Below are 72,089 nucleotides of genomic sequence, written 5' to 3' on the forward strand. Positions count from 1 at the left end.
TTATCATTTGCTCTCTCTATGGTATTTTAAATTCCACATAAAAAAGATTTATTTTGACTACGGCACACCCTAATAGTTGGAAAGCCAATATACACAAAATGAATATAACTGGCATCGTCAACAAAACGATCTTCGCGGATGCTTTTTTAAAACGGCAGCATGTCGAAGTGTTCAAAAACCCGAATCAGAGGAAGAGCCCCGGAACGCACCAAGCCTATTTACCAAGAGGAGGTGCTACTGGCCCCTCTTTTTACCTACATTTAACACTACTTTGGTTGCGAACTTAAACTGCGCTAGGCACAGGACACCGAGGTAGAAGAAGATAGGACGAACGCGGACTAACAACCGGCTTATTGTTACCACACAATTCTTCCTCTTCGAACTATGCGCATGCCCAAGCCAGATCATAACCGCGTGACCATGGAACACTCCCGTCCTGTCTTCTTCTACCTCGGTGTCTTGTCCCTAGCTCAGTCTAAGTTAGGAAAAAATGTCTTACCAACTAGCCTCTCAAGACACTCTTCTGATTTAACACCATGTTTTTTATACCATAAAAAATTCGTCTAGTTTTCTTTTTTCCTGAAAGGACAGCGCTGTACGAGTCGCGAGACATATTATTGCGGATATTGCATTCGAAATGCCTCATACAATTTAGCTAGCCTATAGCACTTGAACATAACGACAGAAAATTCAGGCCACGTACGCGGACTGCATTGATTCCGCAGCACATTAACGTGGGGTTTTCGGTGCAGGTGCAACAGAAACCACACTTCATTTATTTCAGCTTAGCTGTCTACTCACTATACAAGTCTGATGAGGGTGAAACCTCTGGCATTTAAAGAAGCAGAAAAATGAAAATTTTTGCTAACAGCTGGCAAGTGGTCTCGCCGAGCGAAGCTGGCAGTGCCTTTTTATGGCGTCGCTTCGGTCTGCCGGGCTGAAAATGACGGCGTGTCGGTAGGCTGCAAAGTGGGACAGGAAGACAGCCAGTTGTGATACCTAATCCTGCTGCGGGTAACCATTCGAAAAGGCTGACTTGATTGTGCTCCTCTGTGAAGCGATTAGTCAGAAGCAATGGCACCCGTTATCCTCGGTTACTGGGACATCCGAGGTCTCGCTCAGTCCATCCGCTACTTGCTCGCCTATGCAGACGTCGCCTACGAGGACAAGAGGTAATAATCATTGTGGTTTGTTTGTCTACACAACTGCACCACTGTAACGATAGAGCATAAAAAGAATCACGTGACACAGGTGGTGGCTCGGGTGATTTCCCTACTTTACGGATGCATTTCGGCTTCATGCAAGAATTGCATCGGTTGTCTTGCGCATTTGACGCATGAGGTTATTTAAGCGAAGCTTTCTCTGCCTCTTCCTTCAGCTTTCCCACTGCTGCTGCTGCTGCTGCTCCTGCTGTGGGCTGCTGTCGCACACACCGCCTCGGGGGGTGTTTCAGAGTGTGTATATAGATGGCAGGCGCTAGTAAGAGAGGAAAGGCGACGGGAGAAACTTTTTTGCACCCTCCCGCGTCGAATGTGCACAGTGCCCACTGGAGCTTCCTGGCCGTCGCCACATTAGCCGCTTGACAGCTGTAATTATCCGTGACTCCTCTGAGAAGCATTGCAGAACTGCATCGCTTACATTTCGACTAACGTGCGAGGCGAGAGGGGACGCAGATAGAACTGTAGACAGCAGAAGAAGAGGAGAAGAAGGTGAGGGAGGATAAGAGGCAGTTCCCTAATAAGAGAGGGGCACGCGACGTGAGAAGGCAAAGAAACGCCACTAATTCACGACAGCGGCTGCGGGGAAACAGGATAAGCTCAATGAAGTTCAATGTACTGTAAAGTACCTTGCTGCTATTTCTGAAAAATAAACGCCACGCAAATATGTCAATCGGGCAACTTACGCAGGGCGTCCAGGAGCAGAGCCCCAATAATTAAAGCCCACCGCAAGGTCCAGGAGACAGTACGGAAGCTGTCGACCGTCAAATCAAAACTTCTTGGCCCGCCGCGTTAGTTTTACGGCTATGGTATTGCTAAAGGTCGCGGACTTGATCCCAACCGCGGCATCCGCATTTCGACGGGACCGAAATAAAAACGTTCGTGCACTTAGATTTTGAGACCCGCTAAAGAACATCACGGCGTCAAAATTAATCCGGAGTCCGCCACTGCAGCTTGCCTGATAATTTGAGTGTGGTTTTGAAACGTACAGCCTCATATTCCAATTCAAGATTAATATTTCTGCCACAGTGCGGTGTGCCATGTGACGAAATGACAATGCTCAACCCTGTCAGACGTTACAAAATATGGCGCACAACAACGCCTCAAGCAAACACCTCTTCCTGTATGTTCTGTGTGCTACGCAGACAAACAGCAGTGGTGCAGACAAAGTAACGCTTAACATCAACTCACTACTCTCGTGTTAGCGTAAACATTGAAGTAATGGAGCTTTGGCTGTCAACATCACCGCTAATTATCGCCACTCAAAGCATCCAGCATGGAAAGCTTCGCTTACATCGATTGTCACAGTGCGTGGGATCTGCATAATTTTTAGTCCGTGATTTGCTCCGGCATTGCATTATTGTTTGAGCATCAGTTATGCTGTTTACTGAACGCTGTATGCCATTTTCTGTTCAATAAAATGAAATGGAATAAGAGACCTTCAATCAGCTTGTACTCTGGAAAATTTTGCTATATAATCATCAGTTCGACAGAATGCCATCTGGTCAGGTATACTTATTGTCGTGGACCATATGAAAAAATCCCTTCAGACCGGATGCCTAGTCCTCAGTAGGGACTGGCTACGCAGAATGTTGAGTAGTCCTAAAGAAAGCACGCAAAATTTGGGAGTAGATGTTACAATGTGTGCTAGGCAGCCCTGTTTATTGCCTTTCTTTAGTTGTGTGAAAGTTCTATTGATGGATGAAAAGTTATAGATTCAGCATCGTTCTCAGAATCTTCTCTGTGGCTACTGTAGGCGTGTTGGCGTGGTTCATCTTGTGACGCGACTTCAGGCATATTCAGCGAGAAAACTTTCAATTGCTTCACATTGGTGGGTACCAGTTTGCAAGCCACGCGAGAAAAGTTTGCCCGAAGGAGTGGGGCGTTCAATCATTAGGCCACGTTTGAGCTTGGTTGCTTTCACGTGCGCTTTCTGTAGCCCACACCTCATATTATTCATATTTCGCAGTCGGAAAGATGGATCGAGAACATTGACACATACTGCTGACGCTGACCTGAAGATTTTAGTGGAAAAGAACGCTATAAGTAGGAAACATTCAGTGCATACTTCAATGTATACCGCACACGCTGGGAAAGTTCAAGAAAAAAAAAAGAAAACGCGAAACCTCCTCATTATTCGATTCCGAAAAATAACTCTGCTTTTTGAACCACTGCATTGCAATTTTTACACCACATGGCGCACCATAGCGGCTCTGATTTGACTTTTGTACTATGGTTTCTCGCGAGATCTTTTCAACGGTTAACGATATTGAAGCCCATGGGAGTGACGATGTGCTTAGTAGTGCTAAGATCCGGGCCGAATTCACGCAGCATTGTGTTCGTCATTGTTGTTTCTCACTGGCTGGTCAATTTCGCTGAAATAATCTGCACTGCTGGGTGTCACTCCTGCACAGAATTCTGGCGAAGAAACTGTGTTTAAGTGGGGTCCCAAGACACAAACATCGAACGCATCGACTGGCTCAAATGTTTATCTGTGATCGACAGCAAATACCAAGATAAGTTATCATGTAGCTTACAAGGAACAATACAAAGTGCATTGTGCAGCGTGAAGCTTAAACCGGCGTACCCATCCAAATTTACAGAATTCATTATGGATAGAAAGCGACTCCGAGGAATCGGCTGTCACGCTGAACGAAAGTACCGATGTACGAAGTCAGTTTACGAACTAAGGATATCTAGACTACCACTAAAGATATAGAAACGTTTACGCATGCTGCATTGATAGTGGTGGACTGTCTCCTGGGATACGCCATGCATGGAGCGTCGCGCACCTCTAGGCACTTAATCCCCGAGGGAACATGTGCTACCAGTGGTCCAGTTTACCCATTACACCACCATATGGATTAGGCCAAACCATAGTGACAGAGGTTAAACCTTTTTTTTTCGTGGGAGCATAATAAATCAATGTCATGTCATCATCGTTGCCGCCTGGCTTTCGTCGTCGTCTTCATCGCTTTGCTGCTCTCATCGCACAAGGTCGCGGAGCGCGCATAATGGCTCGCCTTAGGCAAACACATTGCACCCCTCCGGTGATCAAAGCTGTCCAGAAACTCAAACGGTGCTTGATAGTGAGCTACCTCCAAGGTGCATCATATAACAATTCCCGCTCTGCGTGATTCAAGTTGTTAAACTATCTCTGTTTTCTTTGTCAGTTTCACTACTTCGTTATTTTTTCCTGAGAAATGATTAAATGTTGTTGGCGCCGGGAACTTGATTTCAATCTCAAACTTACTGGCAATATACTCTGTTTGTTCGCATACCTTTAGACCGCAGAGCTTTCACTGCGAAAACCAGATATTCGCTTGAGTATGTTCTTGAGAATGTATGCATTCGTGCGGAATAATTTCCAACGGTTCTTATTAAAATGTGTTTTGATGAGGAGTATCAAGCTATTATAGCGCCTTTATGTGTCTTGACCTTTAATCGTTAAATTCGTGCTCCACGTACACCTTCTGCTGAAATGAACCATTACGAACTAAGAAATGGGCTGATCGAGGCTGTAGCCATAGAAAAAGAAATAGAACAAGAGGGCAGATTCGGCGTAAATTGGCAACAGGAAACACGTCACGGCAGCATAAATGGCGTCTGTTAGCTGCGGCGAGCACCGCAAGAAAGAATTGGAAAGAGGTTAACCTACATTGTTTCATTTTTTTTATTCTTTAGCGCTCAAACTAAAAAGCTTCGCGCATGAATTAACATATACTTTGTAACTTCTTTTCTTCTTGTGTAACCTAACAACAAGCTAACGGCACACCAGACGCGCCAGATGCATGTGTCATGCGCCTGACACGCCACCGAAGCTAGCGAGGACGGCTTTACATGTGAAGTTTGCATGTCGCCTCTTTGGCGACCCGCCTCTCGTCTTTTTCTGTGTGTAGCCTGGTTTGTTGGGCTCCCGGCACACTCTTGCGTTTCTTGTGCAGTTCAACTGGCCACCACTGGATAATCGCACTACGGCAAGGTGAGAAATTTCGTTTGACAGTCTTCGACGCATTTCATGTCGTTTAGGCTTACGCACCCAAACTCGTCAAGCAGTTCGGGAAAAATAGCTCGGCCTTCTTGACGCACTTAATTTGAGGTAATGACTCGCACTGGGACATGTTTGCGACAATTTGTACGGGCCCCTGCATTATTGTAACTTATCTGGGTAGTGTTTTCCACGCTTGCTGCACCTGGCTTTGTGGCGCAGTTAGCGAAAAGTAACTCGGCCGTGTGACGCAGTTTCGCGTGGACTGAACCTACCTGTGACAAGTTCGTGACGCTTTCTCTGATCCCAACATTATTATAATACCGTAACTTTTTGGGATACAGTTGAGGCACGCTTACCGCACCTGGCATTGCGACGCAGTTAGCGAAAAACAGCTCAGGCTTTGTGACAGTTATTTTGGCGTGTACTGAATCTTAGTGAGACATATTTGTGATGCTTTTTATAGCCCCGCCGCAACATATACATTTTTTCGGTACTGACGCTTGTCGATGTCGCGACGACCGATTGCTAACAGTGATAACACGGGAATGCGTTCCTGGCGCCGGCACAGCGCACAAAAGATGACACCAAGGAGCTGAAACAGCAGGAAATTGTAGCTCGAAAACTCTGTCTTCTGAACGACTCAAGAACAGGCTTTGCACCCAAGCATTTGTCTTGAGAGTCAGTGGAAGCAATTCTACGAGCTTCTAGCATGGTCTGGTGGAGGGCCTGCGTTGTGGCCACCTCGGTGTATACATAGCGTACTATCGCGTCGGTTGAAGCCAAGTTGATTTGGAAACGCGCAGTAGCCCGCTTATTTGCGCTCTTAATGTGCAGTAAATAACGTCCGGGAAATTTGGAATGCTTGCAAATGAGATTTTTGCTTCATATTTTATTATATTGTTTGGGATGTGTCGGGTATACTCCACGCTACGTATGTAAGAGCGAATTTATTTTGTTTGTAATGCGGCCAAATTACCAGTTTCACGCGTTTCACCTCTACGTGCCGTATTCCTGAAGGTCCAAATACCAATATAACACAAGCCTGTAATTCACCTTTTTTCCGCGACGCCGTCCATTGGAGCTCCATACGGGAACTACCGCTGCTTACCTGGTACCACAACGTTGGATGAATGCACAAAAAGCCCCGAACGAGCATTTATATAGAGCAAAATAAACATTTAATAATTTCACAAAGGGTCTGTCGTCTTCATCAAATTTCATACGACCAACAATCGATGGAGGCTTGAAAAGATCGCTCGCAACCATTTTTACTCATTAATAAAACTATTCCTTACCGAGGCAGGGCAAGGTTGAGCAGTAGAAGCAATAAAAATGCTGCGCCGATCAGCGCAGCAGGCGTAACGCGTTCCAGCTAGAGTTCAAAATGCGCGCGCCCGAAACCAAAGCCGGAAATGTGGGTCAGGTAATAATGCCGGCGGCTCGGTGCGCTAGAGTCGATTAGGCCTCTGGGTTCTACGAGGGTGTCCGCTCTTCTGGAATTGATTATGACGATAGCAAATATATGGACGCTCCAGGCGGATTTCTGCCATTGCCGTGAGGTCCCGTATGAGTGAAAGCGTGAGGATGAGCCGGCGAACGCGGTTCAATCTTGTGTGCCCGAGAGAGGAACGCGGCCCAGATGCGTGCTCTCTCCTGTGACGTGCAAGGCACGGGGTTGAGGCGAGGGAGGAGGGGCGTTCTTCTCCGGTGGCTGCTACGGTGCCTCGACGTTCTCTTCGCCAGCCGCTACGTACGGAGTGGACACAACCACGGCGTCTCCTACGGCATCGGCCACAAAATTCATGGACGCGTTGCCGGCGCTCGTGTGCGTTGAAAGCGGTCTGTAACGTTGCTAAAATGCGCATCCGCGCGGGCCTCATCTTCAAAGCGATATGAGATATTTGCACATTGCGCGTAGTACCGGCAGCTTCGTATGCGCTGTGATTTCGACGTTTCGTACGCGTTGAAGCGACATATGCACGGAGGTCAATTGGCTCGCGGCTGCTGCCGCGATACCTCCAGCGTTTTCACGGAGAGTTTCCGTTTTCATCTAGCGATGTGTGTTCATGTTTACCTGTGCGCGCGTGACACCATGCTGGTGAATTTAGTTAAAACTCGTTGACGGGATAGTTGGTTTGAATCCATGATAGAATGAGTAAGCGCGACTGGAAAAGGACGTAGAAAGAAGCGGACACACAAGGACAGTGCTGTATCCGTGTCTGCTTCTTTCTACGTCCTCCTTGAGTCACGCTTACGCATTCTATCCTTGTTAATTTAGTTAGAAAGCTAGTGTTTACAAGTTTATGCGGCCGATAAAACTACTATTCTTACGTCGGACAGCTATCTACTAATTTACCCGCCGTGGTTGCTCAGTGGCTATGGTGTTGGGCTGCTGAGCACGAGGTCGTGGGATCACATCTCGGCCACGGTAGCCGCATTTCGATGGGGGCGAAATGCGAAAACACCCTTGTGCTTAGATTTAGGTGCACGTTAAAGAACCCCAGGTGGTCGAAATTTCCGCAGTCCTCCACTACGGCGTGCCTCATAATGAGAAAGTAGCGTTTGCACGTAAAACCCCATAATTTAATTTCATATACTAATTTACTTTCGTAATCGGTGCTTCGCCTTTCCAGCGGTTCTGCGAATTTTTTCTCGATGGTGTCACCCTGGAGCTGTGATAATTTAGCGGGCGGCGTAGGACGCTAGCCACAACAATAGAAAGGACTTTTTGGAGTGGGTCTGAAGCTAACGAGAAGTATCAGAATGCTTAATGGTAATCCTGTATTTGACGCCAACATTGATCGTGCAAAAACTCTTCAAAGTCGCCAACGTCAAATTTCCAACGTCTACAGTGCACACTGCGCAGACCAGTAAACGAAAACCTAATAGGCGAGCCTGCCAAATACTTGAACAGACCGGATCGCCAAGTACAGGGAAACATGATTTGTCGCAAATTGAGCTCTTACAAACTTTGCTAAATATATCAGCACAACCTGAAAGCGACGTCTCGCCAAAGATCCCGCCAACGCTTGCTGTTGAATTGATAAAAAGCGGCAGAAGTAAAAAAAAAATGGCTGTGGCTTAGGTAAGGTTAAGCCCAGGATGCGAAGCATACTAGCCTTTATTTTAGTTGTTGAACCACTGTTTAGCTTGGTGAACTGCTGTTGCTTGGCTATATTTGGTTCGGCTAGACGAAGAAACAACTCATGCGTTACTCTGCTTCGCCTTGGACGCCCCGCATTGGACGCGGTGAGCGTCGAGCAACGCAGCGTTCGGCGCGGCAACGAAATGTGTGCCTGAGCAAGCGACGCACGCCTCAGCCTTAGAAACAGCTCGTTTCTAAGGCAACACCGCATTCACTAGAGGCGCTTTTGTACCGCTTTGAAGCATCGTACTCGTGGCTCAGTGGTAGCGTCTCCGTCTCACACTCCGGAGACCCTGGTTCAATTCCCACCCAGCCCATCTTGCAAGAGTTGAGCCAAAGCCACTTCTCCTCTGTCGTGACGTCACGGTGTCACGTGGTTTCAAGGCGAAACCGCCGCGCCTGAGGAGCTGGGTTGAGCTCTCGTAATATGCTTCGCATAAAAAAGAAAGATAACATGCATGTAGCGTGAAACAGCCGATGTATTCGGATTCTTGTGGGCCTAATTGAAAACAACCCGCATGTGTGGTCTATACCTTGTGTCACAAGGAACTTGCCGCACTGCCGCAGGTGCGGGGGCAGCACAGGCTATATTCATGCGCCGCAGAATATAGTTCAGGACGAACCTGTGTGATTATTGGAGGGATTAAAAGTATTGACTTTCCTCGTTACATATGCTACTATATGTACGTGATATGTTTGGCGTTGTGTATATTCACTTTTCATACCGTAAATTATTGGTGTTTTAGAATAGCATGTGCAACGAATCTTAGGCGAATAACGTACATGAAATAGTGTTTTTGTCGCAGCGCATGCTCCGTACGTTACTGGCCTCCTTCGGTTACGTACGATATGTTAGCCCACATTAATTGGTGGGTTAACGTATGTAACGTCTACGTGCACTAAGGGATAGTGCTGTGGAATATGGCGACATTGCATTGCTCACGCTTCAGTCCGAGTTCTCGGGATGGCTACGCTTTCAATATCTTTGATTTCCAGGGATGTTAAACGTGAGTTTTTCCTTCCTCTAAAATCACCTGGAACGATAGGTATGAGCTCATCGCGCGTCCAATGTCTGAGCTTGTTCGGTGATTGCGTAGGCCTAGCAAGACGAGTAGTCATAGAAATGACAGGATTAGGGTGGCTAGAACGCGAAGGTGTCAAGCACGTGGCGTGTTTAACTGGTGGATATGGATGTGCGTTGCACGCAGGCCGCTAGGTTTAAACGCGGTGCTGCGGCTCCAGGCGTGCTGGCCGGGTGCTGCCATGCATTGTGGCGCCGTTCATTTGGATGTGTAAGCTTGCAATTAAGCTGGGAAAACATAAAGCACATTTCTACCAAATGTTAACTCGCTGTCATGTACAGTTGCTTTAGCACTGCGGGAAACATTCTATAATAGTCATATATGACACCCTGGCTTGAGACGCTTGCATAAGTAATTTGATGCAGAAGCATTAAGTGACAGTGTCGACACTTAATGTACGCATCCCGCGTAAGATCTTCCCGATTCCTGCAATACAATAAACGTTCTGACACGTTCGGTTCCTGCAACATATCGGGCAAACTACGTGCGTGGTTCGTAGTAAACCCTTCTACAGCTCTGGTACGCTTGTACAGAGTGCTGAATATTTCGCTGCGCATATTCAAAGGATTTTGCACTCACCGCTAAAGCGTTCTTGCTCAAATTTTTCAGTATGATCGCATTTTTTTGTCGGCGTCGTTTGGTATAACACTTGGCACGATTAGTATCCTGTTGTTTAAAAATGAGGGTCTATTTTATCCTATCGCAAAAATAGTGTCCTGTGTCGCAAAATCCGACGCATATCGCAAAATCCGACCTGTGTCGCCACCTGCCGGCAGCTGCAGGAAGGCGCTGCTGCCACGCAAGCAGCCGATTTCAACATGCCTTTTCATCTACGAAGCAGCTCCTTCCTGCTGCTGCCGGCAGGCGACGACACAAGTCTGTGCCAGGGCCTGCTTTTCAGGCGCCATTTTTCCCATAGGCGAAAAGAGTTTTCGATTTTTGTCTTAAAAAACAGGCGAATAATCATGCCAAACGAAGCCGATAACAAAATGCGATCGTTCTGCTATATTTGAGCAAGGGCAATGCAGCGGTGAGTGCAACATCTTTTTTTGAACACTCGCAGCGATATATTCAGCACCCTCTACAAATAATTTGTTGGAAATGCAGTGATAAAAGTTCACACTTTAATTTGCAGTACGGGTAACGAACAGCCCGGTCCACATTTTTTTGCAACTATAGGATTGCTACCACCAAGCATGATTCTTTAGGGGAAGGGGGTCGAGAATCGGCCCACGCACTTCAACATGTACCTACCCCAAGGTCCTTCTATACGAACTCGGCGAATGACCTAGTTCTTTCTGGACACCATGTAAACGGGTATTTAATGTTTTCGAGCTTTCTTTAGTCCCACTACCAGCTTCGATATTGGCGGCGAGGAGTTACGGAGTCGCCATCTATCGGAAGCGCATCGCTGGCGTAGTATGAGGGATCACGCGGCGCGCTCCTCATAGGTTTTGCTGCATCTCTCCTTTGTGCCTCTCTCACTTTCTGTCAGCGCTCACTGAAAACACCACGCGCGAGCTCTCCCGGACATTTCTGTATGTACTTTCGAAACGAGAGAAGTTTTGTCTAAATAATATTCTTGGGCAAACTGAAATCACAGACTCGTTTACAGACGCTATCTCTTTACCGAATACGTACAGTGAACGCCACTGCGCGCGGTCGCCGCGATGGAGACTTCTTAACCGGTTTTCTTGCGTGAAAGATGGGCAAACGCTGAGAGCAAACTATGTGAAATATGTTCTTATAGTGTTTGTATAACTAAAGGGAGCGTAACTGAATGAAGCCTCAATGCTGCAATCGCACAGGTTCGCAGCGACCGACTGCGCGTCCGCATGCTTGTCCGCGCACTGTTTGGCTTTCGCTGCGTGCGCGCTTTCGCATCGTGCCGTGAGCTTTAGGCCGCAGAAGATGAGCATTTGACAGTATATAAGCAACCATTATTGCGTAGGCGCTATCAGAGCTGTTCAAAAATAGTTTCTTTGCAGAGACTTCGACGTCTACGGGGACTGTGATGTGGGGTCGCGACGATTCAATCTTTTCTTTCTTCTAATTTCTAGGAAGTTTCAATATTATTTCTCGAGTTGCGTCGCACTGTATGCTTATTGGTGTTTTCAGCGTGCGATTTCCCGCTGCTCCTTTTTTGTACTCCAGTGCACAGAATTCATAACACAAACATGACCATATGCCATGCTTTTTTTAATGTGCTTCTTACCTCTCCCTTTCCACTCCAGTGAACTTGCAAGTATCTATAGCAACGAGAAGTTCATAGACCAAACCGTCATGACATTAGTCGGGCAGCGGACTCGGGCGAGCGTCTCAGGGCGCGTTTTCCAAACATCGCAGAACCGGCGCCGTAGCAGAAATCTTCCTCGCGTTTGTGCTTGCTGCATACCCGAGTTGTAGCCGATTACTGTTTGCCGGTTTTATGTTTCGCTAGCCCAGCTTCACGCAGCTTCCTGTCCTGTGGCTACGTGAGAATAAGGCTGACACCTGGCTCCGTTGCGGACGTCCGGCACTGCGGCACCGAGCAGTAGCCTACCATGTTGCGCGCCTTCAAAGGCAGCCGCTACCTATTGTAGTGCTTCCCAGCATTGTAAAGGAGACACTCGAAGCTGGAAAATCTCGGCAATAAATATAGACCGCAGCGTACAAGGGAATTTAAACTCTCGTTTTCAGCTCACTTCGGCTCTCCCTAAGCAGCCGACGCTGCCGCTATGTCCACGTGATCCCTAATAGCACGTCACGCCGACGGTGGCGCCAGCTTTTCCAGTGGTGGAGCTCGAGGCCAATACGGCATTCGCGGAAAGGTCTGTATGCGCCGCTGAAGACATCGGTGCCCCGCGGCATGCGCACGATTTGAAGCAAGCCGACGCCGCTCATCGCTGGCATGTGAGGGGCTCTCGCACGTGCTCTAGTGACAAACGAACAACCCAGTAGCGTAAACAATCACAAGGGCATTTATTGCATCTGTCATACACTAATGCCTTCCAGGCGAATTGCTAACGACAGAACATGCCGATTGGCGAGCGATAAATCTAGGAAGTCCGACTCACCGCGACCGGATATCGAGCGAATATGTTCCCCCCATGCTGAAAGCCAACGCCTGTTCGTTCGCGTGTACGCTCATGCGAACGGTGGCGCGGTCGAACGATCGTGCTCGTCCATTCCATTGTCCTGCTTCTAGGCCTAGCGAGATGGTCTCGCAAAAGCATGGATTAGCGCATGCGCGCTAAGCCCGCATCACTCGCCGACTCCAAGCCAAACAAGAACCACCTTCTCCCTGTTTAGACCAAGTAACCCCGCCTTTCGGCGGCGTTAAAAGCGCCACAGCTTGGGCCATCTCTCGTACTTTTCTGCAACCACACCGATCGCCACCGTAAAGCCATGCGGCGAAGACAGATTACATAGGCCGTGCGGAGAGAACAACATCAAGAGTCGCGTAAGTGTCACGCATCCCCACACATGATAGCACTGGAATGGTGCTGGGATGGCGTAACACTCAGAGAGGCGCTGGGTACTGGAGGGAAAAGCAGCTCTAGAGAGGAAATAACGCGGTGTCACCCGATTATACGTTATCTTTTTTTAATGAAAACGTCCAAGGTAGTGCAGTAATTTACTAAAATGCCGTGATAGTTTAAAGTAAATGTGTAGTAAAAGTAAATTAGAATAACAATAGCTAATGCAATAAATTGCAGTAAAAGCACTGTCGGACTGTGAACCTCTTTCGAATTAACGACAAGCCCAGTAAACTACCGCTGCAAACGTTTGTATTCGGATGTTTAGCTCGTAAGCATTCAAAAACTGTTTCTATTGCGGTTTATCTGTTCAAACCATAAAATATAGCAAAATTGACAGAGATAGTTAGCTTACTGCCACGATTGATAACACAATCTAACTGCAGTGGTGTTCTCGGGGGAAAAGACAATTGTAAATGTTGTGACGACTGTTTCACTAACTTAAGAATGTGTACAAAACGTTTGCTGAGCGTTTTAAGAAGAAACATAGAATGTCGAGGAAGCCTTCGATAGCTGCATCACTCTACAAAAGGATCAGTAATAAACTTAAGTATTTGCGCAATTTATTAAAGCCGATTACAAAACAATCCTGCACGAGTATAAAAAAGTGAGGGATAACTTCGGTGCTGACATTATGCTAGCACGTGATCAACAGTAATTTAGCAAGTTCTATGAAAAGTAACACAGACTATGCCTAATTAATCGCTCGGCACACAATACAGATCAGCCCTGATGTCACCACATGGGAATGGTGCTGACCACACAGGAATGAGTTGGCCAATAAACTTAATACTCCTTTCTTAACCACCGGTGCAACAATTACAAAAGTAGCCTTAGCCCGGACGCCGTAACGTATTTAAGCTCCGGTAATTTGAACTCAATATTTCTATCCAGTTCTGGCGAGAGGGGAATAATCAACATCATCTTCTCCCTACATAATGACGATGCCCCAGGTATTGACGATATTTCAGTTAGCTCCATCAAGGAAATTGCTGCGATGATCGCTTGCTCACTCACCCGCAATGCAACAATGTGCTTAGTACCGCACATTTCCCTGTTTAAGCGACGGCAGCTTGCGTATGTGCCATATTTAAAAGGCTCGAGTTAATAATGACCTGATAATTATATGGCTATTTTGGTCGTTTCTGTATGTGCGAAAATTACGAAATAGATATTTGACCATCGCCTAATGAGATTCCTTGACACCGACAAATTCTCCAAGTACCAGCTTGCGTTTCGAGAAAAACAAAATACTGAATTTGCACTACAGTGCAAGATCTGATGGATAATACAGAAGACAAATATATACTTTTGGGTTTGTTCTTCATTTACAATAAACTTTAAACTTTGTGAATGATGTTCTTTTGAGGAAGATGTAACACTACGGAAAAAGAGGAGCAGCACTCGATTTATTAGCACATAGCTTCGCATTACGTTTAAATACACTCTGTGCAATTCATTTTTCTCGTTGGTTTGTGTCATTTCTGAGGTCCCCCAGGGATCCATCTCGCGTACTGTTTTGCTTTTACTTTGCATTATTGTTATAGTTCAAAGGCATAACAGTCACATCAACTATTTACACACACGTTACTTAAGGTCTCTTACGGGACCAAACTTGTCCGTAATACTAAATACGGCTAATGAATAGCTAAATGAGCCTGAATTGTGGTTTAAATTCACTAGGCTTTAACCTAACGTTGGGACGACAAAATTTGTGGTATTCCGCACAAAAACAAGGCTGTTGAACATGGCTTCAGTCTTACATTTCAGAGCACCTTCCTAGTTCGAGAACACTGAATGAAATTCCTTGCTGTGGTATATACGATGGATATATGTTGGGGTCATAGCATATTCGATCAATGCGCATGGAAATAGCAAGGTCTGTAAGTGTTTTAAACAGGTTCAAAACTTCGATGTCATCCAGAGTAAAAACGCAGCTTTATTATTCTTTAGTTTACTCTCATATACAGCATGTGCTCTTACTTTGGGCGACTACGTGTGCTCTAACCATTGTATCATTGTCAACTTTTGGAAACACGCTATCCGGGCATTAAAAAAATTACCTGTCGGTGGAAATTGCACCTTTGTATTCAAAAAGTACTGATCTCTGGTACCTCATAAGAAAATAGCCTTTCGCATACTATCACTTTTTAACAAAGAGAAAAGACGACTTGAGCGTAAATATTTACTTGCACGCACCATTTACTTTATGCACATGCTATACAGGGTAATCATTTTTGTTTTAAGGATCTTTTTTAGATCGCCTGTGGCACGTAGAATATTTGTTGTAGTTGAGTTGGATTATACAAAGAGGCAGACATTACTATATTCGCGCACAACTTTCTGTGGCTATGTAGGGAAGCCTACATGGGCGGAGCTTCTCTGCGTGGTGATCACGCCAAGAAGTCCGCAAGCGTTTGACATTGCTTTTGGTTGTTCGGAAGAGACGGCGAATCGACGCAGCTTCCACGTTCGACGGTTTCGCGTTTGCCCAGACGCGGAAGGAAGTAACCGCAACATAAGTAAACGTTTACATTGAGTGGTGTGTTTTGTCGTATTTAACTGTTGCTGATAAAGCGTTAATGCTTTCTTTTCCCGAGTTTCAATTAACGGGGATGAAGACGCGCGACTCTTTTCAGAATGGATGTCATTTGAGCGCGCTTTTCCTCAGTAGCTTTCCCTTCATAGCCAAAGAAAGTTGTCCGCGAGTACTGCTGTTGAAATTGAAGCTTATTCATCTAATTAGAAAAGTTGAACAATTAACTTCGTAATACTTACTAATGACACACACACACACATCTATCTATCTATCTATCTATCTATCTATCTATCTATCTATCTATCTATCTATCTATCTATCTATCTATCTATCTATCTATCTATCTATCTATCTATCTATCTATCTATCTATCTATCTATCTATCTATCTATCTATCTATCTATCTATCTGTCTGTCTATCTATCTATCTATCTCTCTTTCTCTCTCTCTCTCTCTCTCTCTCTCTCTCTCTCTCTCTATATATATATATATATATATATATATATATATATATATATATATATATATATATATATATATATATATATATATATACCTCATTGTAAGGGTAGGGACTTGGGACATCTCATCAGGCGCCCGCCTCCATTACCCCCAATTCCCCCCCCCCTCCCCTTCCTCACAAAACAACATTCTTCCCTTATGAATTCCACAATGAAGAAGGAGCACACAGTGAAAAGCGGATTGCTCAACTAGCTGCATCGGTTTTCGCTTACTGCCTCATGTGACGCCGCGGACTCGCTTATAACCTCCACATAACCAACAAAATGCCAGTGGCAACATAGTTTCTGAAGTCAGTTGTTCGCGGCAGCTATCATACGATTTTCACACTTGCTTGATCAGATCGCACGGGCACATATATATACTCGCATCAGTAGAGTCACAAGTGTGGATAACTGGTCTTTTTCTTCATATCGATCAGGTAAAAGCGCCTTGTGTTATTGTGAATACCTAGACACAGGCTTAATACCGCTTTTGGTTTTTCGTCTACAGTTATCCTGAATTGACGCATCGCCTGCTTGCGTTTCCAGCGAACAACACAATTTTATTTCGTGGTAGGTGACAATGCAGCAGACCTTCCACAGAAATGATGAATTTTCTTTAATACCAACCACAACAAGATTATTTCACACTCAGCATATAGTGTCGCCTGCATTGACTTTTATTTCACACCAGATTGGTTTAACCTAGAATTATTGGCTTATTTTTGAAAATGATGACAGCCCTTGTGTACTAGTGTAGACATTGTATGAAGAGTAATGTGTTCTTTGCCGCTTCAACGAGAGTTATTCAGGGCCGCTATATGCGGGTGGGCCTACTTACAGTACAGAAATGGAAGCAACAGCAAGCGAAGCAGGCATCTCGATCATATTGCGCAAATACTGGAAAGCGACGTCATAGAGCAGACGGCGCTTAATGGTGTGCACGCACTATATCAACTTGGGTCAGGTACGCCGCACGCCACCTGCTGCATCACATCGCTCCCCGGCGCCAGCCTGGTGCGATCGAGAAAGCATTTTTCTTGCAGAAAATATCCCAACAGTTATCGCAGCAGCTGCCAGTTCCTAGCTGCCAGCGCTTTGGCTGTCTTTAAGCGTGTACTATACCATTGCATGGCGGGATGTAGGCGTGTTCGTTTGTGGTTGATTGGACTGGGCTTTGGGTCTGACATGTTGGGCCTTGCCCGGGTGTGCCATCGTCGGGCAGGTCTGCCTCACCAACTGCAAGGGACGGGCCTGGCCCAGGCGAAGCGGCGAAACCTTGGTCCATCCACGTCTCTACCGTACATTGACGATCGTTTTGATAATGCAGTAGAAACCTGGGTGTATAAACTCTTTGTCCCAATCCCAATTGTTTACTCCTCATGCTGTCGAAATATCAAGTCTTAATATCAACTACGACATCTAGTAATCTAGTACTCTCGTTTGCCTCTGATTATTAGTGGCACATTATACCTTGCTCCCCCTCGAGGTGTACGCAAATCATTTCCGCTTCAAATTATCGCTGCGCAGTCCTTAGTTTCTGCTCATATTTGTTATCCTCGAAGCGTTGGCGCCACAAACTTGTACGGGAAGAATGCTCTACGTCAATATCAAATTTTATGAAGTAGTCGGCCATGAATTATTTTTCGCTCCAATGTAGAGAAATTTAACAGAACCCATACCACGATGACAGTCGACAGTATAATGCGTTAATCAATAAATCAATATAGCGACGCAACCTAATGACACCTAACTCGTCGCGTCAAAACGAGTTAGGTATGGGCCTTGCACTGCGGTTGGATTCCTTTTTCTCGCTCCCTTAGAACACTCGATGCCATCTGGAGCCACCATTACGAATAATGTACATGACCTCCGAAATACATTGCGCGCCAGTGCGTGCGAACGCTTAAAACGCCTAATGCGGCAGCTCCTCCCTCGCCCTTCGTCCTGCACACGCTACGCTATCTATACTCCGTTTCAGATATGAGGTGCAACGCTGCGGAGGCTAGAGAGACTTTTTGCAGTGGCCGCGTCTGCGCTTAGAAGTAGTTTGCTGGTATGGATCGTAATTGTGCGAAACTGTTCTTGATAGAGGCTCGGTATTGAGTGAAGAACGTTTAAATCCTCAGAAGCAAACAAACTGTGGTATACGCTTATCTATTGCATTGTTTCCCATCAATTTGTTTTTCATCGCGTTTCGTTTCAGGTTTTCTTATTGGCAGCCCTTCGCGGCAGCCTCGCGCAAGCATACGCCTTTGCCGTGCAGCGAGGCATGGATGACGCACGGAGTAATACCTTTCGTCACCGTACATATTGCGTAGCTTCCACAGCGTCGCACGCGATGTCTTAAATGGAGTGTAGTAGCCGCACTGCAGATAAGCCTACGCCTGGCATCCGAGACGAGAAGTACGGCGCCCCGATGCCTCCTTCGCTGGCGGCACACTCAGTGACGCACATTCATTGACTCAAGATCGCGAGACGTTCACCCAAGAGCTGCTAATACCCAGTGAACCCATGGAGCAGCTTGCTAAAGCGTTCATGTGAAAGACATTCATTGAAAAGCAGCACTTATCTATACATTTGTGGCGCAGCCTGATAAAGCACGGCGTTACTGTTCGTTAGGAGCCTTCGTGACCTGGGTTAGATTCCGCTCAGCATCGGAGAAATTTAAAGTCACCGTTTTGTCATTGTCGAGCGGCACATTCCCAGTAGCACATACCTAGTTGCTCAAGTTAGCGTAAATACTTTCATTGAAGAACGGCCCGCCCCTACTGTACCCATTGACCCAAGTTGGCAATAATGAGGTTCACTGTAGACGAGCACAGAACGAGTGGCCCATTAAGGATGCAACATTTCGCGATCAAAGAGTTTCGTCGAAGAGTGCCGCATCTATAGTGCCACATGTCCACGCGAAAGATGTTTATTGAAGAGCGTGCATATATGTACACATTACAACATACTGACGGACTCAGGTGGAACCCACGGTTGGTTTCCAACAATGTTCCCTCAGCAAGCCCGACGCGCCACCCTTTTCAAGTTTCAAGTTTTATTGCTTCATTCATTAGTGGTACATATATGCAGTAGAAGGTATACAGAAAGAGGTCCCACAGTTATAAACTGCAGCGGGACCTCTTGTTCTTAGTTAGATAATAATATATAAATAAAAAGGCATCAGTTGCGTTTATAAACATAGAATGGATTACACAATTTCTACAGTGTTAAAGTAATAAAACCTATGGCAACACATCACAACATAAAAGAAATTACATCAATAAGCAACATAAACAAACTTCAAATAATAGATGCAGTTTACAGGGTATTAATATATAAGCTCTCCGTGAACGTCGGTATGACGATAATGTAGGTGAGGATTTCACGTGAGTAGGTAAATTATTCCACATTTTCACACTAGCAAAACCAACAGTTAGTTTGCCATAGTTGCTGCGCGATTTTGGAAGTAAAAGGTTATTTTGTAAAGAGAACCTGGTAGTCTTAGGATTAGCAAGACGATTCCTGCGAATGACATAATGTAATTGTGGGTTTTGAAGAAGGCGGTAAATAACGATGCTGTGGTTGTACCAGATAATTTTATTTATTGTGAGGATACGTAACTCAGTGAAGATGGGGGTAACATCAGCGTTATAAGGAGCTGAAGCGATGATACGGACAGCGTTATTTTGGATGTGCTGCAAGGGAGCTATATGACAGCGATATGTAAGACCCCAAGAACTGTTACAGTAATTTAAATGGCTATAAATGAAGGCATAATACAATGTCAGGAGAGTGTGCTTTTGAAAGTACTGTCTGGCCTTTAAAAGCACCCTGATACCATAGGCAGCTTTCTTGTCCACGAAATACCCAGTGAGCCACGTAGGTGGATAATCAGTTAAATACAGGCATACATGCATAGAAGGCTGGCCATAGGAAAGTGCGCGAAATACCCTAAGATAGTTATTGCGTTAAAACTACTGCGATAACCGCTCTCGCAGACCATCGCCCACAATATTGTCAGTACAACTATCTTGAACTTACTTTGGACCGATGCTTTATCTGCGCAGGTACTCTTACGGCAGTGATTCAGAGCCCAACCGAGATGAGTGGCTGGCGGTGAAGTACCAGCTCGGCTTGGACTTCCCGAACCTGCCGTACCTGATTGACGGTGACGTACGGATGACGCAAAGCCAGGCTATCCTGAAATACTTGGGGCGCAAACACGGCCTCGTACCAACTGACGAAGAAACTTTGCGGCGGGTTGAAGTGCTTCAGCTTCAGGTGACGGCCGTATCGCGTAGACAAGCAAACAAATCATTTATTCTTTGTTTCATGAGCTTATTGAATTCAGCACTACTCAAAGCTTGTTAAGAAGCTGCAGCATTTTCTCTCAATGGTTGACCTCGGTACACTAAGCGACAAATGAATGTTTACTTTTAAGCCAATTAGCGAAATATGCACAAGCACTGTAAACTTTCGTGTTGTAATCACCTTCTCTGTCGTTTTACGCATCATCCTAACAGCGGATTGCCGACTACGCCTCAACTGTTACGTGGAGTACCCACTTAAAAATTAAATGCTGGCATTTTGCGTGCCAAAACCACAATTTGGTTATGAGGCGTCGCAGTTTATTGGGGGACTGCGGACATTTTGACCTGCGTGGGTTTGTTAAAGCGGACATAAATGAAACTGTGCGACCATTTTTAAATGCATTCACCAAAGTCAGGATCGAAAGCTGGGCCTCGAGCTCTGCAGCGCAATCCCACAGCAACCAAGCTCCCGTGGCCGTTTCTTTTACACACTTATGGGATGACTTGTCTGAATGATTAGAGCATATACAGAAATACCAAATAGCGCAATTGTGTGTCTAAAGCGGTGCAACCACATTATTCTAGAACTTAAGTAAAAACCTATTTATCTGCACGCACGTGGCAAATTCGTTACCGGCTAGGATCGCATCATCTCGGAATAAACGATCCTAAATTACTGTTTTCAATATCCAATAGAATCTTTTACCAGACGTTCAAACCTGAAAGAAGCGCTGATATATTTTGCACTACATACAATGTTTATTTTAACATAAATACGTAAATCAAACAGTCCTAATGGTTCAGACTGCTCAAGCACTTTGCCTGCGTGCATGCCTTGACTTTCGTAAAATTGATGCATGCTGTCCTGTATTGCAAAATTTAATCTATCACCATTTGCATAGAAGCTGCTGCGACCTCTTTGGCAATTTGCGGATAGTTTGTGTATTTATTGTTATCTCTATGGTTCTGAACGTACCCAAACCGTGTATTCAAGCAGGCGCTCTATTAAAAAAACGTGTTTATTTTCGCAAACAGAAATTTCTTATGGTGTGCGTTTTGCACGGCATGGTAGTTCCAGGTCCACCTTCATTGAAATAATATTGGTACTGTTTTTCTGGTTACATTTTTGTCGCTGCGACATTCAAATTCCCCCAGTGAAATTCTGGAAGGCCGTACTCTACCCTTACACGCTTTTCGTTAGGAAAAGAACGCATTACTTACGGCGGCGTTTCTACAGCGCTCGAAACGGGCCATGCAAATTGAGAAAAATTCCTGGGACGCACCCAATTTACTGTCACCTTTGCTATTTCGTAAAGCATACCCGTTGTCCCGTCACCTCACTTACACAAATAAGGCATTTCATTGTCAGCAAGCTGCGACATCTTCTTATTTGGATTAGCACTTTGTGTTCATGCTTCTTTTTTTACGTCCTCTTCCTTGCGCATATCTCACTGTTGTTTAGGTTTCAAGCGCTTCTAATCGGAGAAGTTGCTTCATGCAGCAAGAAAAATGTAACTGCCCGTCCACTCTGTGAAAAAGGATGACCAGCGAAGCTGTGAATGTGGGCCCCTTACTGGCGAACTGCACCTCTGCCGCGGATCGGTCTGGTATTGCACAATTTTCGGGATCGGCCAACCCATGGGTAGTGTTTCACACCTGCTTCACCCCCACCGCGGGTCGGCGCGGCATTGCACTAATTTCGAGATGGGCCCACGTATGAGGAGTGCGTAACGCCTGCTTCACCTTCACCGTGGGTCGGCCCGTCATTGCACAATCTTCGGGATGGGCTCATGTATGGATAGTGCTTATGCCTGCTTGACGTCGCCCGTTGGACGGCCCAGTATTGCACTATACTTCAGGGTGGGCCCTCGTACGGGGAGTGCTTGCCGAGTGCTTCACGTCCGCCGTGGTTCGGCTCAATATTGCACAATCTTCGGGATGGGCGGACGTACGCGGAGTGCTTAACCTTAACTTCACCTCCGCCGCGGATCGGCTCGGCATTGCCCCACGTAGGGAAGTGCGTAACGCCTGCGTCACCTTCACCGCCAGTCGGCCGCGCATTGCACTGTCTTCTGGATTGGCCTACGTATGGGGAGTGATTAACGCCTGCTTGCTCTCAGCGGCGACTCGGCCTGGTATTGCGCTATCTTCGGGATCGGCCAACCTATTGGTAGTGCTTCACACCTGCTTCACCGCCACCGCGGGTCGGCGCGGCATTGCGCTAACTTCGAAATCGGCCCACGTATGGGGAGTGAGCAACGCCTGCGCCACCTCTGCCATGGGTCGGCCCGGTATTGCACAATCTTCGGGATCGGCACACCCATGGGTAGTGCTTCATGCCTGCTTCACCTCCACCGCGGGTCGGCGAGCCATTGCAGTAACTTCGATGTCGGCCTACGTATGGGGAGTGCTGAACGCCTCCTTTTCCTCTGTGGCACGTCGGCCTGCTATTGCAAAATCATCGGGATTAGCCCAAGTATGGAAAGTACGTAACGCCTGCTTCACGTCCGCCGTGGGCGGCCCAATATTGCGCTACTTCGGGATGGGCCCACATACGGGGAATGCTTGACGCCTGCTTCACGTCCGCCGTGGGTTGGCTCAATATTGCACAGTCTTCGGGATTGTCCCACGTATGGGTAGTGCTTAACGCCTGATTCACCTCCGCTGTGGGTCGGTCCGACATTGCACAGTCTTCGGGATTGGCCCAAGAAGTGAGAGTGCTTAGCCCCTGCTTCACTTCCGCTGCGGGTTTCTGCCGGCATTGCACTATCTTCGGGATCGGCGCACGTACGGAGAGCGCTTAACGGCTGCTTCACCTCAGCCGCAGTTTGGCCTGACATTACATTGCATTCGTGGTCGGCCCACGTGCGGGGAGTGCTCAACGCTTGCTTCAGCTCCACCGCGGGTCGGCGCGGATCAGCCCACGTGTGAAAAATAGTTGGTCAATGTCCACGTAGACAACATGCACCAGAACCTAGCCATAAATAGCTTTGCTGTAAAAATTTAAACAAAGATATCCAGAAAAATGCCAGACGCAATACAATGGGACCAAAGACATCGCTGTAATCGCAAAGAGAAGTTGCCTCTGCTTAGGTTGTGTCTGCATCAATAAGGACGAATCCACGCAATCGCAGTGGCGATTCTTGTAGAGTGCTTCTTGTTACAGCCTGCTCCCCAAGAATGCATTCAATGACGGAAACGCAAAACGAGAAAAAAAAGAATGAAAGCAGTGTTTGAGTATACATAAATGCACATTGGCTATCACCAGTACATCTCAAAACATTTCCAGTTTGCGTTTATTGAGTGGCTGTCCTTACTTCGGTTCGCAGGCCTTCGACATGTTGTGGGACACAGCGCGCTTGTCATATGACCCAGACTACACGGATGACAAGCGGCGGCAATTCTTGGCTGACGTGGCTGACAGGCTCCATCAACTTGAAGTCTACTTGGCCAAGCACGGACCGTACGGAGCTGGAAAGAACGTCACCTATGTGGACTTCATGGCCTATGAGAGTCTTCAAGTACGCACTCTTGCGCTAAAAAGTCCTGACGGGCCTTAGTGTAAGACTGTACCTGTGATTTACTTCACTTGATCAGATGTATGCTGCCCAGCAACAAAAGTCATCAAGGGCACTTGAATGGAGCAGTTTTTATTAATATAAAGCTAAAATACACTTAATAATAACAGTGGGAAAACAAGGAATGTTGATGAGGCGAATGCTTCGACAGGGGGATTCGTGTTTGTCGGTACTGTGAGTGCTTTCGCTGTTGCTATACTGACGTATACACGGTGACTCGAAACATTAGCTTTAGTTACATTACTTGTCCAAGAGCGGCTTCTCTCTCTGGTATACATGTTCCTGGGAACTTCTGTTTTATTTTACAAAATGCTTAGTATACTGTTGTCAAGTTCTTGACCCACGCATGCAACTAAGTTGTGCACTACGCACTTCTTCGTAGCAGTGAACATTTCGTAGGAGGGACGTCATCATACCCACTCTTTATATGCAACCCCTAAAGCACCCTGTACTCTTGCGAATACTGGCTGAGATAAGAAACTGTACCGACGGCAAGCGAAAGCTGTAACATGAATGTAACATGAATGATACCGACTGCTTCATCAAAGTAATAGGTTTGGCAACAATTTAAAATCTGAACGCGAAATAGAGCAAATTTGCATCAGTGCCAACAAATCCACTATATAAAACTACGGCAGAGCCTATCTCACCATGAATGTCGACATTCTTTTGATTGGCATTGAACCAATGCAGCTATACACAGTCTTGCTATTGGCGAAACGCATCATGTATGGGGCGTGTGTACAGCCGGGTTCTTCTCACGTGCAATTGCCCGGACAAGCTGCGCCATCTCGCGCCGCTTCTGTGAAGTCCGTGCGTCCCGCGTATGTGAATATTGAGGGTGGCCCAGCTAACATTCGCCAAGTTGCTTAAAGAAAAACACAAATACAAAATCATGGTGCAAGACACAGTTAAAAAACAAACGGTGTTCGGTTACCGAAATTACCCAACATGCGCCTTCTATAGACCAGAGAACACAGGTCTTAAAAAACGCGTCTTGCGCCGCGTGTTTTTTCAATCCTTTTTTTGGACGAAGAGCTCGCCTAAAATTAGCTTGGAAGCTCTGTATATTGAGACAACACTGTCAGCACGCATACGAGGCGTGTTAGGTTCCGCAAATCAGCGATACGTTTTAAAATATTTCTGGTCGAAAAGAGATGCTGCCACTTTGAGCTGTAGAAATTGGCTACGTTATTCTCATTCGTTTGCCCTCAATCCCTCTAATCGAGGCGACTAAAAGGGCGATGAGCTATCCCTCTTTTAAGAAAGCTATACCCACATAATCATCACCCTTACCTCACGCGTTCGTTGCACTTGGGCTGTGTCGCCTTACTTTGTCGTCGTCAGTGCATCGGCACTTGGGCACCCCTCCCCCCCTCCCCTAGATCCCTGCCATAGAGACGGAGTCTCCTTTTGAAGCACAGACCACATTTTTGTTTTGGTATAGGCGTCTTGAGACAGTCTAATGAGTACAGTGTGGAGACGGCAATTTGTAGAGGGGGCAGGAGTGTAGTACGCAAACGGGGTTAGCGGCCAGGGCAAATCGTCGGCGTTCGTGCACCAGCAATATCTACAGGCATTCTGGAGGGCGGCGCTGCGAACTGGGTATCGAGTGGTGGCTTGACGTCTTTAAAGGTTCGAAAACGTTTCGTTGAGGGGGTAGGATCAGGTACGGCCATTGCCGTGGGAAGGAATGAGGGCGTACGTAGATAAGCAAGAGCTTCTAGGAGCTCCAGCTTCGCACGAAGGACGTGTGAGCAGGTCGGCAGCGTTGAAGTACCGTACTGGCCGGCACAGATTGGTTCAACTCCTGCAGCGCGCAGGTGCTGGTGTTGAGAAGGCACGACCAGAGAGGTGGCCGTAGAGGACTGGGCTAGGCGTGCAGCGCACAGGAAGGCGTCAGTTGTTGCAGCGCGTTCTTCACGCGCCTGTAGGTGTTATTTAAAAGAAAAGCTTTCCTTTGCGAAGCTTACCACATTTACATGACCGTGAGTGCTGCGCGTCTGTTGTCTTGCTGCATAGACAAGCCAATTACAGCGGATGACGTGCGTGACGTCATCACTGCTGCGTGTCTTGCAGCACCACCACATGGCACTTGCGCAGTTGCCAAAGGCAGTTGCCAAACAGGCGGGTGCTGTAGCAGAGCAGCAACTTCAAGGTTTATTTTATGTGGACGGCATTGTGCTGCTAGATAACAAGCAAAGTGATATGCAAAGTCTGGATTTTTTTATGGGGTTTTACGTGCCAAAACCACTTTCTGATTATGAGGCACGCCGTAGTGGAGGACTCCGGAAATTTAGACCACCTGGGGTTCTTTAACGCGCACCTAAATCTAAGTACACGGGTGTTTTCGCATTTCGCCCCCATCGATATGCGGCCGCCACGGCCGGGATGTAATCCCGCGACCTCGTGCTCAGCAGCCTAACACCATAGCCACTGAGCAACCGCGGCGGGTGCGACGTCTGGATAATATTTTTGGACAGGAAGGCGATAAGTAAGGACCTAAGTTTAGCGCAAAAAAAAATCAGGTGTTGTGGTATTCAGTGAAAACGCCAAACAAACAGTGACAGTGCAGGGCCAGGAAATACCTCGCGTGAAAGAATATAATTACTTTTATATACGGATCAACGAAGGCAATATATGGAAATACAGGAAGAGACAACAGCACTAAAGGGGAAGACAAATGGCACCATAACGATACACAGAGCGCTATGGGCATACAAAAGGTAGGAGGTGCTCTGGAGTATGTGGAAAGGTGTAATTGTTCAAGGATTTATACTTGGTGATGCGGTTGTTTGCTTGAAATCAGGAAACAATCAGGACTCCATGGCAATGAAAGGCCAGTAGGACGCCTCATATTGGGTGTACACGGGAAGACTACAAATGAAGCTGTGCAGAGTGATACAGGCCAGACAAATTTCAACATAAGGGAAGCTCACAGTAAAATTAATTATGAAGAAGGACTGAGTAATATGGAAAAAAGTAAATGGGCTTGGAGAGTGTTCAGGTACTTGTACAGGAATAACATTGATTCAGAGTGGAGGAAAAGAACTACGAAGCTTACCAGAAAGTATGCAGCCTGTATGGCGAGCAGCACTGCAACAAAGAACGTCAAGCGGAAGCCAGAGAGGCTGAGATGGTCTCATGGGTGACGGCTACGTAGAAGAAACATGCCATGAGTAACTGTTTAAGAGGCAAAAACGAAATCAGGAAAGAAACAATTTATGATAATTCTAAGGGACGGTAATTACTTTTCGAAGGGAGATCAGGATGCCCTAGAACGGGCACTAATAAAGTGAGGTGCAACAAGGAAGAAGAAGCACGTGCTTGCTGCGGTAAAGCTATGGGAACGATGAAGCATGTTTGTTATACTGTGAAAATATCTGCCCAACGGTGGGTTTAGGCTCCTCTAGTCTCCAGAAGCCCTTGGTTTCAGCGAGGGCGGGGGAAAAATAAAGATGTCCGAAATAGAGATTAGTAAGAGGCGATTGGAAGATTGGTGGAAGAAACATGCAATGAAGAAGTACAAACACAATGTTCCCAATAGGGGTTCAGAAAGTTTGTTGACGGGAATTCCTCGTGTTACTTGACATAAGTAGGACATTAGGAAAAATAGTAACAGCTCAGTGTTGCAAACCACCGCCCCACAGGGGACGCTCTTGGATCCATTCATCCATCCATTCGCGGCAGGCGCGGCCGTACGGGGTAAGAAAAACAAAACATCTGAGCAGGCTTAAGCACTTCTTGTTAGTTGTGAGTACGAAAGCGTTAATGTACAATTGAAGGTCGCTTAGCGGTCATTCGAGTTTTGCGCTGCGAGTATTATACCACAGCGGTATGTGCTGCCCGAGCCAGCAAGCAGCAGCAGCCTGCAGTGTTGGCCCGGGCACCGCGCGCCAGCTTCCGAGAACAAGAGTGAGATTCACGTGCCGTCACGTTAAAACCTCTGCCCCCTCGCAATACACCGTTTTTCATAGGCGCCACCATGGATGGATGGATGGATGTTATGAGCGTCCCCTTTGGAACGGGGAGGTGGGTTGCGCCACCAAGCTCTTGTTATTACACTGCCTATTGTCCTACCTAGGCTAAACAATAAAAAAATAACGCTATGAACTGCCACACCCAAATTTTCTGATCTCCTATTGCGAACTATGCTTTTGTACGTCTCCGTCTTTTGTCGTTTGCCTACTTTTCTTCCACCAGTCCTCCAATCGCCTCTTACTAATGCCTATTGCAGACATGTTTACTTCACCAGTGCTCCCGCTGTACCCAAGGGATTCAAGAAGGCCAGTGGTGCCTAAATCGACCACTGGGTAGGCGTCTTCACGTTCTAATAAAACGCGCTCCATAGTTTGCCTAGCTTTACCGCAGCAAGCACATGCTTCTTCTTCCTTCTTATATCTCGCTTTATAGGTGCGTGTTCTAAGGCATCCCGATCTCGCTTCGAAAAGTGATGAGCTTCCCTTTGAGTTAACATAAATGGTTTCTTTCCTGATTTCGTTTTTACCTCTTAAGTAGTTACTCGTGGCAGGTTTTTTTTCCCATTGCCGCCACCCATGAGATTATTTCAGCCTCACTGACTTTCCGCTTGACCTTCTTTGTTGCTGTGTCGCCCACCCTACAGGCCGCATACATGCTGGTAAGCTTCCTGGTTCTTTTCCTCCACTATGAATCAATGTTTTTCCTGTACAGATACCTGAACACTCTCCCAGCCCATTTACTTTTTTCCACATTCCTCAGCCGTTCTTCATACTCAATTTTACTGCGAGCTTTCCTCACATTAGAACATGTCCAGCCCACATCACCCTGCACAGCCTCATTTGTAGTCTTCCCGTGAGCGCCCAATGCGAGGCGACCCACTGACCTTTGGTTCACATCGAGTCCTGATTGTACCCCTGATTTAAAGCAAACAACCGCATTTCCGAAAGTAAGTCCTGGAACAGTTACACATTTCCCCATTTCTCGGGGGACCTCGTATCTATTGTATCCCCATAGCGCTCGGTGCTTCATTAGGGCTGATTTCCTCTTCCCCTTCACTGTTATTGTTTTTTTCCTCTGTTTCCATATATATATTGCCTTCGTTTATGCATATACCAAGGTATTTATATTCTGTAACACGAGGTATTTCCTGGCCCTGTATCTCCACTGCCTGTTCCCCGTTTTCATTGAATACCATAACACCTGAACTTCTAAGACTAAATTTGAAACCTAAATTGTTGCCTTCCTGTCCACAGATATAAGCCAGACGTTGCAAATCACTTTGCTTGTTAGCTAGCAACACAATGTCGTCCGCATAAAATAAACCTGGGAGCTGCTGCTCTACTACTGTACCCGCCTGTTTGTATGAGAGATTAAACCTGATATTACTTCCTTCTAGCGCCCTCTCCCTCCTCACCATGTACATCATAAACAGCAGCGGGGATAAAGGGTACCCCTGCCTCAGTCCCTTGTCGATATGAACTTCCTCCTCGCTCCTCATCCCTTCCCACTCAACGCAAACGGTATGTTCAGGTAAATATTTCTTAAAAGCTGTAGACAATCGTCATCTAAGCCTTCGCCTTCCAGAATATCCCACAAAATGTTGCGGTCTACGTTGTCATAGGCTCCTGTAATGTCTAAAAAAGCCACATATAATGGTCTGCTTTCTACATTTGATATTTCAATACACTGAGTAAGAACAAATAAGTTATTATGTAAGTGCCTATCTATTCTGAAGCCACTCTGAAGTTCTACCAAAATGCCATTATTCTCTGCCCACGCTTGAAGCTTTAATTTGATTGCCTGCATTGCTACCCTGTATATCGCCGATGTAATGGTCAACGGTCTATACGAGTGAATTCTATCTTTCTCCCCCTTACTTTATAAATTAGATTCATTCTACTTTGTCGCCAACTGTCTGGTATTCGTCTATCTTTTAAAGTGTTTTCCACTGCTTTCACCAGAGCTTCCTTACTTTTTGGTCCTAGTTCATTAATCAGCCTAACGGGAATCTCATCTAGCCCCGTGGCTGTGCGCTTAGGAATTCTCTCTTCTGCATTCTTCCAGTTGAAATTTGTCAGCACTAGCTCCTTTCCCACTTGGGTCGCTTTTATGCTCTCTGTTTCTTCAAATACAACTTTGCTATTGCCTTGGAAAGATTCGGCTGTTACTTTTCGGATGTAATTTATTGCCGCTTCTCCTTCCAGTCAGTTGTCATGTTTGACTAGGATATGTTGTTGTATTGTTGTTGAGTTCCTGCCTAATAATTTTATGTTGTTCCAAAATATCCTAGGGGCAGCCTTCTTTTTTTCACGTATTTCTGACAATCAATGTTCACTTTCACCTTTTCATTTTGCTTACACCAGTATTTGAACCATATACTTTTTCGCTCGGTATATTTCCCATTTACTGCCTACTTCATCCTGCGGCAACTGCGCCTTCTTTGCCTGCCTGTGCTCTCGAAATGCTTTATGTCGTTCTGCGATCACTTCTCGTATCTCCCTGTTCCACCAGCTTTTCGGTTTATTTTTCTCCTTTCCAACGAACATGTTTCTCTTTCCGTATTTGTGTCGTTATTACACTCAAAAGCTCATCACTTACCACTTTTCACTTGTCCATATGCCAAGTTCTTCCTCGACTCTAGTGACTATATTTGCTATTTGTTCAGCGGTCACATTTAGACTGGCCATATTGCACTCCTTGCTCACTTTCCCAACTACATACCGCATTTTCAAAATGATGCGTTTGTGGTCACTCCCTATGCTGCTAAACCCTTCCTCGTTGATGACCATTTCTCTCAACTTATCATGAATTCCTTCTGTCATCAGACAGTAACCAGTGGGCGATTGCCGGTTTCCGACTTCTCACATGATATGCCGTTCACACTTAGGCCCTGTATTCGCGGTAACGAAGTTGTGTTGCTCACAAAGGTATAGCATTGACTTGCCGTTGTTGACGGTATAGCCGTCTGAATCCGGTAAGTGTGCATTCATGTCACCTAATAGGAAAATTTCAGCACCATTTCCGAAACCCTTATTATCAGCGCTTATGCATTCCACTATCTCTTTATTCTCCTCTGTGCAATAATTTCCGGTCCACAAATACGTAACGCCAAGCCAAGTTTTTTTCCCGCTCATTGTTTCTGATAACCAAAGATGTTCTTGACATTGTGAATTTACTCTTTTCCATTTGGCTCCCCGATGGATGAGCATTCCGACTCCACCTCCATTTCTTTCCGACTTAGTTCTGTTGCATCCTTCCCAAAAATAATTCTCTATAACTGGCGGCTCTTCTGAGTCTCTAAGGTGCGTTTCTGTAACTGTATACACTGCTATTTGTTCCCTATTTAACTGCTCCTCAATCTCTGCCCACTTTTCCTTTCTTCTGCTGCCCTGCATGTTTATGTAGCCTTTTGCATGGCGAGCTCTCTTTCTTTCTTCCCTCCTTTTTCTGTTATCGACGGCGATTCTTTTCTGAGGTTATCCTAGGGGACCTTCTTCATTACTACATGCTCTGACCTCTTGTGTGCGCCAGGGCCCCCTAAAAAAGCAACAGCACGACCACAAGTCGCCAGCCCACTTCTAGTGCCAGCGTGTAATTCAAGTGTATCCCGTCTCGTTTAAAATATTCCACACCTTCTCAATTCCTTGTTTACTTCGACAACCTCGAAGCCTTTCCCTCGGCTTATTTTCCATATCGCCTCATTGGCAGCCACTACGGCTCTTGGAACGTAACTGTCATGCACAGGCACCTCCGGTACCGTGCACACCACGATCTGCAGCTGAGGGGATAGCTCGCGCAAGTCATCCACCCCATTCGCCAAGCGCTGCCCTAGTCCTGTCCCTTTCCTGTTTAGGATGTCGTTTAGCCCACCTGCTACTATGACAAGTTTGCGCACGTGGGCATCTTGCGCGAGCTTTTCCTTTGCTCGCTCCATGACAGGGACCCAGTGTCCGCCCTGGAAATGACCCTACCGCCACTCTTTTATCGCCTTTCACCCTCTCCACTATTGCTTTTTATCATCCAGCCAGGTTTTAGTCACCGGCTAGAATCACCCTTTCACTCTCTCCTACCTCTCCCTGCATCCCTTTGTCCTTTTCCGCGTGATTCGGACTCGACAGGGGGCATTGTTCTCTGGGCTCCCGCTTTTCCCGCGTGGCGGCCTCAATGTAGGTGCCGCTCTTTCCAGCTAACTCGTAATTACGCTGCACGCATTCTCCTGGACTGCAGAAAATGGAGGCTTTCCAGGAAGAGCTTGTCAAACAGGTGCAAGAGTTCAAAAATAAGCGAAACAGGGAGCGGGATGCACGAAAGGTAGTTGAAAAGAGACTTGAAGCAGCCGAGGAAAAGCTGAAAACGGCCGCCATTGTGAACGAGAATGTGCGTGACAATGGAATGCAGACCCCCGACGCGACAGGAAAGGGAGTTTCAGCAAGGATATTGAAGGCGTCTAGAAGGTGCCTTTCATTCCGCTCTGAGTAATGTATACCCACCGGCGCCACAGTTGTCTAGTTAAATTTCCGGATGCTGCTTGACGAGCTTGCATTTTTTTGCGACGGTGATTTAGTCAGTTGTATCGCAAAGTCTCTTGCACGCACACCTCCAGCGCAAATGTTAAACGGTAAGTGAACTACGGAACGCAAACAATCAGAAACGAAAAATAATCGCGATACATCTTTGCTCAAATTCCCTTCCCCACGAGGAAAGAACAGAAGGCCAGTAAAGTGTGAACTTGGTATGCGCTAGTCGGACAAAAGAACATTTTGAAAAATGAGGCCAGGTGCCCATTAACGTAAAACTATCCCAATTAGTTTTTATTTCAATCTCCTGATGTCAAATTTACAAAACGGTGGACGCAAGCATTGAACGGTAACCTGCAGCGTCGGTCGCAAAGCCCCATCAAATGTGCTTCGCGTTTAGAGAGCGTCCCTTCTTTCCTTTCAAAACGAATTGCATTGCCTGCATTGAGCATATTTTGCTGTTTAACTGGCTGACGAGACGCGAGGAGTGCGCTCAAGCAGAGTGAGTTTCGATGGGATCGAGCCAGCACAGTGAAACTTGCTAACCGGTTGATGAGCGCGGTGCTGGCTTCTGTGATTGGTCCGCTATCCTTTACTTAGCTTGCGGCGGCTGGTCGAAAATCGGGGTGGCGTGCAACGAAGGGCTAAATGTGCCGCTAAAATGGAACCCCAGCCAAGTTGGCAGAGCAATGTCGTACACGCGCGGAATGGTCTCGGTACGGTATACTTCCGCGCCAAATTTTTCATTTTACGTAAATTCATCCTCCTGAGCAGCTCCATGTAGCCAGTGCCGAAGCGATCGGCGGGTAACCATCTTCTATACCATTCGGAAGGGGGCAGTCTCCGGCTATTGAGAAGAAACTTCAGTTTTGTTCAGCGCATTATTACGTTTTTAACGCGTTTACGTCTCCTTTACCAGGTGAGTTTTCGCGGTTTTGTGACATCGAGTGACAGGCGAAGTGAACACAGGCCGCAAAAGTTTGACCAATAGCAATTGTTCAAATGACGTCTTTTTCGCTAATGGCGAAAAAGGCATCGATATAATAGAGGTAGCTGCGAAACCCTACGACATTTAAAGAAATTGCCCTGGATGGATAGGAAATCACAAGTACTAGCTTCTGAGAGGCGCTTATTCTCGTACCTAGAATGCACGCAAGAGAAGAAAATTTGAAACCTGGGTGCTTTTATTTATTCCACTATAACGTCCTCCCTTGCCTTGAAATTATACGTCAAATCCATACGCTCACTGATACGAATTGAGACAATGGTTTTCACCAGCTATCCTACGCTGGCTGTGCTTTTTCTTTTCTTAGGTGGTCAAGATACTTGGCCCTACCACTTTCAGCAAGGGTTATCCAGCTCTCGAGGAGTACTGTGACCGCATCGCTGCGCTACCAGGTATCAAAGAGTACCTGGCCTCGGACCGGTTCAGATCCTGCCCAATTTGGAGCCCATTCGCGAAGGCACTTTCGGCGCGCAGCGGTCCGCCCGCTGAGGACTGTTGAGAGTTGGCATTGTGTGCTAGTAGGTGTAGGTGAATGCCTTCTGCTGGGAAAGGACCTGGAAGCCGCAGATCCCATGCATTTAAGATGCAATAAAATGTATTCGCTGCTGCTGTTCACATAAAGCGCACATGTTGTTTCATCCAAATGGTTTGCCTGATGCATTGTTTTAGTCATATTTTGAACGGTGTTCTTTCACTGGTAAATTGCTTTAAAATAGTAGCACACCTCTCGAATTCGGTGAGAACCAAGGCAAGTGCGCGCATCACACGCGCACAATTAGACCAACGGACGTACTCTCGCGCGCCGACTCGCTGTTTTCTTACAAGCGCGCCAGCTTACATGGCAACTTTAGTACTCAAGCACGAACAAATGGAGCTTACTGTAGCTCCATATCAAACGAGTACGTGTGTTACCTCGCAGTGGATGCTCTTATTAACTCACCCACATTGTCTGCTTCTACCTCTGTTCGATGTCTTCATGTCTTGCCCATGAGTAGGTAATTTGAACATGCACTTCTTGATCTATATTACCTGGTACAGGCTGCCTTGAGCGTACACGGTGAACATTGTAGAGGCTGTTGGTTCTCGGCCGCTCACTAATCCAAAGCACTCATCAAACACATCAATGAAACACAAAATAAAACATTCAAATGCTATCTGATGCATTCTTACCGTCCCGCTGCTTTCGGCTTCCTGCCCCTTGCGCACGACCTCGAACCGCGGTGTCGGCGCATACATACGAGTAGTTATTATCGTGTCGATTCCTACAACTAACAATCTGCAAGTGCACGTGAAATACTCGAGATATTGTGTACTTATCAGCACTATGGAGGTACCACGTAGTGGGCGTGCGCGGGCAAATTCAAACGATCGCCACATCACACATAAACAGGCACAGCTGTTTGACGTTACACGAACCAAGTAGATATGGTGCTCATTGGGCGAGCGGCAGCACGTGATAAAATCTTAATTTCGAAATTATTTTAAAAGCTAGAATAACCTTGATAAACCAGGAGTCACGAAGGAGAAGCTAAAGGTCCCATCAACATAAACGTCCCAAATTCGCCTTATTATGTTTCATATGTTTTTCCTTCCACCCTCCCTCTTCTTAGGCCCTTCATTGAAAGTCACATATTTAGCACAAGGCTTGTGTATTCTACATTATGACATTGTGTCAATAGAATGAACTGCCATAGAATGTAACAAGAATGTTGCGGAGTAAGCATTGGTGGTGTTACGTCGCAGGTTTCGTCAAGCCGGGCATGGCAATGATCAATTCGCCCTATTGGCATGACGTCATTTAACAGAGTGTATAGGCGATGTGGTATCTGTGTGGCGTTGCTTCATTCCTTCATCTTGTTTCCCATGCAGATTTTTATGCACACGATCATACACACGCCGACAGGATCACATACGTTTTATTGCACTGACGTCTGTTTAAGACATGGGGTGGGGGGGGGGGGGGTGAAGAAGGATATGTCTTGCGTGCACAATCTGAAAGTGCAAAGAATTGCCGAATTCCACATGTTCGCAGTGATTCTTGCGCTTTATTAGTGTTTTTATGTTCAGTTACAACGGCAAGGTATACTGATAAAATGTCATTAGGGAAAATGGCAGAAGCAAGCGAAACCGTCAGAAAGTGTGAACGGCACCAAAGCCTGAGACATTCGACCTCGTTACGATAGATATAGTAGTCACTGATACGCGCATCTCATGGGTGCAAATATGAGGATATATTTTGCGAATTTTATTAGTGAGATTGTTAAGTTTTTAGGCGGCGAGAATGAAGTGAAAACTATAAAGAACCAAAACACTGAAGCTGAAAAGAGGATAAGAGATATTGAACTTCCGTTTAGTGTAACTGTGCAAACAAGGAAATATAAATAAAGTGGCAGACAACTTGCTGCCGGTGGCACCCAGACCCACCATCTCCGTATGCAGTGAGCTGCCGGTTTAACTCCGATGGCGGCTGTGTTCCTGTCAATGTATTTGTGTATGTGTATTGAACCGAGCTACGGAGTGTTATACCCGTGTCACACGGGCGTTTGGAAGGCCTTCCAACCAATAGTCAGTTGACTCAAAGGTTAAGTTCGAGCTGCTACACGGGCGGTTTCGAAGGCCGCCGAGTCAATAGTCTATTGAGTCAACGGAGCATCTTACAACTCTATCCAAATCTCGATGGCCTTTGAGCAACGGAAATGGAAACAGTGCGAAGATGCCCTCTCGTTCACAGTGTGCTCGTACTATCAGTAAGAAAGAACAAATCAAACCAAATTGCTCTAAGAATAGTATATATGAGTGTTAAAAATTATTCAATAAGGTATTTTTGTCACTTGATATGTGCGATCTGCACATACTCTCGAGAACAGCGACATGCAGCGACGCAAACGTTGCCGTAGTTTCGCTACTCAACAACTTAAAAACTAAACATATATGTATGACAATGTATAAACATTTCTTTAAATGTATAAACAAGAATAAAAGAAATTACAGTGCTTTTAAGTGTTCATAGTGTTGCTGAACTTTTCGTGACATGAAAACGAAAGTAAAGAACCGCAGCGCCACACAATTTTACGAGAAACGCCTAAACCAGTCAACGGCCTTTCGAAAGTGCCTTGTAGCAGCGCGACAACTCCTTTGAGTCGATAAAGCTGTGCCATTTCGAAGGCCGTCAACTGGAAGACTTTCAAAATGTGCCCGTGTGACACAGGCATTAGTCAACAGGCGTGATGGAATGGTGTCGGATGTGAACGTGCTCGCAAGTGCAGATATCATGTACTACGTGGCGCCAGCGGTTAGCACTAATCTTTTGTTCTTGGAAGTGGCGGATCAGGGTGTATCAAAAGGATATTTCTTTCCCTATTATGCCTATAGCAGGAACTTTGAATAATTGTGCCTTTCTGTACCGTGCAAAATACATAGAGCGCTTCTATATTCAGCGGGAATATTCAGCTCACCCCAAGAGAAGCTACAGAAACCGAGCGGCGTTGGCGTAATCGTTGATTAATGCGTACAAGATGTGGCGCTGTTCATAAGTAGCTTGTACCTTCGAACGACAAGTAAACGTTCATGTACGAAGAGGAATAAGGCAGAGAAGTCTAACGCCGCCATTGATTGTCCTGCATTTCGATGCGTGCAGCCTGCCAAGGAGCCTCCCCGCCTGATGTCTTCTACGCCTACTTCGGTTGATGAAATTTCAAGGGTTGACCTACAGATCAGTCCCATGGTGCGGTACCTAGTGAATTTCATAAAATAACTACTGACCAGTATCACATTTCCAACTACTCGAAATGGCTAAGTGCAGCAAGCTCTGAGCCCATTCCTAGCAACCCTTGAGTACAGTGATGATTGATAATCACCTGTAGTTTCGCAAGGAGGTCATAAAGGACAGAGCGTTTTTATTTATAATAATAAATGCTTTCTCTATCTCTTACAAAAGAGTCGATCATACCGTAGAGTTCCAATTGACTTACAATAATGAGGTCGAATTTTTGTCAGTATGCATAGTGTAGCCATTTTCTAATCATCTTAATCATATAAAGGAAGTTATCAAACCCGGTCCGGCAATGCGGCGATGCATAAATCGTGCTTTCGGCCTACAAGGAAAGCAGTAGATCATTTTTTTTTGTCGGGTGTTTACCTGCATTTATTAGCCTGGGTTGCCTCATGATGAGAACCAGTGTTTTTATAGCAACCTTGCTTTTAAACTAGTGGTTACAAACCTATCACCCTCAACGTCGCTTTGGTAGTCTCACGAGCGATAGCAGACGGCGCTTGGTGCGTACGTACCAAACGTACGTAAACAACAAAGAGCGGCGCCGAGCTCGCGCTCGTGAGGAGGGCTCGAGGAATAACGAAGAAGGGCTCAGCTGTCCAATCCTGGTCTCCACTGCGTCTTGATGCGCCTTACGTCTCGCTGGAACCCATACAGACCGATGGCCACAACAAGACTCCACAGATAGAAAGAGACCAGAAAACACTTTGACGGAAAGCCCTGGTCTATGCTGACTAACGTCAGCCACTCTATTTGCGGTAAGGCAGTCGCTGGGCAAGCCAGTGGTTGTTTTCATTCGTATCAGATCGTGGACGGTACCGCCATAACAATAGGAGCCCTACGTCTCTATGAGGCTACTCGAACATCAGCTGTTTGGACGTTTGTGGCACGTGGCTTCGTCACAAGGGCTAAGTGATTTTTCGACATAGAGAGGCAATGGAGTGATCATATCACCAGTTACCTTAAGATAAAAAGTTTAGCTCGTTGTCATTTGCCAAGCGAAAGTCAGCAAATTGATTTATCTGCATTTAAAACCAGGGGCCCTATAACGTAGAACTATTCCAATATGCTTCTATTCCAATCTCCTGACGTCACATTTGCGTAACCACCAACGCAAGCACCAGGCGGTCACCCGCAGGGTTGTCTGAACAGACCAATCAAACGCTCTCCTCGTTCATAGGAGGTCACATTTGTTTGCTTGGAAAACGAATAACATTGCCTACACTGAGCGTCTTGTCGTATCTAATTGGCTGACAAGAGGCGAGGAGAACGCTCAAGTGAGAGGGATTCGATGGGGCCGAGCCACTGCACTGAAAGTCGATAACCGCAGGAAGAGGGTAGTGCCGGCGTCTACGATTGGTCGGCTTTCCCTTACTTAGCTTGCGGTGGCTGGTCGAAAATCGCGGCGGCATGCTACGGAAGCTCAAGAATGACGCTAATACAGACCCTCAGCAAAGACGAGTTGGCAGAATGAGGGGGTAAACGTGCCGAGAGTGCTCGAAAACGTTACACGGCCACGCAAGAAGTTTTATTATACGCAAATACACCCATGCTCTCCGGCAGGTGCGAGTAGACAGCGTCTGAGCGATCGGCGACAGCTACATTCTATTCCTTTCGGAACGGGGCAGCCTGCGGCTATTCCGAAGAAAATTCAGTTTCGTTCGGCATATTAATGCATCTATATCGCGTACACGTCACGTTGACGCGGCGAGTGCTTGCGGTTTTTTGACGTCCGTGACAGGCAGGTGAAGTGGGTGCAGCCCGAAAACTTTTTACCAATAGCCGAGAGCTAATGGCGAAAAGGGGTCGACTGAGAAATAACTGTTTTTCTTTTTTTCTGTCAAATCATCCATAATCGGTGTGTACACGTCATATCAGATGGGGAGGTATGGCGATTTTCGTGACGCCGCGTGACAGACAGGTGTAGTGGGGGTGGTCGAAAAAAGTTTTTGACCGATCGTGGAGGGCTGATAGCAGAATTAGAATAGAAAAGTTTGGAATAGTTTTACGTTATAGCGCCCCAGCATCAAAGGAGCTTGTTTCAAAGGGAAGCGATCAAGAAAGCAACATAACATGTGATGTGCATGCTGACAGGCTGAGAAGCTTTTCAACATTCTCAGAATCCGATGCGGAGTTGGTGCGACTATACGTGTGATTCGTCGGCGTGCCGAGCGAAGGTGCCAACGCATAAAGCGGATCTGCGACTCAAGGACAGCCAAGCGTCTGCCAAGGATCCAGCCACGTATCGGCAAACTCGGAGTCTCAACTGTGAGCAATATTTTCTGAATCCGTCAGCCCCAGAAAACCTATTGCTCATATATTACGAGCCGCGCAAGCATACGCGTATTTCCTGAACAACGCGTTTCAATAAAAGCACAGCATTGCTCAGTCACAACTTCCAGGACACCAGAAGGGCTCAGAGCACAGATTATTCACATTCCCCATGCTCCTTCCCAGAAAACTGGTGCTGCCATAAGACGGGCTCATTATCTTGTTTTCTCAGAACATATCCGCGTACAGTGACAGCGTGCCTAAATACCATTAGCCTGCCAAGAGGCTGGCGCTTGTCTCCATGAAGTTGGCTCCACCATCATTTGGAAGCTCTGTACCAGCAGTGCGAAAGGAAGTAGGAATATAGTGCGCACCTTTCTTGCAGCTATCTATGCTCATTCTATGAGAGACATACCCAGAACATGTCTCTGATAGAATGAGCATAGATAGCTGCAAGAAAGGCGCGCACGATAGTCCTACTTCCTTTCGCACTGCTGGTACAGAGCGTCCAAATTGTGGTGGAGCCAACTTCACGGAGACAAGCGCCAGCCTCGTACATCGAAATTACCAAGCACTTTTACTTGGCTCGGAGGATCTACCCACTCCCACATTGCAAACTGAATAGACCTCAGGCTTTGACACTAAGGCTTCTACAGACGGGGGCATACCCAAGCCCCCAACTTCTTCACAAGATGTACCCCGAAATTCAGACGACAAGTGCATGTGCACTATGCAATGACTTGGCGACCTTACCTCACATGCTCTGGCGATGCCCCGCATTACGCGGCGATGAAAGTAACACTTCTTCACGCTGGGATGCTGTCCTACACAGCCCCAACCTCGAAGAACAGTTATGGGCTGTCCAACGGGCCCGCGACGCAGCGGAGAGGTTCGGCCTCTCTGTCCCGACGTGGGAGCGGCCCGTTGCGCGCTAGGGCGCGCCCTAAAGGATCCTAATAAAGTTTTTCATCCATCCATCCATCCATACCCAGAACATCTTGAAGTATATACTCATATGGCTCTACAGCTGTGGGCGAATCTGCAGTAGCTGTGATCTTCACCGCAAATTCCGTAATAATTCAGTTTCAAACCTCTTACTGAACAGCATCGAGTGCTGAAGAGCTTGCTGCACTTAGCAGCGCACTTCGTATGATCCATGAGGATAACTTCAAGGGAACGTTCCATGTACGCTATCCGCTCTACATCGTTGACGACGGGGACAACGTATTGCTGGAAATCAGACAGCAGTAACATCAACTGCAAGAGAAAGGGCATGAGGTGAATTTTCAGTGGTTAACAGGATACTGTGGCATCATGGACAACACACATGACGATGAAGCTGCTAGGGTGGGCTTACGAAACTGACGCTGAATGAACTCATCCTGCGATGAAAAATTAATGCAGCAACAGATTTATGCATACTCGTGCGCGATCTCACATGATCCCTGTGAAACATGCAAGGTTTCTGGCGTGCTCCTCTGCACGACGTGTACCCATTCCTCCGATTCCGCCTTCCAGAGCGCCGGACGCTGACTTAAATATAAGTTTCTTTCGCTCTCTCCCAGCATTCCATCGAAAATCTGTCAAACCGAAACAACTTTTCTGTGCTGACGGTGGCTGGGAGTCTTTCACAAATGCATTTGATCGCCACATCAAAATCGCTGATAGTGCTGCCTATGACAATCGCGGCAGGGAGGAAACCATTGAGGATGAGCTTTGTTATTACCCGCAATACAGCTCCCAGATACAGCCCCTAGTGATAGCGTTGGCACACCTCGACAATCGGGTGCGTTATGATACGCCGAGCTTAAATTACTGGGTCATACGGGCTCGACACCAGAAGTTTACGAAGGTGGTGCTGAAGTTTCTGCGGTCATGTGGCGTAGTCGAGTGGCTGTGACAGTCACGCGTTCTTTTGTGTGGTTGTTTTTTTTTTCTCTCCCTCTGCGTTTTTCTTCCCTATCAATCTATCTCCCCTTACACCTTCCCTATTGCAGGGTAGCAAATTGGCTATTTAGCTTCCGTTTAGGCTCCCTGTCTTTTGCGTGTTATTTACATATATCTATCTAATTTCAAATTGAATATTAAACCATTGGAACAAACAACTGCTGAATCAAAGGCGGATCGAGTTGCAACAAATATTCGTAATCCAAACTTCAGCTACTAGCACAACTCTTAGAGCAAATCGTACACATTCGATGGGACGAAAGATAGCAAACACACCATAAGCGCTTGTCTTGTTTGTAAAAATAGGGGGTGTTCTTAATTTCTTAAGTAATTGATTATATCAAAGCGGCAGTCATTAAATTTAATTAGCTTATTTAGGGAACAGCTCATTAGAGGGAAGCTTGTGCTATATATTGTTGTTCGCTTCCGCACTGTGAAGACAAATGTTGGCAGCAATTTTGATATTTGCCATACCTAACCATACCTAACCGTACCCGGTTCTTCCCTACCGCTAATACAACCCGCAGAAACTACCAGATGATCAATGTTATCTGCGCACCACATGGAATGAGGACTGGGTTTATGTCTGTCGTTCCCCAGTCCTCGTTCCAAGTGGTGCGCAAATAATATTGATCATGAATTGTAACCAAGGGCGCTATAACGTAAAACTATTTCAAACCTTTCTATTCTAATTCTTTAATCAGCTGACCGCAATTAGTCAAAAGCTTTTTTTGGACCACCCCCACTTCACCTGTTTCTCACGCGACGTCACGAAAACCGCAATACCTCCCAATCTAATATCACGTGTACACACTGATTATGCATGATTTGACCGAACAAAACCAAAACACTTATTTATGATTCGACGCCTTTTTGCCATTAACCCTCGGCTATTGATCTCTAAGCCAGCCATTTCTCTCCTCTTGGTCCATCCTTTCCATCAAACTGTGGCATTAATCTGGACTCCCGCGCATGCGGGCCTTGCCGGAACGAGGCGGCTCATGCCAGTGCCCGAGGATTTACTGTCCGGGCTCAGGCATCAGATGTGTCGGACCTCGCCACGAAGCAGGCGCCGTTTACAGCGCGGGATCGACTTATTACTTACCACGACATCTGCACACACTACCGATTAGACCACTTAACCTTTCCGCCACTCATGGGCAAATCCCCGCGTAGGTCTGAAGTTCTGTGGCGACAGCTGCAAACTCGCACCTTTCCGTCCCCTTACCTCCTCCACTGCATTCATGCCGCCATTTACCTTTCTCCCTCTTTTAATTTCTGTGTCTCTCCCAAAGCAGACTTAAAGCACATCATGTGGGGCTGCCCTAAGCACCCCCTTCCCCCTTTCCTCAAGCAATTAATATCTAGTGAGGAGCAGTGAGAGGCTGCCTTGCGCAGCTCCAGGCCTGATCTTCAGGAGGCCATCCTGGAGTGGGCTGAGAGGATAAAGGAGGCCTACTTCAAGTAGTTCCTCCCCCACCCTCTATTCCATTGCCCCCTTCTCTTTAAAGAGGGATAAATAAAGTTTTTCATCATCATCATCGGCTATTGATCAGAAGTTTTCGGGCTGCACCCACTTCACGTGCCTCTCATGCTGCGTCACAAGGCCACAAAAACTTACCGCGCCAATGTGACGCGTACGCTTTAAAAATGCATTAATATGCCGAACAAAAGTGAATTATCTTCTGAGTAGCCACAGGCTGCCCTTTCTGAAATGAATAAAAGAGGGCTGCCGCCGATCACTACGGCGCTGGCTACTCGTCCCTTCCGGAGAGCATGGGTTTCTTTGCGTGCAATAAAACATTTTGTAATGGCCGTGTAACGTTTTCGAGAACTTTGGACACGTTTACGACCTCGTTCTGCCAACTATTTTTTGCTGAGGATCCATTTTAGCGTCATTCTTAAGCTACCGTTGCATGCCGCCGCGATTGTCAGCGAGCCACCGCAAGCTAAGTAAGAGAAAGCGGAACAATCGCAAACGACGGCACCACCCTCTTCATCCGGTTATCGATACTCAGTGCAGCGGCTAGGCCCCATCGAATGCCTCTCCACTTGAGCATGCTCCACGCCTCTTGTGAGCCAGTTAGATAAGCAATGCCGCTCAGTGCAGGCATGGTTATTCGTTTTTCAAGCAAACAAAAGTGACCTCCTATGAACAAGGGCATCATTTGATTGGTTTGTTCAGACAACACTGCAGGTGACCGCCCGATGCCTGCGTCGGCGGCTACGCAAATTTGACGTCAGGAGATTGGAATAAAACATATTGGAATAGTTTTACGTTATACGGCGCTACCTAGCCCAAACCAGTACATGATGATGTCAACGAAGCGAGCATCTTCCTACCCTCCTCCTCCGCGACGCTTCACCTCCTTTCTGTTCTCCGCTTCATTGGTGGTGCTTCAAGGCGGTACGCTTAAATAGTGGTGCTGTTGTTTTGTCGCGAGGTCAGCCCGCTGCTCCGTACGTTGCCCGTCGTGCGATTTTCTCCACATCCAGGCACCTTCCTCCTCCACTGCTCGCTTCTCTCCAGGGGACGCGCACAATCTCCCCGATATCACCAACGAGCAGGGGCGTAGCCAGGGGGAGGGTGGGGGCTTATGGGGCTTCAGCCTCCCCCCGAAATTTTCTCGCGCTATCCATGCACCGCCGCCCAAAGCAACTCCCGGTGCCGAAAATCATTCTGGATTTTTTCTGGAACATATTTTTCACGCTTGAAATGCCATTTCACAGCGAAAATTGCGAACTGGGGCTGGATTTCGTGGCAACGCCCAGGCACCGGGAGTCACATAATGCAAGCAGCCAGCCCCATCTGAGCACAAAGTTTCAAGGACGTTTTGGGAGCGAACGGGCTCGCCGCGGCATCTCGCGGAGGCCGCGGAATCTACACTCTATCATAGAATCTACGGAGTGCGTGGATGTCAATTCCGAAACTTTACGGGTATAAAGTTGTCATAAACTTTTGTTGGGAAAGGTGCATTGACATTTCCAGAAGTGTACTATGAATTTTCAATTGCGGAACTTTGTCAGTTTAATGCCCTCATAAATGTTCGACGCCAAAAGTGCATTAACTTTTCCAAAGTCGTACATCGGGCCTTACAACGAGACAAGGCAAATCAACACACTATCAGACAAGTTGACAAAGCCCGCAGCGAGGCCCAATGAGACGAAGCGTTGTGGTGGTTCATTCGTGCCGTCATGTCACATAAAGAATATCAATTTTTTTTTTCACCTGCACCAAAGCATCCGCTGAAGACACTAAAGCCAACCAACGTAACTACGTCCTTATTTTCTTTTCTACTATGACTTTTCATCGCGAGGACACAGTGAGCCTCTTCAATTTGTTTGTTCCCGCTCTCCTACCTGGGGGCTGCCAGAGCCAGCCAGAGCGCATGCGTTTTTCTCGTGTTGCCCCGACTAAAGCCCCTGCATCTACGCGCCACCGCCGGCCAAGCTAAGTACCACCAACCTACCCTCCTCCTCCACGCTCCTCTCCGCTCACCCCCTTAGCTTCCGGCGTGAAGCGGAACTTACGTAGCTTCAACTTCCTGTTCAGAGTGGCAGTGACGCTATGTTTTTTAGCGTTGTTTACTTTCGCATCGATAGAGAGGCTTTAATGGAACCAGCTGCGGTTGAAACTGTGAATGCGATTCCATACAGGAACCACCGCCTATTGTTATCGGCGATCTGGTCAAGTTCGCTGCTTCGCGTCAACCTGCGACGGGTTGTGCCACGAGAGACAAGGTACAGTGGAATGTAGTGCTTGGGCGCTTGGAGACCACTCCCGTTTTTCGTGCATTTGGAAAACAGCGGCCGCAAAATACTACTTCAGCGGAATACAACAGCTTGTCCCCTTTGGATTCTTCTTGCTTTGAAGCATACATCCCCTCCAGCCAGCACGTATGGAGGGACTTTAGTGAAGGAGTTCGCGACACCAATTTGTACGGCAGACGCATAGAGTTTATGCTGTTGATTCTGAGGTTGAACTTGTCTCGTACGATCGAAGGTAGCGAACGTCCCAAGTGCGTGCACTACGTGAAGGACTACAATGACGCGAAGCTATGAAATATAACAAGTTCAAATTTGCGTGGAGGGCATTCAGTGACATGGTGAAAACAAGTGTGATTTTCTTGTGCGATATGAGCGGAGGTGTGCAGTGAATTGGTGCATGTGCGCGTGTTGTAACGCGTGCAAAGGTGGACGGCGAATTGTGTGGATGACGTGAGCAGATGCGCACTGCGAATTGTGTTAGTGTTGTGACGCGAGCATCTGCTCGCGTGTACGGCGAATTATGTTCGTGTGTTGTGGCGTGAGCAAAGGTGTACGGCGAATTGTGTGTTGCAACGTGAAATTACGATGGCTATTTTTTTATTGCGAGTGTTCAGGAGGCGAACACGGCAGTATTTCGGGCGGTAGGTGTGTCATACTTCTGTTGTCGCGCTTGTATCTCTCCCTGGCCTAAGCGCTAAAGCACATCCATCTACGCACAACGGAAGTTTTATGCCGGCAGAAGCGAGGATGGAGGGGCTTTGTTTAGCCTTACTTACTAAAGTTTACTCAAAGCGTCCAAATTTTGATGTACGTCAGTTTAGTTATTGGTCTAAAAGACACCTACTTGTTTGGTGAAGTGGAGCAGCGTTGATTTGCTGAATGCTTTCAGAGTTTTTCAAGCTTTGTGAAAGTAAATGTGAAATTGGCCTATACCTACTGCTATTGTATGAACAAATACTGTGCGTTGCATGTACCACTCTGTCAACACTTCATATGCCTACATTTTGTTTATATTCTGTTCGTAAAGGCCAACTGTCCTCCACCTTGCAGTAAAAAGAAAGTTCATACAGGATGTACCAATACGTGCTTGTTTCATAACTGATGCTTTTAGCACACAAGACTAGGACGAGAAGTAGATATGAAGCACACAAGTGCCGACTTACAAGTTTATTTTGAAGCATGGGACCATATATAGAAGCAAAACCCATTTTAAATCACGTATGCACAACCTGCAGACATTTTTTGTCATCATGCAAGTCCAATAGCCCCTTGCGAGATAGAGCAATAGACTGGTTTGCCGCACAGTGGGGAATTATCAAGGCAGAATCCATCGATCGGTTAGGCAATACCTGTGTGGCAAAACTCTCTATCGCTCTATCCCTCAAAGAGCTGTCATACTTGCATGAAGTGGAACAGAGTTGTGCCTATACATATGGTCCCGTGCTTCAAATTGGTCTACATGTTGGGCCCGTGCTTCAAATTAAATTGTTCCAGTAAGATACACCCTTACAGGCTTCTTTCATCATTGAAGCTTTTTGCGCACGACGGGACAAGAAAGTCAGTACCCATGTGCTTCATGCCTGCTTCTCGTCCTAGTCTTGTGTGCTAAAAGCTTCAATCATGTCATATTAACATGCCCAAGCAGCCACGTCAGTCAAAATTTTTTATTGCTTCGGCTACTCGTGAGTGGATGACAAACTTTCCCTTTCACAATTCTTCCTCTACCTTGTGGGCTTCCACAGAACTAATTTCCAAGTGCTCTGTTCTGCAGTGCAGGGCATTCAAATCGAATATGTTCTGCAGAAATAATCTAGTTAAAGGAAGTCTTATCACAGGGACCATTGCTCTCCGCCTGACATAGCAGAATGGTACAGAGGTTTCCTTACTAAGCATACCTCGCAGTGAGAAAAATTTGTCCCTCTCTAGAAATCGGGGCTTTGGTCCCCCACCCTGGTCAAATGCATTCAAAGTAAAGCAGAACTGTGTACAAAACTATTCCAAGACCAGTACAAAGTTTTGCATTTATTTCACTTTTCAGTTCACAGCATACAGCTTGTAGAGCAATCCATAAGACCACTGATCTCATGTATGTCACTTTATAACATAAATCTACAGTTGTATATTTTGAAGAGTTCCTGCAACAAGTGTTGAGAATGCTAAAGTGCGTCTCATCTGCTAGATAATGCTGCCAAATGTCCATCGAACATCGTTACTATATTGCTTTTCCTTCCCTGCATTTTTTTACAATTGCCAGTATTTCATAAAGCATTTTAAAGACATTGCATATAGCCCTCTTAGGTACTAGACTAGATAGCAACGAACTGACAGATTTCGCGTATTGCCCTACCGGTCAGTTTATATATATTTTTTTGGAAGTGCGCTCCCGCATTTTTTTCAGGCCATTGTTTTGCAATACCTTGTGAAGGCTCGATCACAGACAGCAAGGCCCCCATTCATAAGCTCTGAAATAATAGAAGTGAGGTGATACCCAATGCTTTCTTCTCCAGAACTGCATGTCACGATTGGCGTGCGTTTATACTGAGTAATACCGCTCGGTGTTACAAAAGCCGTCTTCTCGCGGTCCATGTCTGCAGCCATCGGCCAGTAGCCGAATGAGCGACAGTGGAAGAAAAATACCTTGCGCCGTGAAGGTAGTCAAGGATGTCATTGACGCGTGGGATAGGGTAAACATCTTTTTACTATGTTGTTCAAGTGCCTGTAATCCACACAGAAGCACCAGGCTTTGTCCTTTTTAACTAGGGCTACAGGTGATGCCCACGGGCTGGAATATGGCTTAATGATCCCTTGAGGAAGCATCTTTTCTACTTCCGTTTCAATAACTTGTGGCTCATCCAAGGCTACACGGTATGGCCTCCGGTGAATTGAATTGACGTACCAAATGTCAATGATATGCTTCTCGATGGAGGTCGGACCTAAAGGGCGACCATTCAAGTCAAACATTTCGCTGAACGAGGCAAAGAACCGACGTAACTGGTCGGCGTGCTAAGGTGGACGATCAGTACAGATCATATTTGGGAAGTTTGGTAAGGCAGTTGGTGAAGAAGACGAAAAATTACTGCGAGACGACGACATTCCGATAGTCAAGGCCGATAGGTGGTAGTAAAGGCGAACGACTCTGGCGTGTAAATAGCCGAGGGGCAGACGTTTGGGAGATAACCAGCAATGCAATGTCCATCTCTCTGCAAACGATGTGAACAATGCTCTCGCATGTGGTCGGCTGAGGTGCAGCATGGTCTTCACACAATGATGTAGAGGCTATATTTGAAAGACGGGTATACAGATGCACAATTCCACAGCTTTTAGCTTCTTTGAAACACTGGCATTCACTTTATGTCGTCGCTGCTGGTAAGTTCTTGTACGCGAGAAGGTTAAATGTGTCGTCTGTTATGCCCTTCAGTACATGGTTCACCTTTTCTTTGGCATTCGCTCGTCCACCTTGCGGCAAAGGGCAAGAAAATCCTGAATATACAAGGAGCAAAAAACAGGGAAATCTATTTACAGGTTATATACAAGTGAATGGCAGATCAGGCAAGTCCATAACGTCGTCTTTAACTGCAAGCTTGCACTCTCCGTCAACCTTCCGTTCAGCATTGTAACAACATTGTTCCTTGGTCTTCTAATGGCTTTTGCAGCTTGATGCATAATTTAATTGCAGCTTGATGCATAATTTTTACCTGCTATAATTAGGTCTTGAGGCATCTTTGATATGTCATTTTGGTGATCACAGGAGTATATTCTCGTCTTTACGACGTTGCAGATGGTCCACTCAGCTAAACACAATGTATAACTTGAACCTGAAAGTAAAGCATGTGACCTCACAATGTGCTAGCTGATTATTTGAGACATAGGAACAACTTCGCTGTATCTTGAAATGCCCAATGAACTACCACGGAAAAAATGCCAGTTGAATATTTAAATATCACATTCCCAACTGTCTGAATAATCTGACTAGAGTGTGATGACTAGCTTGATTTCATGCACTGCTCTCCAGGCCATATATATTTCTCTTACGTGCAGTCCTGTATTATTTTTAGACTGTCATTTCACATTCGCTTCTGAAACGTAAATCACATACAGCAACGAAAAGTGGCACATGCATAAACACTTAATTTCAGGAGAAAGGTGACAGCCGGCACATTTTTTTTTCTAAAACTGCATGTCACCATTCTTCAGTCATCGAATGGCTTGAGCGGCTTGATGCATTCCAATGCTTCTGCTGCTGCATTTGGCTGTTGCAGCATCCTTCTTGATTGTCTCATTTTGGTGGTTGCAGAATATGTGCATCCTCATCTTCAAAAAACAATTCACTAGTTTGTGAGGTACATCATGGCATGTAGGTATTGTATTTACTGTGTTCTTGAGCATTTCATCTGTGAGATGCTGCAGCTGAATCCTGCCATCTAAAAAGCTCTGCTCATGCATCTTAAATGAGGCCTCGCAATACTTCAGCAAACATTGTGCTGCTTTTGATGCCGATTCAAGCGGAATTTTTCCGGGCAAATATGACTTTAGCCGCAGCCACTTGTTTTCTGCGGCATCAAGAGCTTCACCTGTGATAGCATCTGCACATATGCGACATGTGCTGCAGTTCTTTTTTACATTTCTTACAGCACAGCCGCACACATAGAGGAAGGCGTCATCTAACTCCATATCTTCCACTGTCTGTGGTGCTGGGTGATATATAATACCAGAACAAGGCTGCTGTACTTTTTCAGGAAATCCAATTAGTCCCTCTGCGTCTGAACGTTCGTAGTTCCCTCTGGGGTTCCACCGAAGAAATTGAGCAAGAGAGGCAGTGCGCAGTGCGGACTTGAATTCGCAAGGAGATGGAACGGGGTTCTTCATTCTTATTGTTGAGAAGAAGTTTTCCAATGCATCCTGGCCTAGTGTGGAAAGGAGCACAAAGTGGAACCCCTTTTTCACTACAAGGTGTTCCTGCAGTTCCATGGCTGCCATTGTGGTCAGGATGGTTCCTGTCTGCACTGGCTTCCATCCACGGCTGCCTCCTTCGATTTTCATTGCTTCTACGAGGCCAATTATTTATTGAAAAAAGGCATTGCCTCTCGCACCAAGGTGTCTCTCAGCCTGTTTCCGGGTTGTGGATGTGATTAGTGTAAACCAAGTGTGCATCTTGTCAAAGAACCATGCAGTTGTTTGAGCATCCCTCTCAAGATTGCCCTTTTCAACGTGGCAGTACAGAGCGGCAGCGGTGTCATGATGTATGAGCGAATATGCAGGGCCTACCTTCATTTTTTTCATAATGCCCTGGGCTCAGACAAGTTTTGGTTAATTTTGGGGCCAGGCGAAACTCATTGTCTTCCTCCAGTTCAAGAAGTTTCTCGACATGGTCTGTGGAGACCACTGCCATTGGCAGTTCATTCCTTTCAACAATATCTTCTGGAAGGTGAATTTTGTGTCCTCTCGTGAAATTCCCTCTCAAGTTCTTCAACACATGTGGCGCGTCAGCAATAAAATATAGCCGCCTGTTACTATCACATGGGTGTGGAGCATGGCACTTTCGAGCTTTTTTTGTGACGGTGATGCCAAATAGCCTCCAGAGTGCCTGATTGCATGGCGCTATGTCAGTCGCAACAGCATGTATTATAACACCAGTATCTTCACAGGCACTTATGATCGTGCTGACCTTTTCCTTTACTACGTCAGCTCGGAAAGAATGACGAGTAAACTCATAAGCTACCGTCTGCTTCCACCGAGTAGAAATTCCTCCTAACATAAAGACGAGGGCATGCGTGGCATAGCAAGATTCCGGAATTTATGTTGCTGGTCAAGGGTATTGTTGGCTTTTTCAGCAGGGTCCCAGTAGATGAGTCAAAGTCCAGACCCTTGCTAATCTGCATTTCATCTAGCATCAGAACTGCGTGATGCTCCTTGAGTGACAGCTGGGCCATCTGTACAGTAGAACAGCGAAAGGTGCTAGAGGTATAGGGAGTCTATATGAACACAGTGAGTAATAGGAAGAGAGTGAATAACTAGGAATAGTACACACCTTAATTTTCAGCAAATCTATCACTTCAAACAGCAGTCCAGGAGCAAACTTGAACCCTTGTAATTTTCTTTGTAGTGTTCGTTCTGATGGTAGAGGCATACCTAGTTCACGGGCCACGTTGTATCCTTGAGAGCGGCATGACAGCTTAAGTTTCAGTGCCTTTACAACAGTTTCCATGCTCCATGCTGTACCCCGCATTGTCCCTTTTTGCAGACAAAGTGCCTGGTCGTTGCCTAGGTAGCCTGCAATACCTGTGTGTGCAATGCATCAAAATGAAATTCACAATTGCTTGTTGCACAAGTTCGAACATGGTATAACTGTGATGTAATTGGTGAAATGACACAGAAAACGAATTTCGACCCCATCGAAATCGGCCGCTGGGCCGGGATTTGTTTGCAGGACCTCATGCTTAACAGCGCAACACCATAGCTACTAAGCCACCATGGGAGGTTGTGCTACTACTTGTGTCCAGTTTTCCCTTTTACCTGTTCCACCGTAGTCACCCGAATCAAGGTTCAATTTACAAAGGGGTGTCACAGGAATAGCACTGTATACCTGCTTTGAGATTCCCGTTTTCGGTTTCCAATACACTGATTCTCCGCTGTGATGCAGAGAGCCTCCTTTTCAGGTGCAATATATCAGCTGCTGCCTCTGTTTCAGCATTTGTTTCTGAAAATAATCCAGCATAAGATCCATTGCAGTCCGCATTCTCAGTCACATACACAAATGGAGTACCACTCTGCACGCATGAACTTCACATTCCATGTTTTTATCTATCCTCACCTGCTCGTGAATTTACCACCGATTGACCTTGGCCTATGCTTGTGGTGCTGGGCTCTGAAAGTTGTAAATGCCAAATACATACTTGCAGCGGTATTCAAAAGCAGACTCGAGCCCTATAGTTGTGCAGGACTATTCATCTACACTAACCTCTTGTGATCCCCCCAGGAATGATTGACTGTGAATCCTTTGGACTTAGGTCACAAGGTTCGTGCTTGCGCTTTAGCAGTGACTGGCCAGTGCCAATTTTAAGTCCTGGAAGTTTGAATGGCTGTTGCATACTGACCAAACGCACATATCATGCCCAATAGTCTAGTATGATAACTTGCCAGATTTAACTTACCACGTTTGCCTAAAGTGCTAGCAGGTGGTTGTGTGTCCTGCTTTGGACTTTGCACACAATTTACTTGCTGCTGTCGTAGTACAGATTGGCCAGGTAGTATTTCTGTAAGAATTGCCTCTAAAAGTTGGATAGGCACTTGTGCAATATATATCTGCTGCATAGCTTAAGCAAAACATAGCACATCTAGCAGCCTTGTTAGCACTTACCAGTTTTTCCCAGAGCCTGAGTTGCTGGCTGCCCATTTAGCTTCATGTTGGGTGCATGAACTGCCCAGCGTTCTTTCAGGAGTGACTGCCCAGGTTGTATGTGGTGAAAACTGGCCACTGAAGATCACAAATACAAACACATTTGCACTACCTGTGATGAACTTGTAGAGCACATTGATGTGTCAATGACACTACACTTTCTACTCACTGGCAGTGTGCACGCTGCAATTCACAGGCTGCCCATCCTGCTGCAGGTTCGATGCCTGGTGTCGTTTCAACAGCGATTGCCCAGGATTTGCACAGACAAGGGCAAATCCTGAAGGTTATAAATGAGAATAAGCGTTCAATTATATAATACACATTGAAAATATGCCTGCAATTAAGTCATAAAGCACGTCCAATAGCAATAATTTGAGCATACTTGTACCACTTTTGCTCGCACTTCTGCCTGGTAGCTGTGGCACCTGCCCGAGGCTGAATCTAGATGCACACACTTTTGGCTTCAGAAGAGATCGCCCTGGCTTTGTTGCACTGGAAACTGAATTGGAAACAAAGCACCTGCTCATAAGCTTGCGGTTGTACAAAGTACAACACTGAACAAATGCACTTAACTAGATAAAAAATGCATCAATAAGAGTGGCTGCAGAAAAAGGCCAGTATTGTGATGTGTTCCTAGTTTCCCTCGTCAGTGCAGCAACTGAATACCCCTTGTATTCAAAGGGTATTCAGATTAAGGATCACGAAGTACAGGACGAGGTTTCTTGCACAAGGATGGACAACTGGACTCATTATTCATAGTATAGAAGTCTACACATTCGGACTAGCATGCAACAAGCACATGTGTCGGCCTCCATGTGAACCTTCTTGTGCTTCAATACTAAAAATATATGTTTACTGAATTCAGCAGTTCAAAGAATTGGGCAAGTTCCTATTTTACACATTGCTGAAGCACATACAATGGAATTTTGCCATCTAACACAGAAATGTTATCGGCCTGGAGAGTTCCTAAATTATTATGCATTGGAGGAGCATACATACCTTGCATTGTGGCCAAAGAAGTTAGTGGCTCACGACTGCACAATCCTCTGAAGCGCTGTGATGTAACTTTAATGTGTGCATTATCTTGAGAGCCATCTGCAATTTGAGCGTATTACATGGATTAGTAGTAACATTTTAAGCTCGTAAATGATTTCCACCTATAGGCAGCTGCATTACAACTTGCTTTGATAACATACCTTGCGTCGGAATGTTTTCTTTTTCAGATGAGGCATGGTCAACGCCTTGCTTTGCACCTGCATTTGAGTGCAATTAATTTTGATGATTATTTATATCAAAAAGAGCATGAGATACTACATGTGTATGCAGTTGAGTGAATGTATCTGCACACTGATGGCTTCTTACCTTGCTCTTGAGCCATGCCACGGAAGACTGAGGGGGTGGCAGTGCATTTAGCATCAGAGTTGTGCAATGTCAGTGGGTAAAACTGATTCTTAGTGAAGTGGGCCTGCGAGTTTCAATAGTACCAATAATCATCAGTGCACGCACACATATTTATAGCTAGCCGGTACAACCCAATGTTTGCAAATTTTCTTGTGCGCAAAAAACACATGGACGTAGAAGAAGACACACGGTGCATGTGTGTGTCTTCGTTCTTCTATGTCCATGTGTTTTTCGCACAAGAAAATCATCTGCAAACATGTTACACCAACAAGCCCAAATGTCTACACTGAGGTACAACAATGTCCTTATATCTGCAAAACCATGTGTACGCAATGCTGCTGCTATCTTGCTGTCCCTGTAACATCTGGTAAACAAATGTATGGTCTGAACCAGTAAACACACGCAAAGTTATTTGATTATGATACATCCGAAGTGTTTACTGCACTCGACTGTGAACATAAATGTGGGAGGTCATCATCATCATCGGCCTATTTTTTATGAACACTGTAGGATGAAGGACTCTCCCTGCAATCTCCAATTGCCCTTGTCTTGCCCTAGTTGATTCCAATTTGCGCCTCAGATGTCATGAGGGAGGTAGTGGCCGAATACTGCACTACCTCCCTCATGACCTAGCGTGGCAGGCAGCATTTATTTTTAAATGTAAATGAGAGCCATGTATAACACATCAATGTGTTGAACTTTAGATGTACTATTAGGTGCAATTTACATAAATGCGAATATTATTATTTATTAATCTTATTTCAAATATGAAATATTTATTTTTCAATATACCCTTATTTCAAGCATGAATAAACTGCTCCCAAACTCAAGGCGCTTTGCATAACTTTTTCAGGAAATATGGCACATGTTCTGCTTGTGCAACAAACATGATGGTGCAGAACAGAATTCAGTACATCGCCATGAATGTCACTTTGGGTATTAATATTGCTTAGTGATGAATATTGCTGCTAAACCCATCCATCCCTGAACGACAATGTAAATGTGGTCGCGCTTACTGCGCACAAAAAATGTCTAGTAAAGGTTACACTATGGTGACACTCTATAGTTTCGGTTATAGCACCGGCAACAAAGCGACTGATTTTGGGAAGCAGGATATACACCCTCGCCTAAGCATGTTACATGAGCAGCGAAATACACATACCTCGCAAAGCGTAGTGGAATTCGCCGTCGCTGGAATCTCCTCGATTTGCTCCGGACAGGTGATACATTCCAGGTCGTTATCGCCGAGAGGCGCCGGGGCGGGTGATTTCCAACATGCCGGACACATGCAGCAGCCGATGATGCAGCCACAGTCCATGGCTCCCCGCACTTTGTCAGCGAAAGAAGACGACAGGCAAAGCGTGTGGGCGCAGCGTACGCAAACGAGCGCGTAGATGCACGTGAATGACGCTTGGTGGAATGGCTAGTGCGAGCAACTCAGATTTGCACCGGTTGCTTAGCACGGGCGCCTCACCATCGTCTGCAATGGGAGCGGACATTCTCGCAGCGCAACTCCAGGAAGCGGAAACGCCGGAACCGGAAATACCGGAAGCGGAAATGCCGGAACCGGATTTGGTGTGAGGGGTAAAGACGGCGCACACCAAGGTTGGCGCTACTTAAGAGAGTGGTGGTGGCGCGTAGATGCAGGGGCTTTAGCCCCGACCATCGCGCGGCGCACTTCGGTGCGCGTTTGGTTTTCTCTGGACGAGTGCATTTTCGCCTGGCAGAGTTTTGGACGCTTTCTAGCTACCAGACGAGAAAAAGAAACAATGGTCGCTCGCCGCCATCAATGTGGGGACTCGACGGATTGCACCGCGTTTGCTTGAGCGCAGCCTCACCAGAAAGTCTTGTCTAGCCGGTGTAGGATACCGAACAGTATTTGCATGGTTCTTGGTGGACCAAGCGTCTCGTGTTTTCTTCGATATTCCTTTATTAGCCAGATTAGTTGCCCAAAGTAGGCATTCGATTCTGGCCAACATACTTTCCTTTGCGTATTTTTTTCGTTGCGGTTCCCCCGCCCCACAAAAGGAAAAAAAAATGTTGCGGCGTAGCGAATTGTCGTATGGTGAAAGTTCTATTTTGTTACTTCTTTTGCGGAAAGCAATGGGCCATGGGACACTTCAGCTGCTGGATACTCATTATACTATTGCGATAGCAATAACATGGAGACTCTAGGCGTATTCCTGCCGTCGCCGTCACCCTCATGTTCCGCATAAAGTCCAAGGGTGATAACATTGTGATCACGCGCCGCATGCTGTATGTGCCAGTGAAAGCGTGTGTGTGTGTGTGTGTGGGGGGGGTGAGAATGGGTGAGTCGATGATGGTGGCTCAGTCTTGTGTGCGCAAAGGAGAAAAGCGGGGAGCAAGCGCGCCGCGCATTCCGTCGCGCGCGATACATCGGGGGGAGTGGTTGGAATTTGGGTGGGATCTAGGATTCTGTGAACCTGTGATTGCGCAACATGTTTATCTGCCTTGTGTGACCCATTATATACAATGACTTTTTCTTAGATACGTAGGATTAGTGGAGACTTATACGTATGTTTAGATATCTTGTTGCGAGGTCTTGTGTATACGTGCAGTGAACTTTGTTTCCAGTGGCAATTTTTTGCCCTTTATCAAGCTGTATCTTAGCATTTGTACATTCCATTGTATCTTCGCATTTCTAATGTACGAGGGCGCCAAATGAAAGTGAGCCTACCCACCCCGCGCAATTATGGTTCTGTTCATTATCTGCAAGGCCTGCGCGTAGCAAGCAGGCATCTCTCATTTACAAGAGTGGCGAGCAAGTGTGAGGATAAATGTTCTTTAATGCGCTCATACACTTGGTTGAACATGGTTGCGTGACGTAATGGACGCTTCAGAAGTTGAGCAGCGTGGTGCCATGAACTTTTTGGCAGCTGAAGGTCTTTCTCGAAAAGAAATTAGTCATCGTAAGGCTGCTGTGTAGATTGAACATCGCATTTCATTGGCCATTGTGAAGCGTTAGAACAAACGGTTAAAAGAAGGACGTGAAAGTTGCAAAGACGATCCCCGACTGGGCCAAAGCCATCGTGCAATCATCCCTAACAAAATTGCAAAGGTTCATGAGCTGATGACACAAGAACGGAGGATAAGCATCGATGAATTGGCAGAGCGTGTGAACATCAGTCACGGTTCGGTTCACCGTCACCGTTCACGCCATAATTCCTGAACATCTAGGTTATCGGCTCTTGTGTGCGCAATGAATGTCCAAGATTTTGAATCACCGCCAGAATACGGAGAAATTTGGTGCTGCCTTTACTCATCTGATCCCGTATTACAATAAAGGTGACGATTTCTTGTCTGCAAGTGTGATTGAAGACAAACCATGGTGCCACTTCTGCGAGCCTGAAACACGACGGGAAAGCTTACAATGGAAACACTTGAATGTACCACCCCCCAAAGAAAGCAAAGGCCATGATTTCCTCCTGAAAGGTGTTGTTGACTTTTATGTTTCGATCGTCAGGGGCCATTACTGATAGAATCTGCTGACTCTTCAGAGGCTATCAATTGTTTCCGATATTCGGAAACGCCAGATCGGCTGCGTGTCGCAATCAACAACAAACTACGTGAAATATTGACGAATGGGTTCCACTTGTTCCACGACAATGCCCGTCCCCACGTCGCTGATGTGGTTAATATAAAACTGGCGAAGTTCAAGTGGGAAACGCTACAATATCCGCCATACAACTCAGATCTGTCGCCTTGCGACTTCCACATTTTGGGGCAACCGAAAAAAAGAGCTCATGGGAACCAGATTCGTCTCGGACGATGACGTGAAAGCCAGTTGCAGACGTTTTGAAGCAGCAACCCAAGGAGCTTTATGAGACGGGAATTACGCGACTCGTTAGTCAATGAGACAAATGTGTAAATGCTCATGGAGGCTACTTTTAAATAAAGTACCCCGTTTGTCATATATTTGCATTGGCTCACTTTCATTTGATTCGCCCTCGTATACTCTGCAGAACTCCTGCTTCTGATACGTGCTCTCTGCTGCCACTATAATTGCGGTGCAATTACTCACGATACACGACCGGTGACAGATGCTCCTGCGTAATACATTGGAACAAATGACAGCGTCATTGAGATTTTTGACTGGCCGTTGCATATGTACAAGAATGTAAACAAGGGTCTTGAATGACAAAGTTTCATTAACATATTTGTCCTCAACTTGTTCATTTCATGGCCTTTACATTTTTCATATCAGGGACATGCACTGCTTTGCTGGTTTCGAACTGATGTAGTTCTAAAGTTCGTGGGATATTTTCTTTATTATTAAATAGACAGAAAACATGGAAGCATTGACATCCGTTACATTGGGCACAATTTTTGGCACATGCGAGTACAATATTTTATGAAAAAATACATGTTTTACTTGTATTGACAGTTCGCAGCGTTCAAGAATTTGTTTGCAGCATCTCTGGCAATGGCAATGAAGTTATTATTCAGGTAATTGATCCCTACGCAAATTGTTTAAGAGGAAGCTTAGCTTGGGCGCAACTCCAACGCGGCCTATTCAGATACATGTAATACGCAGAAACGCTTTTCTGAGAGAACTCCTGAATCGCTTTTAATGAAATTTGTTTTATTTGGGAGAGTAAGTTAAATTCTAGTCTCTGTTGGAAGCGGAATTTCAATTTAGGGCTGGAACGTTGTTTAAAATATTTAGAAAAATTCGAAACTTCGAAAAAAAGTAGCATGAAGTTTACAAATTATTAGCTCTGCATCAAGAACAGATATCGCGGTTCTGTAAACGGCATCAATTACACCATTCAAAGCGGAAAATTCGATATGTCCATTTGTATCTTACGTCAATTGGTTATGTTATGTTATGTTATGTTACAAGGGTTCAGCAAGAGCCGTATTTCCATAGTACTTAATTTTTTGAGACTGATGTGTGACATATCAATTTTGTCCGTTGTAGACGTACTATTATGTGCAATTCACAGAATTGGGATATCAATTTTCATTGATGATTTAGAGATTTCTAAGCTTCATTGTTTCGTGTTCTGAAATTTTTCAATTTGTGTCACTTTTCAATAAAATATTGACGACCGTAATCAAAACTTGGAAACAAGCAGTCAGTAGAATGTAAGTTTCTTTTTAAATGCAAGAAATCTAATCAAATTTGGTGCAGTGGTTGCGGAGAAAAACGAACTATCCTTCTACATTTATTTAGATAGGAACATCCGAGCTAATTTTTCCTCTTAGGAGGAGGCCGAGCTGCAATGTGAGACCCCCTCCCCGAACGAAATTTCTGGCTACGCCACTGCCAACGAGGCATTTACGCTTCCGCGTAAAAAAACTACCGAAAACTCGTCCTCGCGCATAGCCTTCGTTGCATGCATTTCCTGGTAAACGTTGCGGTTGCATAGGCTGCAATTACAGGAAAGCAGTAACTCTATCATACGAAGCGGGGAGCGACGCCACTGTACTTTCATATGTAAAAAAACATTCTGCTTAGCAACTGATCTCATTTCTGTTGTGCTAGCGCTATGGAAGGGCCACGGATAGTTTATACTTCTGAAGAGCAGCGTGAACACAATGAGCGGCGACGGGAAATGCCTGGTCAATAGGGACAACGGCTTCATAGTCAGGCTAGTAAGGACACATAAGTTCCTGCTCAAAGCTAGCCACGCAGAGTTACCACTCCTGAAGAGCAGCGCAAATAGAGTTAGCGACGAAACGGCTAGCAACTTCAGTGTGCGCAACGGCGTCGTGCTCAGGCTCGGCATCAGCTAGTTCAAGGCTTTGATTCTGTGTGATGGGTACCGGCCGTACGATAAGAAAAAGGGTGAAATGCCAGTGGTGCTCGGAGTGGGGGTATTGTAGGCGTAGGTGACGAAGGGCATAATGGCCTCCCAGCTTGTGGGGTCCGAAGCCTCGGGCATTGCGCGCATGTTGCCAAGCGTACGGTTAAAGCGTTCTGTGAGACCACTGGTCTGCGGATGGTAAGCGGTAGTTGTGCAGTGCACAACGTGCCACTTCTTGAGGATGGCTTCGACGACTTCCGAAAGGAAGACACGTCCGCAATCGCTGAGCAACTGCTCTAGGGGACTATGACGCAGTATCAATTGGCGAAACAAGAAGGCGGCCACATCGCGCGCTGTAGCTGCCGGGAGAACCGCAGTTTCGGCGCATCGCGTGAGGTATAGTCAACAGCCGCGAGGGCTCAGTGGTGTGGGCCGGCGCACTGTTCGTGCCCAGCGCAAACAGGCGTTTCTTTAATATGTCGTAGCTTATGCAAGTCGTACGCTAAGGAAAGCTGAGAACAAATGCACTGTGACAGAAAAACAATGCCTGGCCATCATTTGGGCTCTCAGTATGTTCATGTCTTAGTTGCACGGCTGCCCGCTTGATGTAGTCACGCACCACCATGCCCTATGTTGGCTGTCATCCTAGAAAAATACATCAGGACGTCTTTTGCGATATCCACTGTGCCTGCAGGACTAAGATATCCGCATGCTCTACAGCAGTGGCCGCCACGACTCTGACGCCGACACCTTCTCCCGCTCTCCCTTGCCCGACGACAATGCCCGCTGCTCCATATCCAGGCTTGCCGTTTATTCGATCAACCTTCGCGCCATTGCTTTCGAACAGCGCCAGGACCACTGGATGGCCTCGCTGATAGACCGGCTCCCTGATCCATCGGCACAACGAAGCACTCGCGCGTTACGTCGTCAAGCCCACCATTTCGCCATTCGCGACGACCTACTCCACTGACGCAATTACACTGCCGATAGCCGCCAGTGGTTGCTAGTAGTACCTCGCATCTCCACAACTTGTAAAGGCGTTTATTAGTCACCGGTGTTCTGGAACGACCGTTAGAGCAGGGCACGGACTCACAGCATGAGTGGCATTCACGAGCAAAAGCGCTGAAGAGGACGACCCACTAGAAGGCGTTGGAGAAGAGTACCAACGATATCGTTCCGGTCCTTCTCTACAACGTCGGTTCAACGAATTCCGAGGGAGAACTTCAGACAGACATTCTTCACACGACTTTGCTAAGTAAATAACGAGTCGCTTGTAGTGTAGTCTGTATCGAGGCTTGCCTGATCTACTTTTGACCATAACGTAGCAGATATGACGAGATGTAAATTTCATAAAATTTTGAGGGACGTGAAAAGAACTGGTTTCCTTAATGTATTTTTAAAACAATGTGAAATATCCGAAGAAAAGATTGTGCACAAAGCTGTGAAAAACTCGACAGGTTTAGTTGCCTCAGATTGAAAAGAATAGAATTGCTACAATATTGCATCACAAAAGCCCCAGCAAAGCTACCGGATTCAAAATTTAGGCATCATTTACACCAATGCATTGATTCCACATCAAAGCACCTAGGCCGGCATATATACGAATCTACGCCCGATTCATTTTAGCGTGACGCGTCAACGCTTCACTGTGCACGGTGAAGGCCCTCCGATCATCTATAGAGGTTCGAATGCGCGTGCACAAGTTTTTGCGCGCGATGCTCTGCGAATCCGTTGGGTAGCTTGGTGTGCAAACTGGTCCAAAACTGGGACCAGTTTATTTCACCTGCCGCAGAAGGAGAAATTTGATGGATGCGACAAACGCGGAGGCTCAAGGCTCCATGGTAGCAAAGACCTTGCCACCACGAAGACGGCTTCAGCTGCTTCCGATGTTCCCAAACTCCTCTCTTGACCAAACTTTCAGATACGTCGAAAGAAGTGACATCGTAATAGAAGGATTGTGCACAAACAGCATTTTTTTATTTTATCGTGTTTGAAAGAATAAAAAAAACATTTTTCACAACAATTTTGAACTTTCTTTTTCTACTGCTGACATTTCTACATATGGCACAATGTATTGCGGATGTTTCCATTAACCTACACATTTTACCACAACCCCTACGTGGCGTGCACTTCGTTTATACGTATAAATGCTCGGTGGTGATATTTTGTGCGCTCGATCGCTGTGTACACTAACAGGCTTGAATTCGCTGACTATCGAAGCTGCATGTGAGAACTTGATTACGGTATTTTTAGATTCAGCACACATTTATTGACAAAATTTGAGGCTCCAGCGTGAAAACGTATGTCAGGAAAGCAACTTTTTCCCTTTTATGGTAGCTTATTAGCACTCTTTAGAGCGAATGGCTTTGTACGACTGCTTAGTTCATGTTCGCTGTTGGTGTATCTTATTTTGCTATAGCGCAACTTTGACACGGACAACAGAAGGCACATCTGACACACACAGCGCTGTGTGTGTCAGATGTGCCTTTGCTGTCCGTGTCAAGCTTGCGCTATAACAAAATAAGATATGCCGTACCAACAAGCCCCTATTGCTATCCTCATCGCTGTTGGTGGTCGGCCGGTGGATTTGCGGTAAAAAGGCACCGTATAAAAGCACGCGTACTCTCTCGAAACCAAGTTAGTGGGTGTATTCATCGCCCAACGACAGCATCATAGATTACTGAGGCGTATATGCTGATTTACGTGAGTTTTAAAGTGTGTGAAGGCTTAGATGCTGCAGTGTAGCACTCGCAAAGAAAACATGCGGTCGCCTGCTCGTTCGCTTGTTTGTTTCGTTGTCACTTGTTTAGTAATTCGCTCCCTTTAGTCGTTCGCTCGGTCATAGCTTGACTAAAGTGCGGTCATTCGCTTGTTCAATGGCTCTTTATTAGTCATTTTTTCAGTTTTTCGTTGGGTGATAACATATATAAAGCCACATCTCTCTCGAATGCTATTTCAGAGTGAGCGGAGCCGCAATCAATGCATGTACCTCTCAATTGCTGGCGGTACTACTCGCTTCGCCATAACAAGTGCGTCACTTCGTGAACAGGTGACCTAACGAACGATGAGATCTTATTTGGGATCAATCACTAACCTGCAAGGCTAAAAATAATTTACTCAGCGTAAGCTCAATATGCTCTTGTTTGAGTCTGGGTGAAACGCTGTTCTCGCGTTCCCGCTCGCGAACGAATTTTAGCAATTGGTGTAGAATCCACGCTGTGAAGGTGGTTTTCCAGCCAAGCAGTGGTATCACCTGATCCAATAGAAAAATGTTCCTACCAAAGCCCTCCTACCAAATCCTTGGAAGGAGGGCTCTTTCTTTAGAAAGGAAAGTTTAGTGACGTCAATCCTTGCTTCCTCTGCTACCACGGCCATTTCTCGGCAACTGTAGCTTGAATGAATGTGTGTTATTTAGTGGCGCAAGGGCCAGGTATAGCCAAACAGCTCCGTGCCAGTGGTATTGAGTTCGCAGTGGAGTGACGAGTTCTATGAAGTTGATGTGAGGTGGCTGTAAAGGGGCCTAAAAATAATCGCTGTAAATTGAGCAAAATCTACGTGTGCTAAGATTTCCGCAATGACTAATGACGTGCACCATGACCATTAAAATACCATGCGAAATATTGCTACGATATACAACATATGTCAGATGGTAAAATTGGCTAAAGCACTACTGCCTCACCATAGCCCTAGAATCACAAGTGCCTGGAGGCACGTGCTATACCAAAAAAAAAAACTATCACAGTGGCATCCTCCGGGAAGTGAATGCGCTACAAAGATATTGGGCTTATAACAGGTAGGATAACATTATTCAAGAAAAGAACTGCTTTGGTCTTAAGAAGTGGTTTTTTAACCAAGGAACATAGCTGAATTAAGAGAAGCACAGTAAAGGTATGCAAGAGAAAAATGTTTCTTCCGCTCTCTTTTGGCTTCCCGACACTCCAGGAAGACGTAGATGACGGTCAGCCTATTACCACATCTACCACAGGTTGGAGGCTCGTTACCAGTCAACAGAAAGTTATTATTGCCTTATGTGTGTCCTATTGTGAGACGAGACATTAGAACATCTGTTATGCGTGCTTTCGTAGTTGATGGCCAGAAACCTAACTTCGGCTTAATCACGTGAAGCCTATTGCTTGTTCCGGCATCCCACAAGTTTTACCAGTGGCTTGGCCGTTTTTTTCGTAGCGAAGGTTTCAGATCTGTGGCAGGGGCAGCAGCAGAATAATTATTACATTATTTGCGGTGCTATTGATTTGGCGATTTGGTTGCCAAGCACATTACCTTCGATTCCTCTGTTACAGGAATCGAGCATAAAGCTACATCCCTATGAGATAAATAAATGTTGCTCAGGAGGGAGTAACTTTGAAAGGAAACTAGGATTTGTATGATTTTCAAAGACATTAACGCTCTTACAAGTATTAACGAGTATGCGACTACGAGGAGCCCCTGAAAAGTCCGTAGCCTTACCCGGGCGTAGTAATTGTGGGTTGAAATTTTGCAGCGAGTTCTCGACATAGTCTCCCTTGAGGGTCACACATGTACATCATCGTTCTTGAAATTTCATTACACCATTTTGGTGGAACGTTTGGTCCTGCTCCTTCAAAAAGTCCTTTACCACGCCCATGGCGGCTTCATCAGAACGAAAACTGTGCTGTCCGCAACGAGTAAGTGATGTCATTATTATGTTTGTCACTGTTTTACATACCTGGTATTTTGGAAGTCTGCTATGTGAAAGTTCGGATAATGTTGTGATCGTATATCTCATAATATTTTCCTTCATCTTTATCTTCTTTTGCAGAGCATTATGTGTAATTCCAATAGGTTGATTTTACGTTATCTTTTTGCCGCACTCATTGATGTTAGCATAGGTCCAATATACTTCACAGTTTCTGTGTACCCTTCTGGGTACTTATGTATCTGCCTCTACCATAGTGTATACAGAACCTTCTAGCCCAATCCTGTTAAAATACCTGATCACGAAAGCATCACGAAAAAAGAATTTTAAACGCACCAAGGTGTTTTTTTATCTGTGGCAATATGTGGTTGTCGTACGGAGCCAAGTCATGCAAATATGGTGGGTTGTCAAGCAGTTGGAAACCACAAAGTAAATTGCAGCCATCACGACAGCCAATGTGGGAACTCGCGCATTGTCCTAGTGAAAACCACCCCTTTCCAGAGCATCCCTCGCTGTTTTTCCTGGAATGCCGACCTCAAACGAGGAATCTGAGTTGCATAGTATTCCCCGTTAATTGTATGACCTTTCAGGAGAAATTCCAGAAGAATGACATCCTTGCAATCCCAGAACAGTGATGCTGTAACCTTGCCAGCGGAAGGAACTACCTTCGTCTTTTTGGGGTGGGTGGAGGGGGATGTTTCCTTTGTTTCGAGGCTTCCGTTGACTCAGGATGAAAGGGATGCACTGAAGTTTCATTCATTGTAACGAATCTCTCCAGAAAAAAACAAAAACAAAATATCAGCTTCAAACACTTGCAGGTTTTCTGCAGAGTGAAGTCTTCTCAGACGTTTGCCTTTCATGTCAAAAGTCTGGGCACACATCGGGCCGAATCATTGTGCATGTTGAGGAGCTGTGTTGGGATACGGCGAAGCCTCTCCACTCATTTGCCCACACATTCTGCAGTGTGCCGCTGTGTGACACGTCAATCTGCCATTTGAATGTCTTACACTTTTTCGACATTTTGCATCTCTGCATGCTGTTCAGGGATGAGCACTGTGTGCGTCACCTTCAATTGATGTCTGAACTCGCTTGAAATCGGCTACCTACTTTTTTACCAAACCATAAAAATGAGCATAGTTCCCTGATGTTTCCAGCATGTCCTTGTGTGTTGCTTGTGGTGTCAGTTCTTTTTTCAAAAGGTAGTGAATGACGGCTCGGTTAGTGAATTTCTTCATTTCTATATTTCAGCTTCATGACCTTGCTTTAAACCACTGTACTAAACAAAAAATATCAAAATAAATCGGGATTGCTCATGGGACCCCTCAAATAACTGAAAGGCATTGCCAAACAAGACCAAGCCGAAAAGATTTCGCGGGTGGGCTTTGAACTTTTCAGGCAACTTTTGTGTTATTGCTTTCTCAAGTTTTAATTTCTTTATATATTTTACCGCAGACAGTTCCGTATAAGCTTCAGTAGCGAACATAATTCATAGTAATTCAATACGTAAGACTTGGAAAAAGAGGGAACCAATAGCAGCCTAGCAACTGCAGCTTAAACAACCGTTATATTCAACGGAAAACTCTCGCGGCGAATTATATTCGGAAAGTTGAGCTTCGTGTTTTTTTTCTTGCCCCGCTTGGTCTGCGCTGCCGTGGATGCGAGCGGGATCTAGTGGTGATGCAAAAAATCCAGCGCCGCACGCGCGTGTGTCTTCCGCTGTGATTGGTAGAATTTCGGCTACGGAGAGAAAGAACTCTTGGTCTCCTATAGTGATATCGATCCTTTTCGCGGCAACCTTGAGGGTGCTGCCATGTCTGATCACGTGGTGACGCGTCCATTACATGCTTCGTCTGCGTCTGTTGCCTCCACGTTTACAGTATGCGTGTATGACGCCGGTACGGCATAGTTAACCTCTGTTTCGGGAGATATCCTAGATTGTGACTGGGCCGACGACACGAAGCTTCGGCCACAGCTTCAGAGAACACGAGACGTGCTTTGAAACCTGATTAAATTATGTCCGTACGACGCTAGCAGTGGATAAGGTGCTTGTTTTAAAAGCGAAGCTAAACATGTATTTCAAGCTATCCGAACTTTCCCTTTCATGAAATAAACCACAATCAGTGTGTTTTGCTTTTCGTCCTTTATTTGGCAAACATTTAGAAGCAGTGGCTTGTCAGATTTCTGACACAGTAAATTTCTTTGGTGTGGTCAGTATCTGATAATTACTGCCTAATCCCTCGCGGGCATGCCTAATTCCGGTAGATTTGCTCTTGCTGCGCGCAAGCTTTGAAACTTAGCCATTTTGTAGATTGAAATACATACAAGCAAACATGCCTTGTCGCTAGTAACTCGCTTACTTTTGTGGATGGTCACGAAACATTCAGCTTTTACAATTCGTGCGCTAACCGTGTGGTACATCATTTATTCTGCGTATATGGTGCAGAAACATTCAAGTGTGCGCCCATTCACTTATAGACATGTTGGCGACAAAGTAGGCGTAAGATTCCATGTCAGTTGGGGTAATGTGTGTATATACTGTGCGCGAAACGTTCTATTACACAAAGCGCCGCTACTGGCGTTGTCATTGTTTAACGAGCGCTACTCACTCCTACGAACGTTCCAGGGCTGAACCACTTTCTTTGAAGGTTAGCGAGGCAACGCTGGCGGATGAGAAAATTTATGTATTCTCGAAGACATTCGCACATATCGAAATGCCGGTAACACGCACGGACAGTTAGAGCAATGGTCCGCGAGCTTGGCTGCACAGATTGATTCCATTCCTTAATATGCCATCGCTTATTTTGCAGCCTAATACTACACACGTCTTGAATGGCAATAATTCAATCCGGAATTATTGGAGCACTGTGCCTTAGCAAAACTAGTGATAAACCAACAGCTGATCGCACAGAAGCATGGTGGAAGCGGTAATGGTTTCGTATTCGTGCGGTGCACCGGTAATGGTTTCGTATTCGTGCAACGTGTGGCGCACCGCCGGAAGCGCCATCTCGTTTCTCTAGGACAAACTGCCCCGCGAAAAGTATCAGTACAACTTAAAAACTTGTTGCCTTTTTTATGTACGTAGAGTTCCGCCTGGTTAATCGGCCGCGCAAGTTTTTGTCGGCTTTGAATAGCACCAGCGCCAATCACCGGCCTTTTGCGCTTGCCTAGAAGATTGGCAAGCACGCAGGATGACAAGTACGTAGACCGCACTGTAGCTTGTAATACCCTATCGAACCTTCACAGCAGCGATCGTTCGTGCCCTCAGTCAGCCTTTGTGCACCACAGCTGATATACGCCGCGAATTCACCTAGTAAGGACGGCGCGGATTATTCAGGTTGCTCAGCTCTTGGTGGAGGCCACGGTGTTAGCGTACCAATACTGAAAGTGTTAGTTACAACCATTCGCATCAAGATCTTGCGACAGGCACTTGACAAATGTTGCGTAGGCACGCCATGGACACGTGACCAACTGATAAAGACTGACGGCGTCCACGTTATAGTCGTGAAAAAGGTGTGTAGTTGCTGCCCAATCAAGACGCCAAGAGCCTGATCGTCTGGCGAATGAAGCAACAGTTAAATCCCTGAAACTTCGTAAAATAGCGACGCTCTGGTGCTTGCGTCTGTTGTCGCCGCGATTACAGTGAATGTCCATGACGCCTAGGTGCCACTCGGCACACCTCTGTTCAGGCAGATATTGCTCATAATGACTGGTTGGATGACATGATGCTTTGGCTGCAGCTTCAGAAAACTTGTAAGAACCTACGGAGTTCATTACACCATGTCCAAACGCTGCGAGCAGCATACGTGGCGCTTGTACTAAAAGCATAACTAAAAATATATTGCATGCTATCCGTTGCTCTGCTCATAAATTAAATTGCGATGAGTGGGTTTTCTTCTTTGCTACTTATTTGGCGAACCATTTGAAGAAGCAAATTGTCATCTTTTCTAGTCAGTAGTTTACTGGTGTGGTCCCCTATTTGTTCATTAACTGTCTAATCGCTAGCTGGCATGCTCAGTTGTGATAGACTTCGTCTTGCGTGCTGCGCACAAGGCTTGGGAAATAGCTGTTCAGTACTTTGTGATAGCTTGTAGCAATGACGTATTATTGCTACTCCTGCGCTTACTCTATGGACCGCCACTAACAGTTTAGCATCGACCATTCGTGCGTTGTTGGTGCAATCATCGTTACCCATCCTTTGGCGTATTGATTCAAGTGGCCGCCCATTCACTTATTCTTAATACATTAGAACTAGAGCAGGCGTAAGTTTGCGTGCGAGTTGGGGTGGATGTGTGTGGACAGCTTGCGAGAAACTTATATGCAAGTACTTCATGATCATCATGATCATCATCACCATCATCATTCTGGTTACGCGCACTGCAGGGCAAAGGCATCTCCCATACTTCTCCAACGGCTTCGGTCATCTACTAATTGTGGCCATGTTGTCCCTGCAAACTTCTTAATCTCATCCGCCCACCTAACTTTCTGCCGCCTTCTGCTACACTTCCCTTCCCTTGGAATCCAGTCCGCAACCCTTAATGACCATCGGTTATTCACTCCCTACTTCACAGTGTAAAAATAATTCCCTGAGGAGAAAGAAATTTACTCATCCGCTAGCACGATTTCTATAGCTAATCTTTAAAGAAACGATTTGGACCCTCAAACGTAGGCAGCAGCTACATTCCCTGTTCATCGGTACTGTCCGTGCTACTGCCAGCGCAGCCGCCTTCGCACCCTATGCAGCTTGTGCTGGTGCTGTTGCCTGCCAGTGCCGAATAAGCTAATGTCACTGGCCAAAGCAGCACAGCCATGGATGTACATTACACGAAGCCGCACAGGCACAGTGTGAACTCCCTGTCGGATCCGGTCATGGTTGCCATTGTCGCTGCTGTTGTGGCTGCTGTCATTACCGACATCATCAAACAAGCTGTCACCTTCACCAAGACAAAGACTGTGCATCAGTGCGCATGCTGCAGCGATGTTAGCTGCAGCGCCCACTCCTTAGTGGAGGAAACGGCACAGCCAAAGGCATCGGAAGTAGCTCTTCAGAAGCCCAGTGCACCATGTCACTGCGGACCGCATGTTAGCATTTGTAATGTTGCGCCTGCCTTTTGCATTGAAGGTGGGAAGACGGCTTGGGATTGGAGTAGAAGCCGTACCAACAAGGGTAGCCGCTGCCATCTGCACGATCATGTAAATTGTATTAAATCGTATCGGTCTGCACATGGTTGAGTGAGTGAAGCATGTGATTTAAACTTACACCTAGTAAAGAGAGGCTGTAATAAAAGAATGTATAGGCCGAGTAACTGACGCTGCTGTGATCAGTACTGATAAAAGCTGGTAGCTGGTAGCTGGTGCATAGCTGGTACACAGTAAAATGCATATTTGTAGCATACATCAAGGGGGCTGTTCGAGCGAGTTCGTCTGCGTTCTCGAATGAGTATCAGCGTAAACAAGAATGTGACAAGACACATGCGTTGTACTTCAAACTACATACACATTAAAAAATTAGTTTTAAGTACATCACAGGTGCGCCGTAACTTTCTGTTTCACACAAATATTGACAGAAAAATTTTAATATCCCTGGAAGACCTATGTCACCCACATATTCGGCAAGCTAATGTGACATAAGTTTTTGGGGTCGGACTTTTTGCTACGGCAGGATCATACTTAACTGTATGCTGTCGTAATTGTGACTGCATCAATTTTTTTTGTGCTAACCTGGAAGGTGCTCTCCGGCTTTGGCAATGTGTCCCCCCTGGAACTGATGACGCAACCACGTAATCGGCCAGGCTCCGGCCGCAGAGCGGCCACGGCGACAATCGTCATGCCTGCCCTCAGAGAGCAGCCGAAAGCATGCACAGGATCAGCCACGTGCTCCTATGATGAGCAAATTAGAGAAAGATGAAAACCGAAGCTTATGAACATGCTGTTGAGTGCAGGTACCCCCTGTGCCACATGAAAGTGGCCTTCTACTCACCGTCCGGTGCGATGATGGCAATAAGAATGTCTTACAGGCATCCGATGATGTCGGGAACGGCGCAACGCCGAAGGAACCCTTCTTTCACTGCCACCATATGACATCCTCGGAAAGTGGGCCCACTGGTTGCGTGTCCCGGCATGAACGAGGGCCAGTTGCTAACCGCAAGCTGAGTAACGCCAATTGTCTTCTCGCTTCCTACCGAGCTTTGAAAACTGCCCGTGAGGAAGACCCGCAACGCGCACAAGACGTGACGCTCCAAGGACAGCGCTGTAGCTTGCACGCCTCCGAGTTCGTCCACCACTTAGTCACACATTCTTTCCACAGATTCTTTCTTTAGACGAAAGTGCCGCCGAAACTGGTCGTCTGGCATGTGAAACTCGGGCTTCCTTCTCACGCGCCAGAGCTGACGAGACGCAGCTGTCAACGCTATCAAGAAGGCGGCCGTTTGTTATTCCAAATAGAATGGGGCAGTAAATAATGAGTAAGCGTCAATTCAAGGTGTCAATATTTTTAGGTTTCCGGAGGTCGCTTCACAGACAGAAAAAATGGGTGCGCCCGGACGAATTTGAGCCACTCAGCGATGAGCAATAGCGTATTTGGAATAGAAGCAGTTTGGAATGATTTTCTCATGCAACCCATGGCGTATATAAAGTTGACATTCTCTGAAGCGCTCGGGTTAGCACCGTCCACAAACTACAAGGCGCTCACAAGCAAGCCGCGCAGTTGCCCTGCGGCAACAACTGATCGCCGCACTGCTGTGGATAGCGTTTAAGAGGAAGCTTTAGCTCAAGGGTTCTTATCTGATACATCTAAAAAAATCGTTTTTTTTTCTGCGACCACTGCACCGAGTTTCATGAGATCTAGCGCATTTAAAATAAAAAGTTAAAATCTAGTGACGATTGGTAGTGAAATGTTTATTTTAGTTGTGAATTCGTTGAAAAACATTGGCAAAAATTTCGTTGATGCCTGCGTTTGGCCGACAAAAACAGTGAGTGCCACATTAACGTGCCTTATTTCTAATAATTGTTACCGCGAAATGTCCTCTGCATGGACATGTCAAATTTGTGTGACGTACCCTAAAGGCATACAGTGAGCTTGCCGTGGTGCCTAATCTAAGATTAATAAACGTGTTTCACAGATAAATGAGTGCTTTTCTTCCACATTGTGAGTGAATATTTATACGTTTTCATGTTTTTCTCCGTGATCCTGGCACAGGTAGAAGATATAGTGTTAACAGACGAACTTTAATTCCTATTTGCTGCCATGTATGGTCCGTGGAATGCGTACGGGAGAGTTAGTACCCCTGTACATACAGGGGCATAGAGAGGGCATTCATCACTAGCTTATCGCAGCGGATGCTGTACGCATCCCGAAACCTTAGGGATTCAACCAATGTTGCTCGTTTGGCGACATAGAACTGCGTTGCTTGTGCGTCCACTGGCCCGCTATACGCACATTTACTATCACGTAGGCGGTCAGGCAAACTCGCGTCACCGAAATAATTTGTTTGGCATGTTTATTACTAAAACTTTTCCGGCCTCGAATGGAATTCCCCTTCGTGTTCGCGCTAATTCGTATGCTTGCTGATACAGCAAAGTGTTATGTTTAAACTTCCATTGTGATGGCTGCGTGTGACACGCCTTTCTTTTTTGTGTTTGTACTGCGCATTCTGTGTAGGTACAGGCACGCTTCGAATCGTCTGACTGCTGGTCGGTATTATTAAAATATTGCAA

General features: G+C 46.1%; 1 protein-coding gene across 2 annotated transcripts; it reads left to right on the forward strand.

The window, feature by feature from the left end:
• The first annotated feature begins 969 nt into the window (after positions 1-969).
• LOC135909534 (glutathione S-transferase Mu 2-like) lies at positions 970-34,001 on the forward strand. Of its 2 annotated transcripts, none has more exons than XM_065441517.2 (4): positions 970-1,172; positions 20,051-20,264; positions 23,623-23,814; positions 33,683-34,001. In XM_065441517.2, the coding sequence occupies exons 1-4, from the start codon at positions 1,075-1,077 to the stop codon at positions 33,872-33,874; spliced, it is 696 nt and encodes a 231-aa protein (XP_065297589.1). In that variant the 5' UTR covers positions 970-1,074; the 3' UTR covers positions 33,875-34,001. The 2 variants fall into 2 exon arrangements, with proteins under 2 accessions (XP_065297589.1, XP_070395652.1); XM_070539551.1 differs by lacking the exon at positions 970-1,172 and adding an exon at positions 6,996-7,033.
• Positions 34,002-72,089: the final 38,088 nt, after the last annotated feature.

This window comes from Dermacentor albipictus, chromosome 5 (genome assembly GCF_038994185.2).
Source record: "Dermacentor albipictus isolate Rhodes 1998 colony chromosome 5, USDA_Dalb.pri_finalv2, whole genome shotgun sequence".
Taxonomy (NCBI): Eukaryota; Metazoa; Arthropoda; class Arachnida; order Ixodida; family Ixodidae; genus Dermacentor; species Dermacentor albipictus.

Excerpts from the sequence above, each read along its gene's own strand:
- LOC135909534 (XM_065441517.2), top strand. The coding sequence starts at position 1,075 with ATGGCACCCGTTATCCTCGGTTACTGGGACATCCGAGGTCTCGCTCAG. Across the intron at positions 1,173-20,050 it reads GTCGCCTACGAGGACAAGAG|GTACTCTTACGGCAGTGATT; the intron begins GTAATAATCATT and ends TTATCTGCGCAG. Across the intron at positions 20,265-23,622 it reads TTGAAGTGCTTCAGCTTCAG|GCCTTCGACATGTTGTGGGA; the intron begins GTGACGGCCGTA and ends TTCGGTTCGCAG.